Below are 72,089 nucleotides of genomic sequence, written 5' to 3'. Positions count from 1 at the left end.
ATCCCTTAATTGCCTACTATGACTTTTTTTTTTCTTTGTATCTCACTCACTATGAAGGTAATATGTATAGGAAAAAGAAGCAAAAGTAATAGCATTTAATATCACTGGCATTGTGGTATGGAATGGATTCTGATTCTATTCTTGCTGGATGAGGTTTTATGTGTCTGAAAGTGTCGGTGCCTAGCAGATATTTCCTTTCCAAATTTTTCCCAACTTAATCTTCTTCCTACATCTCCCCAGACCAGTGATCTGTGCCATTTCATTCCCTGCCCCAATATTCACGGTCTTAACTCAATTTCTATGAAACCAGTTGCAATCTTAAGCATATATTGCAGACTCACTGATCAGAAAAAACTTACCAAGTTCCCTATCTTCTGTCTTAGGGAGTCATTTAACAACTCTGAATTCAGATGCTGAAATTTACATATATCTATCTATCTATCTATCTATCTATAGATAGATAGATAGATAGATAGATGTATATACATATATATATATGACCTCAATACACACTAAGAAGTATTAACAAAATGTTGTTGTGTGTGTTGAGGGGATTTTTAATGAAGTCTTCAGGTGCCAGGTAGTCTGAGACATTGAAATGAAAATGAATATGGATTCCCTTTGGTCATTACACCAGCCAAAGAGAAAACTCTAGGGATATTTCAGTGAACCTTGCTGTCCACTACTCAGTCAATTGCCAGTTTTTGTTATTTCGCTCAATATTTATGATCATTAATATTTTATCTTTTTCTCTCCTTCCTTCTTCCTTATTCTGTTTTCAGTCTATGAAATGCTTGGACTAATTCTTTGGAATATATCTATCTATATTTATATCTATATTTATATCATCTCCAGCAACACTTGTTCTGTTTTCAGTCCATGAAATGTTTGTACTAATTCTTTGGAAGATAGGGATATTTAGATATATCTATATATATCTCCAGCAACTCTTTTTTTATTGTGAAATATACATAAAAGTTAGTATTTCAGTCATTTTAAAGTTTACAACTCAGCAGCACTTAGTACATTTACAATACTGTGCAACTGTTACCACTATCTAGTTGTATAAAATGACATCACTTCAGAATGAAATCCTGTGTGCATTAAATAATTACTTCCCATTCTTCCAGCTCCAGGCATCAGATCAGATTTGCTGTCTCATATGTCTCATTGGTTGCAGAAGTCAACAGCTATGGGGAAGAAATTTCACAGCTTAACATTTACTTTTGCCCACTTAAATTCCTATTTGGGGATAGAAATTTTAAAAATGTACTCTATGCATACAAAAAGATATTATCCAGCCTTAAAAAAGAAGGAAATCCTGCCATTTCAACAACATGGATGAACCTAAGGAACATCATACTAAAGTAAAATAAGCCAGTCACATAGATAAATATTGCATGATTTCAGTTTTATGTGGAATCTCAAAAAAAAAAAAAGGCAAAACTAACAGTAACAAAGTAGAATGGTGGTTACCAGACCTTGGCACATGTGTGAAAACTTAGACTTAAAAATGAAAAGACTGAAACTTAGACTTAAAAATGGTAAATATAGTAAATTTTATGTTATGTGTAGTCTATCATAATAAAAATTGAAAAAAAATGGGAAAAATGGAAAGGAAAAATATGTATGTTATATGAAACTACAAGAGATGTAGAGATCATATCTGAATGTTTCATACAGAAGACTATCATGGAGGACCTGGTATTGAAGGAGAGTAGATATGTACTGCAGTGTGAAGTATTTTCAGTTCCTACAAATATCTCATATTATGATTAATTTAAGCACAGATAATATTGCCAATAAAAAATCTCAGAACAACAATGTGTATGAAGAGTGCTACTTTATTCAGTTACCCTCTGGAAAGAAGAGACTGTCTAATGTTTGTAACCAACCTCTTCTGCCCTTACCTCTAGCATATGAATTAAAGTTCTTTTCATTTCTTAGGACCTTGATAAGAAAAAGACCATAAAGAGAATAAGATCCCTACACTTTGACAGGAATTCAGTGACTCTTGCTCAGAGCATGGCTTCCACCAATGACACCCAGTTCCATCCCCCCTTCTTTCACCTGCTAGGAATCCCAGGACTGGAAACTGTCCACATCTGGATTGCTTTCCCATTCTGTATCGTGTACCTGATTGCCTTTGTGGGGAACATCCCCATTCTTTTTGTGATCAAGACCGAACACAGTCTCCACCAGCCCATGTTCTACTTCCTGGCCGTGTTGTCTATGATCGATCTGGGTCTGTCCACATCCACCATCCCCAAAATGCTGGGCATTTTCTGGTTCAAGCTCCAAGAGATCAGATTTGGGGGCTGCCTTGCTCAAATGTTCTTTATCCACATGTTCACAGGCATGGAGACTGTTCTCCTGGTGGCCATGGCTTATGACTGCTTTGTCTCCATCTGCAACCCCCTCCAGTACACCATGATCCTCACGCATAAAACCATTGGCATTCTGGCCTCTGTTGTTGTTGGAAGAAACTTAATTCTGGTGACTCTGTTTGTGTTTCTCATCCCGAGGCTGCCCTTCTGTGGGCATCGTATCATCCCTCATACATACTGTGAGCACATGGGTCTTGCCCGGTTGGCCTGTGCACCCATCAAGTTCAACATTATCTATGGGCTCATGGTGATTTCCAACATCATTGTGGATGTGATCCTGATTGCCTCCTCCTATGTGCTTATCCTTCAAGCTGTTTTCCGCCTCCCTTCTCAGGACGCCCGCCTAAAGGCTCTCAATACCTGTGGTTCTCATGTCTGTGTCATGCTGTGCTTTTACACACCAGCATTTTTTTCTTTTATGATGCATCGTTTTGGTTGAAATATCCCCCGCTATATCCACATCCTTTTGGCTAATCTCTATGTGGTTGTCCCACCTGCCCTGAACCCAGTCATCTATGGAGTCAGGACCAAGCAGATCCAAGAGAGGGTTGTGAAGATATTTGTACAGAAATAAGAGTTCTGTGACAACACTTGGAAGACATAGGCACATACCACCCACATTTTAATAATCTTACCTCTGTTTTAGATTTCCTTTAGAGTAGGTAGTAGTAGCCAGACTTCTATTTGTTACTGGAATTCCTTTAGAGTTGGCAGATAAGGCAAAGTCACCTTTGCTGCCCACTCTGCTCACCCACCCCATGTAACTGGACAAAGGGAAAGCACTGATGGAAAAGGAAGGTGATCTGGAGGCAGCAGTTGTTTGGGAGTAGAATGCCTGATGGGAAAGGGTGAGAACTCTCCCCATTGCTCTGTGTCTTCTCTTTAGCTAAGCTTAGATCCTGAAGGGACACTGATCCAACAATGTCATTCTGTAGATGAAGAAAATAAAGTGCAAGCCATGGCTGAGTGACAATTTTTGAATAAGAACATCTGACATTGGGGAGGGTATGTGCTTTGGTGAGTGCTGCGAAGTGTGTAAACCTGGTGATTCACAGACCTGTACCCCTGGGGATAAAAATATATGTTTATAAGAACATCTGTTCCATAGATGTATATTCTGCATATTAATCCTCAAGCTTTGTCTTCCTTCTCCAGAGTCATTACTCATTTGCATTTTAATGCTCCCTTTCTTGTTCTTGCTGTCATTCTTGCTCCCTTTCTTCTTTCTAATCTGATTCCTTCCATCTCCATCCCTTCCTCCCTCTCTCCCTTACTCTTTCTCCCTCCCTCTTCCTCCTGCCTTCTCTCCCTCTCTCTTTATCTCTTTCTATCTCATCGTCACTGTTTCTCCAGTAAACTAAGTAACTGTGACTTGGAGAATGTGCGAGACTACAGCTTAGGATCAAGGATACATGATATTTTCTCACTTGACACTAAGTCATGTTAGATGTCAATAATTGTATATGTTCTGTGTCTAATTCCAGTTGAATTCTATCTAAAATTTACCTCGTTTGCTATACTGTTTGCATTCATGATTTTAGAAAATTTCGAGAAGGAAATTAGGATCATTATATGATAAAGACAAAAGCAGTATTGATATCAAGGTCAGAACAGTCTCAGTATAATTTATTAATCCTGTGGATTTCCAATATGTATTCCCATTTCTAAACTCCAGATATAGCAAGGGGATAGAGTTTGCTCTCCTTTAGCAGTATGTGATAGCTTTTAATATAAAAATATCATACTTCCTTGGTTAAATTTATTCCTTTATATATGTTATTATTTTTGATGGTGTTATAAATGGAATTTTGTTCTCAATTTCTTTTTTATATTATTCATTGCTAGTATATGGAAATACATCTGGTTTCTGTATGTTAAAACTGTATTGTGTAACTTTGTTGAATTTATTTATTACCTCTAATACATTTTTTGGGTGTATTCTTTACAATATTCTTCACATAAGATTATATCATTTATAAATAGACATAGTTTACTCCTTCCTTTCTTTTTTTTTTTTTTTTTTAAAGATTTTATTTATTTATTTGACAGAGAGAAATCACAAGCAGGCAGAGAGGCAGGCAGAGAGAGAGGAGGAAGCAGGCTCCCTGCTGAGCAGAGAGCCCGATGCGGGCCTCGATCCCAGGACCCTGAGATCATGACCTGAGCCGAAGGCAGCGGCCTAACCCACTGAGCCACCCAGGCGCCCGACTCCTTCCTTTCTTATTTGAATGAGCTTTTCTTGCCTACTTTCTCTAGCTAGAACTCCCAGTACAATGTTAGATAGTAATGTTGAAAGCGGGCATTCTTGTCTTGGTATGATCTTAGGGAGAATGTTTTCAGTCTTTCATCATTGAGTATGATACAAACTGTAGTTTGTTGTTTTCCCCCCCAATGAATGCCCTTTATCATTTGAGGAAATTTTCTTTTAATCTTATTTTATTGAGTATTTGAAAGGTTTTTAGGTTTTGTCATTTGTTTTTCTGCATCAATTGAGAGGTTTATGTGCCTTTTCCCTTTATTTCATTAATGTTAGGTAATATATTTATTGATTATCCTGAACCACCTTGCATTTCTAGATAAACTACAATTAGTCATGGTATATAATCCTTTTACTATGCTGTTGCCTTTCGTTTGCTAGTAGTTTGTTGATTTTTAAAAAATCTATATTCTTAGGGATATTTTTCTGTTTTTTTTTTGTGTGTGAAAAAAATTACATTCTGCAATGTAACGACAACCCCACACAACCCTTATGTGTGTGTGTGTGTGTGTGTGTGTGTGTGTGCGCGCGCGCATGTGCACGCGCGTGAGAGAGAGAGAGAGACAGAGAAGGAGAGAGATTGGGGGGATGGAAATGGCTTCTTGAATGCACCAGATATTTTCTAGTATAATGAGCTGTATTCTGTACTTTAAATATTATTTCTTCAAGGTCAGGCAGAGATGACAGATTAGGGATTTCTCAGGTCCTTCCTGGACATGTACATGGTCATTGCATGTATGTGGCTTTATAGTTTAGGAGTATTTGAGAACTTCGAAAAACTCTGTATGGTCAATGCATTCCCAAATTTTCCTTTTATGTCAGTCTCTCTTTAGGTCCAACTAATATTCCTGCTTCAGGAAGCTGCAATGTTAAGTAATTTCTACTTGTTTTTGAGTAATAGCCCAGGGAAAAGGTTGCTCATAGTAAATGAAATTTGAGTCAGGTCATATAAAGATACACCCCATTGAGAGGTATTTCCTGGCAGCTGTTAGACAGGTTCAATAGTTACAGGTCCATGGGAATGGATCTCCAGGATATTATTTATCCCCATCCCAGGGGAAGTGGGGCTGTAAGAAAATATAAACTTCATATATTCAGCATAATAAGAGACATGTCCCAAGAAAATACCACAGTATGTTTCTTGGAGATTTAGAGAATAACGTAAGTCATATCATGATTAAATTGTAAAAAACAGCAAAAGGGATGGGGAAAGGGCTTATGGCAAGGTAGTATGGAAAGATAGTATGGAGAGATGGAGGAAAGATGAAAATGAAAACAAGATAGAGAGAGAGTGTACACTCATATTCCTAACTTCCTGAGGCCACACTTTGTCTGTGTGTGTTTATACTTATGATCATGCAAAATCTCACATGTAAAACTAAAAGGTGAGATGTGGAAAGAGATGCACAAATGCATCGTGTATCAATTTACCCATTGTTTCTGACTCTTCATATGTCTGCATAAATGTGAGTATCAAAATGGTGAGGACTTGCTTTCTCTATTTCTAGAACTGTGTCAGGAATAGTAAAAGATGAATGACTAATCAGTGTTTCTGAATTAATGAATTTGTGAATAAATTAATCTTGATGGATGGCCCTGAAGGATATACTTCTTTTGGAAATGAGACCTAGATTGTTGAAGCATTTGAGAAAATTAATAAGGGTCATGAAAGCAGGATAGCCATGAGACTGCAAGATTAGGCGAGTATGGGAAAGTAGGTGTCCGCCATTTCTCTTTGTTCTGCCAGCAGTTTCAGGAATGGGAAAGTGGATACAGTGGGAATAGTGGAGGTTGGTGGAGTAACATAGAATAAAGGGATGACACATGAAGGAAATGGCTGCTGTATTGGTGTTTATAATTCCATGTAGCACCTTAGAGTTGAGAGGTTAAATGAGGGGCTGAGACCCACTTTTATTTCTAAATCCAGGAGAGATTGGAAGAGATATGAATAGATGTTGGTGTAATTACAGAATGGTAAGTGATTGGTTGTTTTGACCCATGTTTACAGACTGAAAATGAGGCTTTTTCAGAGGCACCAATTTTCAAGCCTTCCTAAAAATTCTACAGAAATACGTAGGATAAGTTGATTTTCTAGAAGATGTAGCCCTATTTTATTCTCTTAGTTTCTGTTGTATGGAGCCCCAAGAGTGACCAAGATACCAGACAATTATGAATCTGGTCACCAATGTACTGAATTTCTGGATACGGTCATCAGGATGACATCAGAGTCCTTTTTTGTGCCCCCACTGGCCACTCTGCTTGTATTTTCAATTTCTCCTTGCTCTTCACTCCATATAGAATAAAATCTATTGCCTTCTTGAGCTGAAGAATTGTTCTGTGAGTTCTTAGCTTCAGAAATAATCTCCTTCATGGAATTTTTCTTGCTCCACCTCCAAACTCACAACATTCTGTGCATACTCCTAACACACACTTACAATGCAATTTTTAAATTTCATCTTTGGAATTTTATCTCTCTTAACACTTAGTGGCCTCCTTGAGGCTTTATGACAAGTTTTATTCAAACTTGTAATCATATTTCCTAATCAATGCTGGCGCATTGAGGACCTCCTAAATATTTGATGGAATAAATTGTGAAGAGTTCTCCACTAATCAAAGGCAGAACACTGTCTCTGGTAGTTTCACATCACAAAATGGAGAATGTCAACTGTCTCCTCCTTAACCCTAGCAGACCAAGTTTACTTACACATGCATACACATAAAGAGATCTATTTCTCGAACTTCCCAATTATGAAATTATCTCTCATTTTCTGCTATTCTTCATAGTTTTCAAATGGCATAGTTAGCAAGGCATTTATCTTGGGCATGCGTTTAAAATAGAGTGTACTGACCTTCATATGCATTTCTCTCTACTGGAGGCTTGCCAGTTTTGACTTACACCAAAACCCAAGTATTCCTAAGGTTGAATCAAACCTTTCTGCACAATTGCACGCATCACATTCAATCAGCTCTACATTTTCTGTGGGACCAGTTTTTCCCAAATAAACTGTGAAGTAATGAACTTCTTCCTTTTTTGTTTTAAATTTTTAATTTATTATAAATAAGTTCAGAGTTCCCACATATTCTGAACAAGTGCTATAAAACTAAATCATTTGATACTTCCTCTTTCAATGTAACTTTAAGGGAGACATCAGTAAAGACATTAGAGCTAGGATAGACTCTTGGTAGGAGCTGAATTTGACGATGTCTAAGATGTTCCTGCCTTCTCCCCATGGGTATAAAGCAGAGATATATTTGAAACTTTGCCCAGAATATTTAGTTTCCCCTACCCCAGGTGGCCTATATCTGGACATTTTGTTTACTGGGTATATTTACTCTCCTGATGATAAATTTACCTAGTTTAAAATAATCTCTCAAGTCATGTTTAACCATAACTGTAAAATATTTTTGTCAACTATCTCCCTCTCCTAGTCATTATTTTTCAAATCTGGTAAGTAATTTTTTTTTTCAAGAACAAATTTTGATGGGAACTGAGTTGTTTATTTTCTGAAATATGACACTGAAATTGTTTGCTCTTCTGTCTCTTCTTCTTTAAGATTTTATTTATTTATTTATTTATTTTGAGAGAGGCAGGTAGAGTGCACGTGCATGTGTGGACATACAAGCGCAGGGGATGGGCAGAGGGACAGAGAGAGAGGAAGAAGCATACTCCCAACTGAGCAGGGAGCCCAATGTTGGGCTTGATCCCAAGACCCTAAGATCATGACCTGAACCAAAAGCAGCTGCTTAACCAACTGAGTCACCCAGGTGCCTCTTGGCCTGTCTCGTTTTAATTAGTTCCTCTATTTCAGAATTTCTTAAATTGACAACTTTTATGTGGTGGAGTTTTTTTCATGCATATGAATAAACAAAGATAAATTGTTTCTTCTGCTCTAAGAACAAGACCACTTAGTATTCACAAGTGCCCATAGAAATGTATAAACACAAATATACACACAACATGGTGTCAACATGCATATGAACACAGAGGATTTATGTACACTACATTTTGGGGTTTTTAGATTCCCTAATAGGGGAATGACTGGGATTACAAACACCAAACAAAGCACTATACACATTAAGTAAAAATATGTGGAACATGATCAGATACACAGACTATGGAATTTAATCTTTCTCATTTATTTCTGGTTACACTCCAGAGTTTGAATTTAAACTGTACCTCTTGTCTTTATGTCAGTTTTCTTATTAGGGACAGTGGCAGCAGATTAAGGCTGGTTCTGCTTCTGGTACCATTCGATTTTCAGGAGAGGATTACACAAAGCGAGGAGTGTCTTTAATCTTCTTTCCTTTTTCAAAAAAATGTAGTTATAACTGACATAAAAAACTCTGTAAATTCAAGGTATATGGTGTGTTGATTTGATGCATTTATATATTACAGTATGATTGCCACCATAATTTATTCCTATCACATTACAAATTATCAATTTCTTTTTTAGTCTTTTTTAAAAGACTAAAAGAAATAGTCTTTTAGCAATTTCAAAGTATATAATATTGTACTGTTGACTAAAATAATTACTTCTTTCTGAGTTAGAATGAAGGAATCAAAATTGAACATAATAACAGAAAGTTTAAAAAAATGTTCTTTTGCATTTTATCAGAAATCTGGACTTAGGGAGAAGAGGAGAAAAATTCACTAATGTGAAGTTAATAATTGCATCCACAACAGAAGTGTGCAAAAATTGTGGCAGAAAGAATGGCTATACTTAATGACACCCAGTTCCATCCTTCTTCATTCCTCCTCTTGGGTATCCCAGGTTTGGAAGGTGTGCACATTTGGATTGGATTTCCCTTTTTCTTTGTATATCTTGTTGCACTCCTGGGGAATGCTGCTGTCCTGTTTGTGATCCAGACTGAACAGAGTCTCCATGAGCCCATGTACTACTTTCTGGCCATGTTGGACTCCATCGACCTGGGTTTGTCCACAGCCACCATCCCCAAAATGCTGGGCATCTTCTGGTTCAGGATCAGGGATATATCTTTTGAAGGCTGCCTTTCCCAGATGTTCTTCATCCATTTCTTCACTGTCATGGAGAGCATTGTGTTGGTGGCCATGGCCTTTGACCGCTACATAGCCATTTGTAAACCCCTTCAGTATACCATGATCCTCACCAGCAAAATTATCTGTATTATTGGAGCCATTGCTATTCTGCGGAGCCTGTACATGGTGGCCCCACTGGTGGTTCTCCTCCTGAGGCTGCCCTTCTGTGGCCACCGTATCATCCCTCATACCTACTGTGAACACATGGGCATTGCCCGTCTGGCCTGTGCCAGCATCAAAGTGAACATTCTGTTTGGCCTTGGCAACATTTCTCTCTTATTATTGGATGTGCTGCTTATAATTCTCTCCTATGTCAGGATTCTCCATGCTGTGTTCTGCCTGCCTTCCAGGGAGGCTCGACTCAAAGCTCTCAACACCTGTGGCTCCCACATTGGTGTTATCTTAGCTTTTTTCACACCAGCATTTTTCTCTTTCTTGACACACCGATTTGGCCACAATATTCCTCAATATATCCACATTTTTTTGGCCAACCTATATGTGGTTGTTCCACCGGCCCTGAATCCTGTAATCTATGGAGTCCGGACCAAGCAGATTAGGGAGCGAGTCCTGAGGGTTTTCCTCAACAAGACAGAGAGCTAACCAGTCAGAGATCTTGAAAGGTCTGTGTTAGATTTCATGTTTCCTGCATTATAAAAAGTAGAGTTACCTTATGTCTAACCCAGTAGTAAAGAGGAAAAAATGAGCAGGGGTGTTGAGAGCAATATCATTATCATTGAATGGCAGGTTTTATATTTAAAGTTAATAATATATAGGTTGATAATATCAGATTGGGACAATTGGATATCCACATGCAAAAAGATTACTTTAGATCCTTACTTTGCACCATAGAAAAATTAACCTATAATGGACCAGAGAGCTAAAGTACAAAAACCAAAATTAAAATTGTTTGTAATATTGCTCTCATAAAATTTTAGATCTGACAACAAAAGTAAGAAATATTTTTAAATGATTGATTGGACCTCACTAAAATTAAAATAATATGTATATATATATTTTTCTTTGAAAGATACTAGCAATAGAATGAAAAAGGAAGCCATAAGATGGGAGAAAATATTTACACCTCTTGTGGATGGTAAAGGGCTTGTAAAAAAATATACTAATAACTTTTGTAATTCAATTATAAGTGTCAAATTACTTGCTTTAAATAAAAAATACATAAATTTATTAAAAACATAAATAACGAGTCAGTAAGTACCTTAAAATGCTTTATAATTCATCACTATGGATATGAATATTAAAACCATAGTGTTGAACATCAGCCTCTCTCTCTGTCCTATACAAACTTACTTAAAGGTGTATTTCCTGAGAGTACTTCTCAGTGTATCTTCTGTATGAAACTCTCCATCTCAGAAGCTGTTTGAAACAAGTTGACAAATATATTTATTTTTTTAATGTATTTTCAACATTTTTGTTTCATGCTTCATATTTTCACTTTGCATTTTTGTTTTGTTTTGTTTTGTTTTGTTTTTGTTTTTTACTGGTTTCTGTTTGTTTTATATTTCTGTCTGGACTTTTTAAAAATTTCCACTGCAGTTTTAATGAGTTAAGCATAAAGCTACTCCTACATGCTACTAGACAAAGTTTACAAATACTTATGGGCCCAGCATGCTAGTTTGCTTATATCTTTTCTTGATAATTTTATTTTTAATTTTAAAGTTTTTACTTAAATTCCAATTATTTAATATACATTGTAATATTTGTTTCAGGTGTACAATATAGTGATTTAACATGTCCATACAACAAACTGTGCCCTGCTACTTACTCCCCATAACCTATTTAGCCCATTCCCCTACCCATCTACCTTTTGGTAACCATTAGTTTGTTCTCTATAGATAAGAGTCTATTTCTGTGATACAGGCACCTTGATGTTTATAGCAGCATTATCTACAGTAACCAAATTATGGAAAGAGCCCAAATGTCCATCAATTTATTAATGGATAAAGAATTTGTGGTACCTATTGTTTCCTGTGTTGTTGATTCTAACCATTCTCGAGGTTGTGAGGTGATATCTCATTCTGCTTTTCATTTGCATGTCTCTAATGATTAGTGATGGTGAGTATCTTTTCATGTGGTTATTGTCCATTTGTATGTGTTCTTCTTTGGATAAATGTCTGTATTTTCTGCCCATTTTTAAATTGAATTTTTGTGTGTGTATGTGTTGAGTTGTATAACTTTTTTATATATTTTGGATATTAAACTCTTATGGGATATGTCATTTGCATCCCATCCAGTAGGTTGCCTTTTTGTTTTATTGATTGTTTCTTTTGCTTGCTTAAATAAATGGTGCTGGGAAGTTTGAAAAAATAATACAAAAGAATGAGACTGGACCACTTTCTGACACCATACACAAAAATAAACTCAAAGTGGATGAACACCTAAATGTGAAAATTAAAGCCCAAAAACTCTTAGACAAGATCATAGGCAGTAATTTCTTTGACATTGGCTATAACAACAATTTTCTATATATGTCTCCTAAGAGAAAATAAATCAAATAAAAAAATTTTGCATAGTAAAGGAAACCATGTAGTTTGAATGAGATTATGTTTTTTTTAAATGAAATTAGTCTTTCTATAATTTTATAAAAATAAATATGTAGCAGAAATCCTTTAAAATACTGCTTTTATATCATTTTCCATTTCCTTGTCTCACATGAGACAAAGGGGCTTGGTTACTTATTACTGTTTAATCAACTTTCTGTTTAGAGGCGTGAAGGCATGAAATAAGCTAACTCTTGTTTCACTTATTCTTCTCTTACCCCCTTAACCCCCCATGTTGCTGGGGAGAGGGTGGTTGGGAGAAGGGGGGTGGGGTTATGGACATAGGGGAGGGTATGTGCTATGGTGAGTGCTGTGAAGTGTGTAACCTGGCGATTCACAAACCTGTACCTCTGGGGGTAAAAATATATTATATGTTTATAAAAAATAAAAAAAAAAAGAAATAAGCTAACTCATCTCATAAGTTTTATTGACTGGGAACTCAGAAAGGTTAAGCTCAGGCTGTTCCCTGCTTCATACTGTTTAGGACCTCAGATGTAATCATTCAGATTTCTGAAAGTGACCCATATGCCTGGTAGCTGGAACTAGTGGGTTTTCAAGTAATTTCAACTCTCATGTATGTCTGGCCTCTAGGCCAGGATAGTTGGAGGGCTCATCTAGGACTCTTGTCCAGAGAATCTACATGTGGTTTCTTCAGTATGGTGGTCTAAGGATCAACTTCCTTTCAAAGGCCCAAACAAGTAGTTTTCCCAGTAGTATAAGATGGAACTTGCATGGTCTATTAAAACCAATTCTGACAAATTACATAGCACTGCCTTCACCATACTGTATTGTTTTAAACAGCCATCTGCCTCCTCAAACTCAGAGAGAGAAGAATCAGACACTTTTTAATGAGTGTAGTGTCAGTATATTTTAAAGAGCACAGGGCACCCTTTCATAATAAAATGCTCAGCAAACTAGGACCATAAAGGACATTTATGAAAATTCCACAGCTAATGTATTCAGCTGAATAGTTTTCCCCTAAGATTAGGAACAGGACAAGAATGCTTGTTCTCATTCTTGGTATTCAACATAGTACTGAAAGTTCTAGCCAGAGCAATTATCAATATGTACAAAAAACCCATTAGAATGAATGGCCACATTAACATATTCATATTTATCTATAATAAAATATTCAGCAAAATTGCAAGAAATAAGGAAACACACAAAACCAATAAATATATTTCTTTTCTTTTTCTTTTTAAGATTTTATTTATTTATTTGGCAGAAAGAGCTCACAAGCAGGCAGAGAGGCAGGCAGAGAGAGAGAGGAGGAAACAGGCTCCCTGCTGAGCAGAGAGCCTAATGTGGGGCTCGATCCCAGTACCCTGAGATCATGACCTGAGCTGAAGGCAGAGGCTTAACCCACTGAGCCACCCAGGCGCCCCATATTTCTATATACTCTCAATGGGAAATACAAAAAGTAAAAAACAATTCCCTTTATACTAACATTAAAAGAATAATATACTCAGAAGCACATTTAACCAAAATTTGTGCAATGAAAATGATAAATCCTTGATAAAGAAATGATAGAACTAGACAAGCAGTGAGCAAGGAGCCTGATCCAGGGCTCCAACACAGGAGCCAGAGATCACAACATGAGCTGAAGTCAGATGCTAACCAACTAAACCAACCAGGTACTCCACTAGGACCTTCTCTTGACTCTCCCAAGTACACAGACAGCCTTCTAGACTACCAGAAATGTTTGGATTATTATCAAAACTTCTCATGCCCTGGGGACAAGATGGCAGGGAAGTAGGAGGAGGCGCCTTTTCAACCTGTACCCTAAAGTGAGCTGATTATTTACCAAAGAACTCCGATCACCTATGAAATTAGCCTGAAATCAGAATTATACACATTTGGATCTCTACAGGGGCAGAAGATGCCAGTGGGCAGGTAAAGCAGAGTGGGAACGGCAGAATGATATTGGAAGATAAACAAAAGGGGGAGGGAGCCACCAGAGGTGACTGGTTGGAAAGTAATACCCCTAATACGAGTGAGAGTGCCCTGCATCTGGGTACCAACATTAACTTGGAGACTGGTTGTAAGCACTCCAAAAGAACAAAGGATCGCGGGGGGGGGGGGAAATTGTGGGAATTGGGGCGGCTAGGGACAGGGGCTTAAGTCCCAGGTCCCAGGACAGCATCCCCTGGTGCTGAGCCAGAGATAGTGCGGCAGAGAAACCAGGTCTTGGTCCCTAAGCCACCAGCATGCACGAGATTGCGTGGCATCTGGCTCCTGTGAGGGGCTGGGAGCCATGCCAGACAGCAGAACGTGCGAGCCATGCTACAGAGCCTGAGATGCACATGTCCCTCATCCTCCCCTGAGAGAGGTACAAAGGCCCAGCTGGCGCTCTGTGACCCATGCCATTGTTTCAAAGCCTAAGACTCAGGCCCCAAACTCTCCCCCTGAGAGAGGTGCATGAAGGCCCAGCCTGGTGCTTTCAAACCTGAGCCCATTCTCAGAGCCTGGGATGCGCCCGCGACCCACAGCCTCCCCTGAAAGAGGTGCGCTCAAGCCGGGCGCTCGTAGACCCAGAAAGACCAGGCCAGCGGGAAAATCTCAGTGTGCAATCACTGCTTGGAACCTCTCTGGCAGTCTGGAGCTGCCCAGACAACTGCTGCTGCCCTGGTTTTGGGTACAAGCAGAAGATCCTGCATCCCCAGGGACCACGACTCAGAACCTGCTCTACCAGAGGCCAAGGGGAAATTTATATGGGGTCTGCAACACCCAAAGAAGAACAGACTGAGGCTTCTCTCTGAGAGGGAGGTCAGGGTGCAGTTTGCTTCCTCTAAACCTACAAAAACCATCAAAAGCAGTCAAGGTGAGAGGAAAAAAAAAAAAAAGTGAGCAAACATAAAAACCTCCAGAGAACAAAAGCCTGAAAAAAACAGTTTCCTCAGAGCCCACTCCCTTGAGGGGGACTGGAGGACTTAACTCAGGGAACATCATTGATGTGCCACCCATGTGGCAGGCCCCTCCCCCAGAAAACCAACCAGGAAAGAAAAAAAAAAAAAAGACTATGAGAGAACCACCACCACTACTTCATAGGACAACTTTTATTTTTAATTTGTTCCCACTATTCTCGCTCATTTTTTTTAATATAGATAATTTTTTAACCTATTTACCATCACAGTAAGCTGTCCAGTACATCAAATTCCATAATAGTTTTCTAACTTGAACTTTTTGATACATACACCTGTGTTTTTCTCTTGCATTTCTATTTTTTGAATTTCTTTTTTTTTTTAATTTTAGTTTAGTTTAGTGTAGTTCATTCCTTTTCTATTTTTATTTTCTAATATTCATATAGAGTTAAACTTCAAAGTAATCCCCTTTCCCCAATCAATACTACCCCTATAGGTAAACCAATTTTTAATCCCCCTTTATCTTAGGAAAGTTGAGTCATTTAACAAAGATATCAAGATACATCCAGGAAGAATCAAAATAACCTTCCTCACCCACCCTGAGAATTTATAACCACTTTCCCATCTTTTTCTTCTACCATTGTTTCTGTGTTTTTGTGTTTGTCTTGATAGTGTATAAATCTTACACTGGGGTTCTTTTTGATGAGGTTCTTCCTTTATTTGCATATATTTATATTTCTCTTGTCATATACTTTTATCAGTCTTTGTGTTTGTCTGTTTTTGTGTGTATACTTCATAAATCTTAACTTGGGGCACATTTGGGCTGAACCTTCTCTTTCATCTTCCCTTTCTTTCCTGTCTCTCTCTCTTTCTCTCTTTTTTTTTTTTTTTTTCTTTTGTCTCTCATATGGGTGGAGAATCCTGATTACTCAGAAGTGTTCCAGGGTGCACCTTGACTGCACCATGGTTGATACACCCAGCTACATCTGTTCAGTAATCTCCCACCAAAATGACTAGGAGAAGAAATGCCCAACAGAAGAAAAATACAGAGGATGGACCTTCAGCAACAGAGCTAAAGGCTATCAATATAGACAATATGTTGGAAAGAGGATTCAGGCTAACAATTATCCAGGCAATAGGTAGGTTGGAGAAAGCCATGGATGACCAAACGGAATTGATTAAGGCTGAGCTGAAAGCAGCCAGAGAGGATATTCAAAATGTTAGGGCAGAGTTAAAAGCTACCAGGGCTGAGGTTCCCAATGCTCTCAATGAGTTCCAATCTAATCTGAATTCTCTCAAAGCTAGGGTAACTGAGACAGAAGATAGAATTAGTGATCTGGAAGACAAACAGATAGAGAGAAAGGATCAGGAGGAAACCTGGAACAAACAGCTTATAAACCACAAAAACAGAATCAGAGAAATAAATGATGCCATGAAACGTTCCAACATCAGAATTATTGGAATCCCTGAAGGGAGGAGAAAGAAAGAAGTCTAAAAGGTATAGTGGAACAAGTTCTTCATGAAAATTTTCCCAATCTTGCGAATGGAACCAGCGTTCATGTACTAGAGGCTGAAAGGTCTCCACCCAATATTCTACATTCCAAAAAAAAAAAAAAAAAAAAAAGGCACCTGGTAGTCAAATTGAGGAATCATAATTGTAGGTATAATCTCTTAAAAGCCGCTAGGACAAAGAGGCTCCTTACCTACAGAGGGAAGCTCATCAGAATAACATCAGACCTGTCCACAGAGACCTGGCAAGCCAGAAAGGGCTGGCAAGATATATTCAGGGCACTAAATGAGAAGAACATGCAGCCATGAATACTTTATCCAGCAAGACTGACATTCAAAATGGATGGAGAGATAAAGAGTTTCCAAGACTGGCAAGGCTTAAAAGACTATGCAACCACCAAGCTGACACTGCAGGAAATATTAAGGGGGGGTTCTATAAAAGAGGAAAAATACTAAGAATAGCATTGAACAGAAATAAAAAGACAATCTACAGAAAGAAAAGACTTCAAAGGTAACACGATGTCAGTAAAAACATATCTATCAATGTGAATGGCCTAAATGCGCCCATAAAATCGCACAGGGTTGGAGATTGGATAAAACGACAGGACCCATCCATATGTTGTCTACAAGAGACCCATTTTGAACCTAAAGATACACCCAGACTGAAAATGAAGGGATGGAGAAGCATCTTTCATGCCAATGGGCCTCAAAAGAAGGCTGTGGTAGCGATTTTCATATCAGATAAATTAGATTTTAAACTAAAGACTGTAGTCAGAGATACAGAAGGACACTACATCATTCTTAAAGGGCCTATCCACAAAGATGATCTAATTATTGTAAATATCTATGCCCCCAATTTGGGAGCAGCCAATTACATAAGAAAACTGTTAATCAAGATAAAGAGGTGAATAATCATTTTAATGTACTGTTGAATCCTATTGGCTAGTATTTTGGTAAGAATTTTCACATCTGTGTTCATCAGGATAATGGTCTGTAGTTCTCTTTTTTGATGGGATCCTTGTCTGGTTTTGGGATCAAGGTGATGCTGGCCTCATAAAATGAGTTTGGAAGTTTTCCTTCCATTTCTATTTTTTTTTTTTTTTGAACAGTTTCTGGAGAATAGGAATTAGTTCTTCTTTAAATGTTTGGTAGAATTCCCCTGGGAAGCCATCTGGCCCTGGGCTTTTGTTTGTTTGGAGATTTTTGATGACTGTTTCAATCTCCTTACTGGTTATGGGTCCATTCAGGTTTTCTATTTCTTCCTGGTTCAGTTGTGGTAGTTTATATGTCTCTAGGAATGCATCCATTTTTTCCAGATTGTCAAGTTTGTTGGCATCGAGTTGCTCATAGTACGTTCTTATAATTGTCTGTATTTCTTTGGTGCTCATAGTATGTTCTTATAATTGTCAGTATTTCTTTGGTGTTAGTTGTGATCTCTCCTATTTTATTCATGATTTCATTTATTTGGGTCCTTTCTCTTTTCTTTTTGATAAGTCTGGCCAGGGGTTTGTCAATCTTATTAATTCTTTCATAGAACCAGCTCCTAGTTACATTGATTTGTTCTATTTTTTGTTTGTTTGTTTCTATTTCATTGATTTCTTCTCTGATCTTTATGATTTCTCTTCTCCTGTTGGGTTTAGGCTTTCTTTCTTGTTCTTTCTCCAGCTCCTTTAGGTGTAGGGTTAGGTTGTGTATTTGAGACCTTTCTTGTTTCTTGAAAAAGGCTTATATCACTATATATTTTCCTCTCAGAACTGCCTTTGCCTTGTCCCACAGATATTGAACTGTTGTGTTTTCATTATCATCTGTTCCCATGAATTTTTTCAATTCTTTAATTTCCTGGTTGACCCATTCATTCTTTAGAAGGATGCTGTTTAGTCTCCATGTATTTGCGTTCTTTCCAAATTTCCTCTTGTGGTTGAGTTCTAGCTTCAGAGCGTTGTGGTCTGAAAATATGCAGGGAATTATCCCAATATTTTGATACCAGTTGAGACCTGATTTAGGACCCAGGATGTGATTTTTTTTGGAGAATGTTCCATGTGCACTAGAGAATAATGTGTATTCTCTTGCTTTGGGATGAAATGTTCTGAATATATCTGTGATGTCCATCTGGTCCAGTGTGTCATTTAGGGCCTTTATTTCCTTTTTGATCTTTTGCTTGGATGATCTGTCCATTTCAGTGAGGGGAGTGTTAAAGTCCCCTACTATTATTGTATTATTGTTGATTTGTTTCTTTGATTTTGTTACTAATTTGTTTATATAGTTGGCTGCTCCCACATTAGGGGCACAGATATTTAAAATTGTTAGATCTTCTTGTTGGACAGATCCCTTGAGTATGATATAGTGTCCTTCCTCATCTCTTATTATAGTCTCTGGCTTAAAATCTAATTGATCTTATATAAGGATTGCCTTCCTGCTCTCTTCTGATGTCCATTAGCATGGTAAATTGTTTCCACACCTTCACTTTAAATCTGGAGGTGTCTTTGGGTCTGAAATGAGTTTATTGTAGGCAACACATAGTTGGGTTTTGTTTTTTTATCCATTCTGATACCCTGTGTCCTCTGACTAGGGCATTTAGCCCATTAACATTCAGGGTAACTATTGAGAGACATGAATTTAGTGCCATTGTACTGCCTATAAGGTGAGTGTTACTGTATATTGTCTCTGTTCCTTTCTGATCTACCACTTGTAGGCTCTCTCTTTGCTTAGAAGACCCCTTTCAAGATTTCCTGTAGAGCTGGTCTGGTGTTCACAAATTCTTTCAGTTTTTGTTTGTCCTGGAAGCCTTTTATCTCTCCCTCTATTTTCAATTATAGCCCAGCTGAATACAGTATTCTTGGCTGCATGTTTTTCTTGTTTAGTCTTCTGAGTATATCATGCCAGTTATTTCTGGCCTGCCAGGTCTCTGTGGATAAGTCTGCTGCCAACCTAATATTTTTACCATTGTATGTTACAGACTTCTTTTTCTGGGCTGCTTTCAGGATTTTCTCTGTCACTAAGACTTGTAAATTTTACTGTTAGGTGACGGGATGTGGACCTATTCTTGATGATTTTGGGGGGGGGGGAGTTCTCTGCACCTCCTGGATCTTGATGCTTGTTCCCTTTGCCATACCAGGGAAATTCTTTCCAATAATTCTTTCCAATATACCCTCTGCTCCCCTCTCTCTTCCCTTCTCTTCTGGAATCCCAACTATTCCAATGGTGTTTCGTCCTATGGTGTCACCCATCTCTCAAATTCTCCCCTCATGGTTCAGTAGCTATTTGCACCTCTTTTGCTTAGCTTCTTTATTCCCTTTCATTTGGTCTTCTATTATCACTAATTCTTTCTTCTGCCTCATTTATCCTACTAGTTAGAGCCTCCATCCCTGACTGCACCTCATTAATAGCTCCCTTGATTTCAACTTGGTCAGATTTTAGTTCTTTTATTTCTCCAGAAAGGGCTTTTATATCTCCCGAGAGGGTTTCTCTAATATCTTCCATGCCTTTTTCAAGCCCATCTAGTACCTTGAGAATCGTCATTCTGAACTCTATATCTGACATATTACCAATATCTGTATTGATTAGGTCCCTAGCCTCTGGTACTGCCTCTTGTTCTTTTTTTTTTTTTTTTTTTTGTCGTGAATTTTTCTGCCTTGTCATTTTGTCCAGATAAGAGTATATGAAGGAGCAAGTAAAATACTAAAAGGGTGGCAAAGACTCCAGGAAAATATGCTTTAACCAAATCAGAAGAGAGCCCAAATCATGGGGGGGGGGTGAAGGGGATAAAAAGAGGTTCAGAAAAAAAAGAAACAATTAAAAAAAGAAGATGAATAAGGAGAAAATATAAAAAAAGAAAAAAATGTATATATATATATATATATATATATTAGATAAACTAGCTAATAAACGTTAAAAAAGAAAAGGGTAAAAGTTAAAAAAAAATTAGCAGAAGAAGGAAAAAAAGAGAAAAAAGAAAGAACCCCACAAAATTAAATTAACTGCAAGACTAATGAATCATGGGGAGAAAGCCATGAGTTCAGTGCTTTGCTTTCTCCTCCTCTGGAATTCCGTTGCTCTCCTTGGTGTTGAACCTGCACTCCTTGGTAGGTGAACTTGGTCCTGGCTGGATTTCTTGTTGATCTTCTGGGGGAGGGGCCTGTTGTAGTGATTCACAAATGTCTTTGCCCCAGGCGGAATTGCACCGCCCTTACCAGGAGCTGGGTGAGTAATCCACTTGGGTTCACTTTCAGGAGCTTTTGTTACCTGAACACTTTTGTAGAGTTCTGGAGGGTGGGAATGAAAATGGCAGCCTCCCATTCCCCAGCCCAGAGGAGCTGAGAGCCGGTTGCCCCACCCCCAGTGCATCCCCAGAGAATAGCAACCAACAACTCCCGCCTCCCCAGTCCTGGCCCCACCCTGAGCCCACCCAAGCCGCAACTGGCCCAAGGCAACCCCAAGAGCCCACCCCTCAGCCTGGTCTCCGCAGACGGTCCCCCAGCTCCAATACGTGCAAGCTCTGCGACAGCCAGACACCCCCGACCCCCCTGTGACCCTGTGGGACCCGGGGCCACCCCGACCCCCATGCAGGCCCCACCCTGGTCCAGCCTCCAGAGAGATGTCCCCCAGTGGAACAGACCTTCAAAAGTCCCAACCCTGTGCTCCGTTGCCCTGCGGCCTGTGGGGAGCCGCCCCTCCCACCCCGGACCCACCCCTCCGCCAGTTCCACCCCCCAGAAAGTGGCTGACCCCCTGCCCCTTGAATCGCTGCCCCCCTCCTCGACCCCCCGCTGGACCTGCGGGCGCCGGCAACTTTCAGACAAACCACCCAGCAGATCCCCTGACACCCAACACAGCCCCAGTCTGCTACCTCTCCACCATCCTGAACACTGTCCCAAACTGAGGGTTTTGAAGAGGAGAAGGCTGGGGTGTTGGGTGAGCCTGGTAATGGGTATTAAGGAGGGCATTGAATCTTGTAACACTGAAAAAAGTGAAATAAAAAAATACTACTAAGAAATCAAAATGATGCTTACAGAAGGTTACCTGTTCCATGGTCAACACAGGTAACAGAGGTGTGCACAGAAGCAGGGATCTCCCCTTTCTTCTGCCCAAATCTCTGAAGCACACAGATAATTTAAATTCAGAATTTTAGAACCTCCTGACGTCTTAACAGATGTCTAGTACCATTCCCTTAATCTACAGAATAAAGCTGGATAGCTCATTGTTACAACACTAATTTAAATATGGAGTCCCACTAAAGCTTGGGTACACTGTCTTAGTTCTTTCCCTGCAGATTTTAGACTATGACTAATATAAGTCATAGTCATAGTACATAAACACTATGATGGTTCGGAAGTAAGTAATTGTGGGTAAAGTAACAGTTTAGTAATGTTTACAAGCATTGTCTCACTTTTTAGAAGAGGCTGAGCTGAGTGTCTTTAAATACTATTTCATACCTGTCTTATAGCACACTCTGAACGTAGCAGAACCTGTATTAATTAAAAAAAAGATAGTTCTTTCAGTAACTTTAATATCAGAAGAATATTATGTATTTATTCTTAGGGATCTTTGAATATCTTACTCAGAGTTTCTCTACTCTTTTTTTAAAGATTTATTTATTTATTTATTTGACAGAGAGAGATCACAAGCAGGCAGAGAGGCAGGCAGAGCGAGAGGAGGAAGCAAGCTCCCCGTTGAGCAGAGAGCCTGATGCGGGGCTTGATCCCAGGACCCTGAGACCATGACCTAAGCTGAAGGCAGTGGCTCAACCCACTGAGCCACCCAGGCGCTCCCGAGTTTCTCTACTCTTAATGATCGTGATGGAGAGAGGTAAAAAGGCCAGCTGAATTCATTTCAGTTGATAACAGAACAAGAAAATCCCAAGACTCGAGATGTTTCCAGATCGCAAAGACCAGATATAAGAGGGAAATAGTACTGTGTATGGAATAACAAGGGCTTTGGAGTCACTTTGGGGATCCATTTAGGTTTCTGACACTAAAATCCTCTGTGACTCAAATCATCTCTGAGCCCCTGTCTACCCATCTAGAAAATGTGACTAATAATATCTACTTCATAGTTTGGAAGTTTAAGAGGGAGAACTCCACAAAGAGCCGATGGCTCTCAAGATCAGGTGCTCTTTTCCAGAAGAAAGAGCACATGTTGAATCCATATTTCTGATAGATGACTCACAAGATTATTTTCAAACCTTAAGGAAGGTCAAGAACCTGTTATTGTTATTGTGTCATATTTCACTCAGAAAGCATGCTGTAGGACTGGTAAGGACAATACAATAGCACTGTCATCACTATGGGTGTGGAGCTTCCCATTTCCATCAGCCCATGTTGTCCCCCTTAGCTCAGGCCACCAGAAAGGGCATCTTGGGTGGGGGGCACAATCATCACTAGGAGTGGGGAGCTCTCCATTTCTATATGGCCATGTTGTCCCTCTTAGCTCAGGGCTACCAAAAAGGGCCGCTGTGGGGGGACCACAGGCCAAGGCTGCCATGTGTAGCTGAGGTAGGCAGAACTCTGACTTAAGGTTCAACTCCTGTCTATCTAATTATATTGCTCTTCACAGATTGAGTGACATTGTCTGGAAGCTTTGATGTAGGAAAGCTTGAATTTCCCTTGTGATTCCCTCTCTGACCCTTAGGATATGTACCAAAGTTTTATTTGATTTTTAAACATTGAGAGACTCCCTGTTGTTTTTTTGTTTGTTTGTTTTAGTTTTTTTTTTTTTTTTTAGTGTTGTGTTTTGTTTTGGTTTGTTTTTCTGTTATGACTATGGCTCAATTCCCCTGTGGTCTAAGAATATAATCTAGTTAATTTCGGGCTTTAAAATGTGTAGACTTGCTTCATGGCCCAAAATTTTGTCTACTTTGGTACATATCATAGAACCACCTGAAAATAATGTATTCTGTACTTCATGTGTAATGTTCTGTATATGTCAATTAGGCCACTTTGTTACCAATGTTTCATCTGATTTTTCTACAGATATTGAGAAAGATGTATTAAAATCAACAACACTACTCTAGTCAACATTGCATCAGAGAATCTACCATGTGTTATAAGGCAAGAGAAAAAAAAAGAATAAGAAGTGAGGCGATAACTGTGACTATTCACAGATAATATAAGGGTGTACATAGAAAATATAAAATAGTCTATAAATACACTATTAGAATTAAAAATGGAAAACTTGCAAATCTTAGAACTTAATCTTAGAACCAAGAAAGGAATCTAGAAAGCAGCCCGGGAGAAAAGAACTCTTATGTATGGAGGGAGGAACATCAGAATAATGTCAGACCTGTTCACAGAGACCTGACAAGCCAGAAAAGGCTGGCAAGACATATTCAGGATACTCAATGAGAAGAACATGCAGCCAAGGATATCTTATCCAGCAAGACTGTCATTCAAAGAAGAAATAATACCTATTCTTCTGAAGCTGTTTGAAAGGAATGACTATAGGAGGAAAACTTCCAATTTCATTATTTGAGGCCAACATTACCTTGATTCCAAAACCAGGCAAAGACCCCATAAAAAAGAAGAATTACAGACCAATATCCCTGATGAATGAGGATGCCAAAATACTCAAGAAGATCCTAGCCAATAGGATTCAACAGTACATTAAAAGGATTATCCACCATGAGAAGCTGGAATTTATTCCTGGGATGCAAGCCTGGCTCAATATTTGCAAATCAATCAGCATGGTAGAGCACATTAATAAAAGAAAACACAAGAACAATAGGATCTTCTCAATTAATGCAGAAAAACCATTTGACAAAATACAGCACCCTTTCCTGATTAAAGCTCTTCAGAGTGTAGGGATAGAGGGGACATTCCTGAGTTTCATAAAAACCATCTATGAAAAGTCCACAGTGAATACCATTATCAATGGGGAAAAGCTGAGGGCTTTTTCTTTAAGAGTAGGAACAAAACAGGGATAACCACTCTCACCACTATTGTTCAACATAATACTAGAAGTCCTAGCCTCAGCAATCAGACTACAAAAAGAAGTAAAAGGCATTCAAATTGGCAATTTAGTCAAAGTCTCTCTTCACAGATGACATGGAAAACCCAAAAGGCTCACTCCCAAAGTACTAGAATTCAGTATTCAGTAGAATTCAGCAATTCAGTAATGTGGCAGGATAAAAAAATAATGCACAGAAATCTGTTGCTTTCCTATACACTAACAATGTAATGGTAGAAAGAGAAATTAGGGAGTTGATTCCACATTCTAATAGCACCCAAAACTGTAAGACACTTTGAAATAAATCTAACCCAAGGTGGAAAGAAACTAAACTAAATAACACTTAGGAAAGAAATGGAGGAAGACACAAAAAGATGGAAAACCATTTCATGCTCATGGATTGAAAGAATAAATATGGCTAAAATGTCTATGTTGCCCAGAGCAATTTACACTTTCAACACCATCCCTATTAAAATAACATTGGCATTTTTCATGGAGCTGGAACAAACAATCCTAAAACTTGTATGGAACCAGAAAAGACCCCACAGAGCCAGGGAAATGTTGAAAAAGAAAACCAAAGCTGCGGGCATCACAATGCCTGACTTTAAGTTATGTTATAAAGCTGTGACAGCCTGGTATTCACACAAAAACAGATGTATAGATCAATGGAACAGAATAGATACCCCAGAAATGGACCCTCAACTCTATGGTCAACTCATCTTTGACAAAGCATGAATGAATATCCAATGGAAAAAAAAGTCTCTCCAATTGATGCTGGGAAAATTGGACAGCCACATCTAGAAGATTGAAACTCAACCATTCTCTTACATCACACACAAAAATAAACTCAAAATGGATGGAAGACCTCAATATGAGACAGGAATTATTCAAAATCCTAGAGGAGAATATAGGCAGTCACCTCTTCGACATCAGCCACAGCAACTTCTTCCAAGACACATCACCAAAGGCAAGGGAAAAAAAAGCAAAAATGAACTATTGGGACTTCATCAAGATAAAATGCCTCTGCACATCAAAAGAAGCAGTGAACAAATAAAAGTGGCAACAGATGGAATGGGAGATGTTTGGAAATGACATGTCATATAAAGGGCTGATATCCAAGATCCATAAAGCACTTCTCAAACTTAACACCCAAAAAAGAAATAATCCAATCAAGAAAAGGGAAGACATGGACAGATATTTCTCCAAAGACATGCAAATGACTAACAGACACATGGCAACATGTTCAACATCACTTGCCATCAGGGAAATACAAATCAAAAACAGAATGAGATACCATCTTTTACCAGTTAGGATGGCCAGAATTAACAAGTCAGGAAATAACAGATGCTGGCAAGGATGTGGAGAAAGGGGAACCCTCCTACACTCTTGGTGAGGAAGAAAGCTGGTGCAACCATTCTGAAAAACAATATGGAGGTTCCTCAAGATGTTAAAAATAGAACTACCCTACCACCTAGAAATTTCACAACAGGTTATTTACACCAAAGATACAGACATAGTGAAAAGAAGGGACACCTGTGCCCCAATGTTCATAGCAGCAATGTCCACAATTGCCAAACTGTAGAAGGAACAAAGATGACCTTCAACAGATGAATGGATAAAGAAGATGTGGTTCATATATACAATGGAATATTTCTCAGCCATTAGAAAGGATGATTACCTATCATTTCCATCGGCATGGATGGGCCTGGAGGGGATTATGCTGAATGAAATGAGTCAGGCAGAAGACAATTACCATATAGTTTTACTCTTATGTGAAATGTAAGGAATAGTGTGGAAGACCATAGGGGAAGAAAGGGAAAAATTAATGGGAAGAAATTAGAGAGGGAGACAAACCATGAGAGACTTGGGACTCTGGGAACCAAACTGAGGGTTGCAGAGGAGAGGGAGGGGGTAACAGGGTGTTAAGGTAGAGCATGTGTTGTGATGAGTACTGGATGTTACACACAACTAATGAATCCTTGAACACTACATAAAAAATGTAATGTACTATATGCTGGCTAACTGAACATAAAAGAATAAATGAATTAATAAATGAATGAATGAATGAATGAATATGGTTTCTACGTGAAAAACAATAATGGGAACATAATTTCAGATCCGTATGATGAAATATTTTCAAGATCTGTTTCATAGCAGTGTAAATACACTTAATACTACTGGACTTTATACTAAAAATGTTTAAAATGGCAAAATCAATGTTAGGATTTTTTACAATTTTTTAAAATTCATTCTGTATGATTCCATTTTTATAAAGATTTTATTAATTTATTTTAGGGAGAGAGAGAGAGAGGCACTTGAGTGGTGGGAGAGGCAGGAGGCGGAAGAGCAAATTGTGAACCCACACTGCACTGAACACAGACCCTACATGGGGCTTGATCCCATACCATGAGATCACATTCTGAGCCAAAATCGAGTTGGTGGCTTAACCGACTGACCCACTATCCATTTCCTTGGGCATTAGTATTGGGCATTCCTTGCTATCTCCACCACCGCTGTTCTGAACACTCTTGAAAATACCTCTATGAAAAATCATGCCTGAGTTTCCTGGGGTGAGTCTGAGTATGAGCACTGCTAGGTGATGGATGCATCTGCGGCCTGGGAGGGGTGCTGCTCACTGTTTTCTCAGACAGGTGTGCCCGTCATCCATCTCTCCAGGGTACCTTCATGTCCTCAGGCACCTGAAGACCCCCTGTCCCAGGAATTCACCTTCTCTAGCAGAGGATAGATGGGACTTCTTTCTCTGGCCAGGACTATGGAACCCTGATCCTGGGAAAGGAGAGCCCCCTGGGACTCCTGGCTCAGCCAGGCAGCCATGGCCACTGTGTATGTGACAGAGCCAGAGCGGCTGGGCCTTGGAGGGAATGAGTGCCTTAAACCAGCCTTACATGGGGCATATAGGAGCAGCAGCCTCTGCTTCTTGGGGAGCAGTGGTGTGTGCAGAAGGAGGGAGGCTGGGTGGAGCCTTTGATGTCATACCAAAGTCTCTCCCTTGGTACAGAAACCAGCAGGAAGGAAGCTCCAAGGACAGAGACTCCAAGAGGATTCCCATCCAGGGAAAGGGGGCCTGCTGGAGGGTACTGAAGCTGCCAGCCCCACCGGCCACAGGCTATTTGCACAGGATCTCTTCTGGTGCCTCCTTAGTACATTGTCCTTGTTCATGTGTGGACAGTGATTGACCCACTCAGTGCTGGTGCACTTTCAGGGGTGGACTAGAACCCTTCCAGGGCCTGCTTGTGGATCATAGGACCCCCACCCAGAGGATGTTCCTCTTCCTCCGGAGCTGGGGAAGGCAGCCACCATCCTGGGACAGAACCTGTGCTACCTGTGTGTTCTTTCTGAAGTCCCTGTGTTCATGGGGCATTGCTGTGCCTGAGAAAGGCCCTCTCAGCCCCAGGGTCAGGAGCTGTGAGGGGCTGTCTCCCATCCTGGCCCAGGACCATGACCTGAAATGATCATGTCTTTGGGAGGACAGAACTCCTTCAGGACCCAGGGAGGGGACAGGCCCCTCTCCCCTCCCCAGGTCCAGGATGCCCAAGAGCCTGCAAGAGCTCTTCATTCAAGGAGGACTCATGGAGAGCTTGTGTGTCTCATCGGCCCAGCAAGTGAAAGAACAAAACCCCAATGCTCAGTTTCTTTCTTTTTTTTTTTTTTTTAAAGATTTTATTTATTTATTCGACAGAGAGAGATCACAAGTAGGCAGAGAGACAGGCAGAGAGAGAGAGAGAGGAGGAAGCAGGCTCTCTGAGCAGGGAGCCTGATGCGGGACTCGATCCCAGGACCCTGAGATCATGACCTGAGCCGAAGGCAGCGGCTTAACCCACTGAGCCACCCAGGAGCCCGCAATGCTCAGTTTCTAACAGAAGCAGAATTTCAATGTCCTGTTTGGGGGCATCCACCTCCCCTTTTATGTGGCCTTGGGGGACCCCAGGGAATGTCTTCCTTTTTCTTGTGCCCTCAGAGGCAGGCACGGGTCCCATGTCCTGGGGTCCCCACCCTGTCCCACTGCTGAGGAAGAGCCACATCCCCTGACCTGGTGTCAGGAGTGTGGTCTCCCAGGTGCCAGGTGGCTGCATGGGAAGATTGAATTGCTTTTGAGGGAAGGGGTGCTTCCCTTTGGGATGACACATTCACCATCCCCACTGCACTCTGCAATCCAGGCTCTGTGCCCAGCTTAGGTCAACCACCAGCACCCCACATGCTCCTGCCATGGAAGCAATCATTCAGCATCACTGTACTGCACAGAAGTGGAGAGCGAGGCCCAGAGAAGGGAGGCAAATGGCTCCAGTCACAGGATGGGTCAGCAGAGGGGCTGGAAGGCCAGCCCTCCCAAGCCCCCATTAGCCCAGGCAGAGTCTCCCTGAATCCAGAGTGAGCCCTCCCCTGCCTTCCCAGTCACACCCTGAGCTGGATGATGGACTGTTCTTTTTGGCCCTGAGGATATTGCTGGCCAGCTAGGAGGGAGAGTGCAGCTGGTGGGATAGTCTGTAGCTACAGGACGGAGTGACATGTCTGAGCTAGCAGGAGCCACACTCTCGTCTCCCTCCCAGAGCCTGCCTGGGAGCTGGAGTCTGGGTGCCCTAGGGGCCAGCACACAACAGGGTCTGCGCTGACCAGGGACCCATGGTCTCCAGGGAGAGTCCACTCTGCCTTCTCCTAGTTCTTGTGCCGCATCACCTCTCCTCACTGTGGGGCTCCAGGACCCAGAACCAGGCTCCACAGCGCTGACATTACTCCAGCTTGTTATGAGTTTATAGCCCCTGGAGCAGCTGGATTTCCTGGGGCTGGAGGGAGGGCTGGCTACAGACAATGAACGGGCTGCAGGAGTGTGGGGCCTCATGGAGGGTGAAGGATGGGGCAGGGGTGGAATCCTGGGGTCACTGCTCATGTCTAAAAAGGGCTGAAATCCCTGAATGCCCATGGGTCCCTCATTACAGTAACAACTGTGCATTACAGTAACTCTCACACTCGGCCATCCTCGTGGAGGGTCCCTCCTCCCCGGCTTCCTTTCCACACCTCTGACTCCAGCCAGGGCTGCAGCCAGGGACAGACTGGACCTCTGTCCCAGCATCCTACCTGGAAGACAAGGAAGAAGGAGAAGAGAAGGGGAATGGAGTGGACTGCTCTTCTCCCTGCTCTGAGTCAGCCTCCACTGCTGCCTCCAGGTCCTCTGGCCCAGGCTTGCACTTAGCTGGATCCTGGAGGCATTCTGCATTCCTGGCCAGCTGGGAGTGGGGGGTATTCAGTGACCTTTGTGTCCCCAGATGTCCAACCTACATGGCCTTGCACCCCGAGGCTTGCTGCTTAGGATGGGTATGGTTTCGGAACCAAGCAGACTTTGGGGCCACAGAGCTCTTGGTGGTGGTGAAGAAACACAGGGGACAGGTCAGGTGCAGAGCCATGGGTCTTGTGCAGTGGGACTGGGTGATGGTACAAGTGTTGTGTGCAGGTCCCCTGTGCACACCTGGCCCTCTCAGGAGGGAGGCCTGTGTGCTTGGTGCACCTGTCCTCCATCTATCCCTGGAGGAGTGGCCAAGTTCAAGCATTTCCATGTTCAGCCCTCAGGGACAGTTGGGAACCTGGGGTCAAGAGAAACAGGGACTGGCCCAGGAAAAATAAAGGGTACAGAGTCAAGGAGTGGGGCTGTTCTCCAGACCTAGTTCAGCCCTAACCCTCCCATGAAGTTCACTTTGGGGATGAGAGCCCTTCAGATTCTCAGGGATAGCTATTCACACTGTCCCATGTGGGGACATGAACTTGGGCATCCCCAGACAAGTAGAGGCATGTGCGCCTGGGCACACATGCGTGTGCGTGCGCACACACACACACACACACATACACGCCATTCTGACTGTCCAGTTCAGGGTCAGAAGAGGCGGACACCCTGGGAGCAAGGTGGGTTACAAGGGGGAAAGAAGAAAGAGGTTGGAGATAGCTGGACCATGGGGCAGTGACATCAGAATCTCTGGCAAGAACACAGATCCATAGCATGGGGATGGGAGACAGGCCAGGATGATGGTCAAGGGTCCCCAAGGGGCCCCGGGGCTTGCCAGGACACTGAGAGAGGACAGGATCTGGGATCACCATCCTGGGCTACTGGAAGTAGGAAGAGAACCCCCCCCCCCCCACCGCCCAAGTCCAGAGGGGGCTATAGCACAAAAGGCCTCAACTTACTCTTCTGTCAATTCGGCTATAGAGATGTGGGGTCCCTCGGATCTCACAGGCTTGTAGAAAATTCTGTTGGCCTTGGATCTTCATCCCTGACCCACTGTGCTCCCAGTCCTGGGAAAATGCTTTGTACTCCCTCGAGGTCCTTCTGAGCAGAGGACAGCCTGTGGGCTTGGGGCCCTGATGACTTGGGTTTCCAGAACACGACAGAGCACTGCACCACTGGTCCGGGGACCAAGATCAGGACCCCCCCCCCTTTTGCAGCCTCAGGGACCCCATTTGGAAGAGGTTCCAGAGTCAGTGCTCTGGTCAGGGTGAGAAGGCCTTAGGAATGAACCAACCACCAGGACAGGAGAGAGAAATGGGGAGAAGGTAGGCTTCTGAGGTTTCTCACATTGCCTGCAGAGCCCCTAGGACTTGCTCGTGGAAGAGACACAGAGACACACAGAGAAAACAGAGACAGAGAGTGAACACAAGAGATGGAACCAGGAGAAGAACAGACTTTCTTCATTCAGGTTGGAAACAACATCCTATCATTTTGCTCCATTCTATTCGTTAGAACGCAATCACACAAGCCATCCACCCTAGAGGGGAGAGAATTCCACAGGGGTGTGTGCAAGGATTCAGGAATGCCAGGAACCACTGTGGGGACTGACCAGCACATGGGTTCAGATGAGGCCCTGGGGCCTGGGCCTAAACCTAATGGGATCCCCTGGAAGTCTGTGTCATGAGAGGACAAGGTCAGAATCAGTTCACTGCAACCTTCCCACGGGGTCTTGGAGACAGGCAGGAGGAGGGTGGCTTTGCCTGGACCCCAGAGCATACCCAGGCCCCTCTGAGCTGTGTTCTATGCCCCAACCAGACCCCACTCATTCTTGCATTGCTACGTGCATGCCCCAGCCTCCTGTGATAGCAGGAATGTATGTAGAGGTCCTATCCCTGATCGTGTCCCTAGGAGTAAAAGGCAGAAGAGCTAACTGTGCAGATGGGGAGCATAGGGAGGCCCTGACAGGCAGGGGGTCTGTTGAGGGTCACAGTCCTGGGAATAAGCAGGAGCCTGGTCTGAACCCAACTCTGTGTCCTCACAGCAGGGACACTGTCCTCACAGCTGGGACACCGCCCCAGCTCTGTCCTCATAGCAGGGATACCGCACCCAGGCCTTACAGGGTCTGTGGGTAGCTGTGTGGGTGTCAGGTAAGGGGTCCCTAGAAAGTGGTGACCTAAATTCCCTGACAACAGAACCCAACAGAATTTGAAACTGAGGTAACCTGGCACCCACATTCCAGAGATAGCCCCCTGCCCAGCTCATTTTGTTGGCGATCCTCGAAAGAAGAACATGTCTGCATGTTGCATCCCAAAGTCCAGAGGCCACAGGCAGAGGAAAGCACACCCTGCAAACACTTTTCCTAGCTGGGGATGTCACATCAGGGTTCCCTGACATCTCTGATCATTTGGCAGGAAGTACAGAAGGTGACACCATGAGGCCCAGAACCAGCCTCTAGCTGTATATGCTCTGATCCGATCTGTGCAGCTCCAGGTCCCCTTCTCATGCATGCATGTGTGTGTGCTTGTGTGTGTATTTGTAAAGAAGGCTCATATACGGTGTGCTCACCCCATTCAAGAGCAGGATGATGAGGGGTCAGATGCCCAGTGGGCAGGTCATGTTCACACCCCAGGTCAGGGCTGGCTGGGTGGGATGGGGTATAGGGGGCTATAAGCTTCTCCCCAGGGTTTATCCCATGTCCTGCAGGTATAGGTTCCTGTCCCAGGTATGGGGCTGTGCATGCACAGGTCTGTGTCTGATCTGGGAGCAGCAGGGCCACTGAGAATGCCTGGGCAGGGCTACTGGTCCCTGTCTTTGCAGAACACCAGAGGTGATGAAACAGGGAGGAGGCTGGCGGACATACGTTCCATCTCCCTGACACAGGGAGTGATCACGGGGGGCTCTCCAGGAACAGGGACGGGGGACTGCCTGGAAGGGCCTCTGACACTGCCCACATCACTGTCCCTGGTGGTACAACACCAGACTGTGGTCCAGGACCTGGAGCCCACAAAGGCTGAGTCCAAGGGTGAGAAGGCCAGAGCTGGGTGTATGTGGGTGTCTGGGGATGGGTCAGTGCTAGGCCCCACAGAGCAGAGACCTCAGAGGCTGGTGTGAAGCCAGGAGCAAGGACTGGGCTTACACAATCCAGTGGGTGGACTGCTGTTGGGGAGATGTCCGGTGAGGGTTCCTTCCTGGCTGTAGCTTCTCTGGGAGGCCCTGGGCTGAGCTCTATCTCTGCAAAGGCATACAAACATGTTCTCCATTCCAGGATCTCCAACAAAATGAGGTGGGCAGGGGGCTATCTCTGAAGTGTGGGTGCCTGGATACCTGGGTCTTGCTTTGAAGAGCTAGAGCCAACCCCAACTTCCTCCACTGCTCCGGGGGGGAGGGGGGTGGGGTGGGGGATGGTGACTGGAGAGACTTCAGCAGGAGACTAGGAGCCAGCAGGTGACCAGCCATCTGCCCATAGAGAGCCTGACACTCTCCCAGAAAAGCTGGCGCCTGTCCCTGCCCCAGCCTCTGCTCTTGCTACAGTTCCTGCTCCTGTCCCTGCCCCTTCCTCTGCCCCAGCCCCTGCCCCAATTCCTGCCCTGCCCTTGCCCCTGCCAGAGCCGCTCACCTTTCCCCTATGCCAGCCTGTGCTCCTGCTCTTGCATCTGTCCTGGCTCCTGTCCCTGCCCCTGTCTCAACCCCTACCCCTACTCCTGCTCCTTTGGGGCTCCCAGAGCCACATCCAGAGCCCAAAGCCCGGCTCATTGTACAATTATTCCTTGTTCTATCCCCCGACCATAATGGCCCACAGGAATGTTTTGTCCTCTACTTGTGTATTATTTCTCTATGGTACACATTAACTTATTTTGTCTTTTCATGTTCTGCATGCTGTTTATTATTTGTTTTAAATAAAATTACTTGTTTTCACTAGAACAAGTCATAAGCATTAAGTACATTCCCAACGCTGTGCCACCACACCACAGAACATCACTGCAGGGTATCTCCTTTCCCAAAGGAGACCCTGAACCCAAAGCCCTCCCTGCCCATTTCTCCTTTAGCCTGGCCTCTCGCAACCCCTAAACTGCCTTCTCTGTTCCTTTACCTGTTCTGGATGGTTCTGAATGTAGGATCACACAATATGTGCCTTTGCATCTACCCACCTATTTTCAAAGGGGACTCATTTTTTTTCTGTGTTTGTGTGACATACAATTTCCCTTATTTGATATTGAACCCCCTGACGGATATTACAGATGAGATGTAATCATAGAAGCCCCTTTAGGAATTATGGGCATAATCTCGGGGTCAGGACCTTTATTCCTGCTGGGACACCACAGACTGACCCAAGACAGGACACAGTTGGTTCCTCCTGTGGCCCACACAGAAACCAGGGAAATGCAAAAAGCTGGAAGATACACCACGGAGAGCAAATGTTTTGCTCTCAACCCAAGGCCAGAGAAAAGTTTCACCTGACTCTGCTCCCTCCCTCCTTCTCATCCTCCCTCCCTCCTTTCTCCCTAATTTCCATCCTCCTGCCTTCCCTCCCACCCCCCACTCTCATCCTCCCTCATCCCACCCTGCCATTCTCCCTCTCTCTCCTCCCTCTCTCCCTGCCTCCCCTATCCCTCCCTCCCTCCTTTCCTTCCTTCCCTCTTTTCCCTCCCTCCCTCTTTACCCTTCATCCACTTCCCTCCTCCTTCATTCAGCAGAAGAGCTGGGGGCCCTGCTCTGTACTGAGCACTGTGGCTTCATCAGTGAGCATCCCCCGAACCCATTTGGTCATATCTACTGTGGCAGGTGATGGGATTAGCAGTGGTGATGAGCACCAGGATCTGCTCCTGAAAACAGGCCAGTTGCACAAAGAAAAGAATGGAGAGGCCCATGCTTAGCAGTTCCTCTAGAAAAATCTAGTCCTGAAAAGTGATGAAAAGTAAATATATCCTAGACTTCATGCAATGTGAGTGCTAATGGCCCATATGCCCTGATTCCTAGAAACAACAAAGAGTAAATCAGCCAGTGTTGATTGGGGGTTTGTGGCACAACTTTTCTGACCAAATGACAGAGTTTCAACCAACATCTCCAGGGCCTCCGAGTTTTCCCAAGGGTCTCTGGGATCCTCTCACTCTTCCATCAACCTCTTGGGAAGCTCTTTCCTGTCATCTTTCTTGTCTCCTGCCTTTTCTGCGACCCTTCTGTGGTCTCCCCTCCCCCAACCAGGGCCACCCTCACCAGGATTCGCCATGCCCCTTGGATGGGTGCCCACATCCCACACTGGGCTCCATGAGCCCCGTGTTTTGTGGAAGACCTGTGAATTCCTTCTGGGGTCACCTGGCATCTCCCTTGAAGTGACCTGCATCTTTTTGCACTGGGTTTTCTTTGACGAGTCTGTGAGGCCAGGCTGTGCCCATGTCATGGGCAAGGAAGTGCAAGTCCAGAAGGTCCAGATGACCTGCCCCCAGTCCCAGCGTGTGGATCCTGGGCCAAGAGTGGTCCCTGAGCAGGAGAGGAGTTGGGTCCAGGGAGCCTAAGGGAGAATGTGGCACAGTGAACCCCCAGGAGGAGAGTGAGCACCATGGGGGCTTTGGTGCTCAGGCCTGCTGGGAGACCATGTCCCACCCGATTGGATCTGTCCCCAGGTCTGAAGATCGTTGGGATATCCACCCTCCAAGGCTGCAGGCTGACAGTGACTGGCAGGGGAATAGCATGATTGGTGCAGAAGAGAGCCAGATAGAGAGGAGGGGCAGGTGCTTCCCTAGCAGCAGGTATACTGGAGCAGACTGAAGGGGCATCAGCAGACAGCAGTATCTGCAGCTGGGGTCTCCATACAGGCCCCCTCCTGAGCTCAGCACAAGCTTGGCTGGAAGGCCTGTGTCCCCAAACACAAAGTCTGGCCCAGGACCTCCCCTCAAGCCCCTACTCCTAATCCTTTGTACTCAGCTCAAGTGCAAGAAATGGCCAATAGTTTAGGTGGTGTTGGGCACAGAGAGACATGTGATTCTATGATCCCACTACTGCATAGAGATTTGCAGGAAATGAAGTTAGTTTCTTGAAGTAAGATCTGCACACTCTCACCCAATCTCCCCAAGGAGAGGTGACCACCCTTAGCAACAGGGCAACCATGTGGGAAGTCATAGGCAACACTGCCCCAAATATGGCACGTTGGCAAATTAAATATAGAAACTGAAAGAATTTTGCATAGAGCAGAATCAAGAAGGTCCCTCTGATTCCCAGCCATCAGCCCTTCTTCCATGAAGCAGGTCAGACTACTCCCACATGGTACGTTCTCTCCCCAGACTGCAGGGACGACATGCTTATCACCAGAGTCAAGAAATTTAGGGCCACAAAGGGTAAAGGAACAAACCTGGTTAACTAGCCTTTATCTTCCTGGTTATTTGTTTACTGTTTACCAGCCCTACCTCAAACCCCTGTGTCTCTCAATTCTTCACACGTTTATTGTTTCTTTGCCTAAAATGTAGAACTGTCTGTTCCAATTGCCTCTGCTGGTCTCTATGTTTTTGTGAGGCTCCCACCAAAAAAATCAATACACTTTGCCAGCTTTTCTCCTGTTTATCTGTCTTTGTCAATTTCCATACCCAGCCAGGGACCTTAAGAGGAGTTGCAGAAAACTATTCTCTCTTGCAGCCCTTGGGGAGGGGTGGTGGCAGGGGGAGTCAGGAAAACCCATCCTTTCTTCCTGACATTGTTTAAAACCATCCTCTGCTGGGAAGCAGCAAAGAGCTGTGCATGGCTGGGAGAGCCAGGGAGAGGGAGGTGGAAGATGTAAGAAGCTACCTGACCCCCAGCTGGGGGACTTGGACCCATTGACAACTTCGGGATGTGATGATGAATATTATAATGGAAGCATCCGAATATCAGATGCTCTCCACCCCAGGCTTCATTATTGCTGCTCATTGTGGTTGCTACTGTTAGCTTAGTGATTTTTCTGAATTAACTTTGTCAAGCTTGTGTTCTTTGCCACGTGTGGCCACTGACTCCCTGTGTTGTTAACATAGCAGTCAGCCAGTGGCTGGGCAGAGAGATCACCCATGTTTCTGAGCTATGGCTACAGATTGGAGGGCCCCACAACCTCCTCCTCAGGTTTGAATAGTCTGCTCAAGTGGCTCATGGAACTCAGAGAAACATGTTACTTACTAGATGACCATTTCATTAAAAGGGCAGAACTCAGGACCAGGCAGCTGGAAGCGATGTGCAGGGCAAGATGTATAGCAAAGGCTTGGAGCTCCCTTGCTCTTGGAGTGAAAGAGGGCTTTTCAACACCTTGAGACCGTTCCAGGCATCAGTCGTCCAATGTCAGTGGCACTGAAATACATTCCTTTCCTGTGTCACCACCACTTGTCTCTCTCCTTTGGATCTGGGACACTGAATAGTGTAATGCAGCAAATCAAATACCAGTTCTTCCCCTCCCCAGGGTTCACTGATGCTGCTCCTCTCACTGCAGTTCTGCTGTTGGCTTAGTGGCATTTCTGAACTGATTTTGTCAAATCTGTATCCCTTGTCATGTGTGGCCATAGAAGTGTCTGGTTTGTGAATGTGGTGGTCAGCTGTCAACTGGGTGAGATTTCCTTAAACATCTGGAAACTTCCCTCCTTCTGGAAACAAACAAAATGAAACAAAACAAAATAACTTCCAGTCTTTGCAGATGCCTTCACTTCTTAGTTGCCACGTCTGACAATCACCAGAGAGCAGAGCCTAGGGCCTTCTCGGGTCGGCCCTGAGCAGGCACCCAGCCCATGAATGCAGTGTCCCAGGGGTTTGGGAATAGGTCAGAGCTTCCAGGCCCTTCTTCCCTAAAGCTCCTCATCACTCAGCCTTTCTTTCAGTGATTCTGCTTGGTTTCCATTTGCCCCAATTCTTACATTTCATGACACAAATTAGGCGGTAGAGACTCACGTATGTCTTTATGGTTTAGACATCACATGTCCTCCATTAGCCACCTCACTACTGGAAGAGTTGGTGGAAATCAACAAGTCACAGAAAAATCCATGGGTCTGGACATAGTGTTTCCCTCCCCTGAGATGGGGACATCTGTGAGAGGAGTAGATGTCCAGCTGTTGGGGGTTGGGAGGGTGGTGTAGGCACCTGACGTGGACAGGACAGATTGGGTAGGTTAGGCTGAGATCTCCAAGGTATGTTTCTGACATCTGGGCTGAACTTGTCTTCAAAGCTGCAGACTGGTTGAGATTATCTTTAGGCTGAGGAGGAAAATGAGAGGAGCAGAGGAGACTGAGAAGCCTCATAACAGACACATTAAAAAAATTGTTCAACATCCCTCAACATGAGGGAAATACAAATCAAAACTATAATGTGATACCACCTTACAGCAGTTAGAATGGCTAAAATTAACAAGACAGGAAACAACAAGTCTTGACGAGGTTGTGGAGAAAAGGGAAAATTTTACACTGTTTTTGGGAATGCAAGCTGGTGCAGTCACTCTGGAAAACAGTATGGAGGTTCCTCCAGAAGTTGAAAATAGAGCTACCCTATGACCCAGCAATTGAACTCCTGAGTATTTACCCTGATGATACAGATGTAGTGAAAAGAAAGGTCACCGGCACCCCAATATTCATAGCAGCAATGTCCACAAAAGCCAAATTGTGGAAAGAGCCTAGATGTCCTTCAGCAGGTGAGTGGATAAGAAGCTATGGTCCATATATACAAGGGAATATTCATCAGCCATCAGAAAGGATGAATACCCACCATTTGCATCAACATGGATGGAACTGGAGGGGATTATGCTGAATGAAATAAGTCAAGCAAAGAAAGATAAGAATCATATGGTTTCACTCATATGTGGAACATAAGGAATAGAGATGAAGACCCCAGGGGAAGGGAAGGAAAACTAAATGGGAAGAAATCAGAGAAGGAGACAAACCATGAGACATTCTGGACTCTGGGAATAAAACTGAGGGTTATAGAAGGCAGGGGACAGTGGAGGGATAGGGTAGCTGGGTGACAGGTATTAAGGAGTGCACAAGTTGTGATGAGCACTGAGTGTTACAGGCAGCTAATGAATTACTGAACACTATATTAAAATCTACTGATATGCTATCAGTACATCAGTACAGATAACGAATTTAAAATTTAAAAAATTAAATTAAAAATAAAAAAAAAATAAAACGAAGGCAGAAACCGTGAATAATTCAGAGGGCTCCATGCTCCTCTGGAGTCTGAGCTAGGAGCCACAGCCAAGGCCTCTGGCAGTCAGGGGACTGAATGTCTGAGAGGTGGCTCAGTGCACTACCCTATCCCTCTACCCGCCCCCCCTTCTGTAACCCTGAAGCCCCATGGCTGTGGCTACGTGCAGGCATTGGGAAGGAAGACCTGACCAGAGGCCATCCTTTCTCCAAGGCCACTGCTGGACCACTTCCATCCCCACCAGGTGGTGTCTTTCTAGAACCAGGAAGAAAGCCTTTTCCTTGATTGTTCTTTTTAAAGATGGTTGCTCAGCATTGACACAGAAAAAACATCTGGCATAAAACTGGAACCATTCATGTCTGTGAATGACTCAGAAGTTATAAAAATATAATGACCACAAAGAGAGGACCCTGTGTCCCTAGACAGGCCTTCTGTGTGTGGGTGTAGCTGCGGGCTATGGACATGCCTGTGTGGGCAGGGATTGGTTCCATGGTCTCCCTCAAGGGGACAGAAGTAGGAACCTGCTCTCACAGCTTTGCTCAGGACAGCACCCCCTGATGGAGATGGGGACAGACCCTCATGAGACGTCCTCGTGATTCTGGAGCATGGCCTGAATCTCAGCTTCTTCATGAAGAGGGGGGAGGGCATCCCAGCCACCATGGGTCCCACAGGTCCTCCTGGAATAGCCATTCATGAGTCCCAGATGCCCTAGTGATTCTTGGGCACAGCCTGAATCTCAGCTTCTTCATGAAGGGTGGGGAGGGCAGCCCAGCCCTTGTGGGTCCCATAAGTCCCCTGGGGATAGCACCTTGGTGGGCTTGTGGTCCAGCAGGTACCTGTTCAAGTGGCTCTCGCCATTCCACACAACCTCAATCCCATTGGCCACGTCATGCCCCATCACGTGGTGACAGGCCAAGGTCAGTCAATGAACCTCCACCAATCCCCCCAGAAAGGACCCCATGTAGTAGACATCACCCTGATCCCTGGGGATGTGGGCCTGGGACTGTGGCCAGTGCTGGTAGCTGAAGTGCTCATAGGACACCCAGTAGAAACTGTGGTGTGGGGTGCCAAAAAGGGGGACAGGAGTTCCATGCCCACATGGTCACAGAACTTCAAGTTCATATCTGCACATATCAGGTCTTCCACCTCATGGAGGAAGCACTGCTCACAGAAGTGGCTGACCATCACCATGTGCTGCATGGACACATCCTGTCAGTGTGGGGTGCTGGGGGCCTCAAGGACCACCACCCTCCAGACCTCCCAGGGGGGCACACAGGCCTGTCAGCCTGCTGGTCAGTGATAACCTAGTAGGTGACCCTGTGTCACACCACAATGGGCTTCTCTGCCCTCTTCAGGAACAGCTCCAGGAAGACCACCAATCTACAGGGATAAGGGACAAGGTGGGAGGAGGGTCAGTGTCAGAGGCTGGCAGCAGAACCCCAGACCTAGGAGCCATGAACTTGTGCACCTTCTACAAGGGGACAGGCCTGGGGCTGCTTTAAGCAACAGCCACTCCCCCAGCCTGTCCTGAGCAAGACTGCTTGTAGGGCCTCCCTACATTTCTGGTTCCCAGAGATGGGGGCCATCAGCACCCCATAATACAAAGGGGAGCCTGAGGCTTCAGAGTCGGGAAACCAACCCCACAGTCAGCATGCTGGAGCCAGGAACACTCCCTCTGTGCCAAGGTCCCAGGAAAAACCTGAAGGTGCCCTCCCCTGGCTGACCCCCTGCAGATCCTGTCCTCACCTGCCAGGAGTGGAGCACCTTTGGGCACAGCCCTCCTTTCTATGGCCTACAGACTGGCTAGAATCAGCAGGGCTGGCTTCCTGCCCCACTTTGCTTTGAGAGGGTTGTCGCTGGCCCCCACAGCTGTCTCCACCCCCGTAGGGTCCTCCCTTGAAGGCTACTGGGCTTCTTGCTGACAAGGTCCATCAGTCAACCACTGCTATTCCTAAGAGCCATCACCCTTGAACACCCCCAGATCAGGAATCAGGTCCAGCTCATGGGCATGGACGGGGAAAGAGGGCCACTGGAAGAAGGGGAGGCTTACTTAGGCCCCAGCCATGAATCCAAGAGTGTAAGCTTCCAGGTCTAAATCCACATCTCCTGGGCCCCAAGAAGTTGGAAGTCTTATCTCTCTAAGGGACTACCTGCAGGGATAACAGCTTCCCCATTGTCAGCAAGGGTGGTGAGCCCCTCTGACACTGATTTTTTTTTTTTTTTAAGGTTTTACTTATTTGACAGAGAGAGAGATAGCCACAGAGGAAACACAAGCAGGGAGAGTGGGAGAGGAAGAAGCATGCTCCCCGCTGAGCAGGGAGCCCAACATGGTGGGGTTTGATCTCAGGACCCCAGGATCACAACCTGAGCTGAAGGCAGATGCTTAACGACTGAGCCACCCAGGTGCCATGAGACTGATTTTTTTCACTCAGGCACTAAGGTTACTTCCCTGTGCTTGCCCAATACCTGGTCACTTAGTAAATCACTCACAAAGGGAAAGCAGGCACTACATTTAAATGGGAGACAAGGCCACACGTAGCTGGCAGACATGAGTCAGGTCAAGGGGGGCAGGTCCAGGTCCAGTCAACAGGGGAACAAGCCAGACATGGAGGCAAAGGGAGAGAAGAGTACTCCTGGCAGAGGGAAGAGGGAAGGCAAAGGCCTGGGGTCTGGCCCAAGGCAGATGTGAGACAACCACACCCTGGGAGGCCCATGGGGATTGGGGGGATACGGTGGGAGAGGGAAGGCTGGAGAGGACAGGCAGCCAGGGAGTGGATCACAGAGAGGCTCAAAGGTTATGTTCTGAAAAGATCACTCTGCTGGTTACTGGAGAAGAAAGGGTTCTGTACAGTGGAAGATGGGGAGACCCTAACCCTAAGCCCTAACCCTAACTTCACCCTAACCCTAATCAAACATCGTGCTCAATTTTAAGGATTGATAGTTCTACTGTGAAATTACAAACAAGTCCATCATGCTGGCTTTCACTCCTTGCTCAGTATTGTATTGAAAGTTCTACCCAGAACAATAAGGCAAGTAATAAGGAATCCACATGAGAAAGGAAACAGTAGAACCAGGTGTATTCAGAGGCCAGAGATGGCATCATCTTATACAGAGTGCTTCCTAAAGAATCAACAACAACAACAAAAAAGATTACAGCCAGTTCCCTAATTCTGCAAAGCTACAGGACAAAATGTCAATACAAAAAAATCTCTCTTATTTATATACACTAGCAATTAATCATCCGAAAAGGAATTCAAGAAAACAATTCTTTTTTAGGGAACATCAACATTGAGGAAATACTTAGGAATAGATGTAGTGGAGTTTATATCTTGTACACTAAAAATTACAAAACATTGTTGAAAGGAAGTAAAGGAAACTTAAATAAATCTGAGGATACCCCATGGTGATGAAAAGACATATTTTTGATAATATGGCAACAGTACACAAAGCAATGTGGAAATTCAATGTGTTCTCAAGAAATTTCACAAAAGCCTTTGGGAATAAATGTACAAGCTAATCATAACTGTCATATGTAATTTTAAGGGACCACAAGATAGCTAAAACCATCTTGAAAAAGAAAATTGAAGGTGGAAGTTCATACTTCCAAAATTCAATCTTAGTACAAAGCAACAGTGAACAAAACATTGTGACACTGTTGTACCCTGAAACAAATAATACATTTAAATTTAAAAATATTTTAAATAGGGGCGCCTGGTGGCTCAGTGGGTTAAAGCCTCTGCCTTCAGCTCAGGTCATGATCCCAGAGTCCTGGGATGGAGCCCCTAATAGGGCTCTCTGCTCAGCAGGGAGCCTGCTTCCTCCTCTCTCTCTCTCTCTGCCTGCTTCTCTGCCTACATGTGATCTCTGTCTGTCAAATAAATAAATAAAATCTTTAAAAAAATATTTCAAATAAATAAAATATTTTTTTAATTTTTTAATTAATTTTTTTATTTTTTATAAACATATATTTTTATCCCCAGGGGTACAGGTCTGTGAATCACCAGGTTTACACACTTCACAGCACTCACCAAACTCAACACCCAATTTTTTAATTTTTAATTTTTTTAGAAGTATGTGTACATATATGTTAATTTAAAAAAAAGTGTGCATACAGATCAGTGGGATTTAACCAAGACCCCAGAAATAAATCTATCTATGTCCACTATCTATGGACATGCTCAGCGGGGAGCATGCTTCTTCCTCTCCCACTCTCTCTGCTTATGTTTCTTCTTTGGCTGTCTCTCTCTCTGTCAAATCTATCTATGGTCCACTGAATTTTAACAAGTGTGGACATTACCCTGGAGGGACAGAATGGTCTTTTCAACAAAGGGTGCTAGACAATCAGCTATCTATGTACAGAGGAATGGAATTGGACCCTTACCTCACACCACATATAAACATTAACTCAAAATAAGTTAAAAGCTTAAATGTAAGAGGTAAAATTATAAACTCTAGAAGAAACGAATGGGGATAAGTCTTCATAACCTTGGATTTAGCAGTGCTTTTAGAGCTGATAGCAAAGCATGAGAAGAAAAGAAAAACATGGACAAAATAATATCCTCAAAATTAAAAATCTGTCCTGGACGTCTGGGTGACTCAGTTGGTTAACCATCTGACTCTCAATTTGGGCTCAGATCATGATCTCAGGGTGATGAGACTGAGCACCAGGTCAGGCTCGACACTGAGTGTGGGATCTGCTTAAGATTCTCTTTCCTTCTCCCTCTGCCCCTGTCCACTCATACACTCTATCTCACTCACTCTTAAAAAAGAAATGTAAATTATTTTTCTAATAAGAGTTTGTTGCCCAGAATATGTAAAGAGCTTTTACAACTCAACAAAAAGACAACCCCATTTTTAAAATGGATGAAAGACTTGGATAGACCCTTCTCCAGAGAAACCATACAAATGGTGAATAGCACATGAGCAGATGTTAAACATCATTATTCTTTTTTTATTTAAGATTTTATTTATTTATTTGACAGATAGAGATCACAGAAAGGCAGAGAGAGAGAGAAAAGGAAGCAGGCTCCCTGCTGATCAGAGAGCCCGATGCAGGGCTCGATGCCAGGACCCTGGGATCATGACCTGAGCCGAAGGCAGAGGCTTTAACCCACTGAGCCACCCAGGTGCCCCAAACATCATTATTCTTTATGGAAATGAAGATTTAAACCAGTTAGATGTAGAATCACTATGATCAAGAAAACTAAAAATAACAAAAGGATGTTGAGAAACCAACCCTTAAACCTTATTTGTGAAAATGGTGCTTTCTACATGTAAAACATTTGTCATTTACTTAAATAGATCAAAGCAGAATTATCATATGATTCAACAATTATACTCCTAGATATATACCCCCCAAATTGAAAACACTGGTTCAAACAAACAAGCAAAAGTGTACAGGAATATTCATAGCAGTAGGGTTCATAATAGGCAAAACCAGAAACTATGCAAACGTCCATCCATGGGGAAAAGAATAAACAAAGAGAGGTAGATCCATACATGGCTATCTTGTTCTGCTCTATGAAGGAACGAAGTAAAATGGTTCATTTGTAGGGAAAAAAATATGGTGGTTCCTTAAAATGTTAAACACAGAATTCCACTGCTGCCTATATGCCCCCCAAAATTGAAAGTAAAAGTATCCATATTCAGAGCAGCACTTCTCTCAACAGCCAAAATGTGGAAGCACCCGAGTGTCCACTGACAGATGAATGGATAAATAAAATGTTATTAATACACCATGTAACATGATTCAGCCTTAAAAAGGAAGTGAGTTCTGACACACATTATAACACAGATTGAAGCTGGAAGTCATTATGCTGGGTGAAATCAGCCAGTCACAGAAGGACAGATACTGTATGATTTGACTTGGATGAGGTGCCTGGGACACAAAACTGTATGTGGCTGGAGGGCACTGAGGAGAAAGGACAATGGGGAGTTGGTGTTTCTTACATACAGGCTGTGGGAACTCAGTTAAGGTCAGAGAACTGTGTACCTGAAATGTTTTAAGGGGTCAATGTTCTTATGTTTAGTCACTGTGAAAGAATGAAGGACCTATGCATAACACAACGTGGATGACACTGAAAGTAGCCCGTGACATAAGCCATATGGAAATACCACTCACATTGGAGCTGTCTGTGCTCCTTAAGTCCACCATGGTTACCCAAATAAGGTAACTGGAATAAATAAAGTCCTAGAGGAAGTTCCAGAAGAATAAAACTGGATCCAAATGGAGAGTGCATTTCAGATTGTCAGGGAGGTGGTGACAGCTGAAGTGGGTGTGTGGTCTGGGTTCAAATGTGGAAACCATCATGATTTCCTCACTTGGGGTTACATGGTGGTTCTGAGAGACAGTGTCTCTGTTTGGGGTAAAATGCACCAAAGTAGCCCATATGAACTGGCAAATGTGGTAAGGAAATGACAGCTGGGGAGTCTGAATGTGGAGATAAAGCACATTTGTGCTACTGTCACAAGTTACTATAGATTTAAAATCACCACAGAATAAATGATTCTTCCAGACATTCACATTAGCACCTCTTCACAGAAACAGAGAGGACATCAGACTTCAGGATGGAGGCCAAGCCTTCCCAGATCCAGTTCACCTACCGTGGAGAGGTCACTCACCCTTGGAGAAGGCCGCATGTTAGCAAGAGACTCCTGAGAGGATTAAATCGGGCACCCGGTGTCTTGGGTGCAGTAGAGCAGTGGGGTTTGGAATTCCAATTCTCCACAGTGCCCCACCACAACCTCGTTAGAACTGTGAAAAAGCATGAAGGGAAGCCTCAGTAAAGTGGTCTCAGGATGCCAGAAGGGGAGGCTGGAAGGGGGCGTCTGGTGCTCAGTGTCCATTACAGACCCCACATTAGAATCCCCCACAGGAGAGATTCATCCATTCCAGGCCCCACAGGGGAAGCTAGAGGGTTCATCTCCTACAAGAAACCCACCATCCCTGCAGCTCAGCCAGTGAGAATCCTCCATCACTCCAAACCCCTTCCTTTCTTTAGTGGACTTTCCTTCCAAGTAACACTCCCACCTTCTTCCTCCTTCTCTGTGAAATAGTGTTCCTCTCTTTTGTTTCTTGCACTTGCCAGGATGTGAACGTAGCTTGCTTATCCCAGATTGCCATTCTCTGCTATTCCCAAATAAACACATTTTGTTGCTCAAATAACTGGCAGTTTGAGTTTAAAGCAAACAGAATTAATAAATTCAAGAAACTTGCAAGGAACAAAATCAATACACAAATCAATTGCATTTCTATGTGCTCCGAAGGAACCATCAGAAAGATACTACGGAGAACAATCTCATTTACTACTGCATCCAAAAGAACAAGATACCTGGGAGTGCCCTGAACCAAGTAGGTGACACACCTGTCCTCTGACAACTGTGAGACACTGAAGACAGACATGAAGGGAGACACACGCAGATGGGAAGATACTCTGTGCTCAGGGAAGAACCGACACTTGTATAATACCTACTCTCCCCAAAGCCATCCTCAGAGTCCGTGCTGTTGCTCCCAAACTTCCATACTCCAGACCAATCCTGAAGCGGGTGTGGACATGGGAAGGACCCTGCAAGGCCAAGGTAGGGGGAGCACGAGCACCGAGGCAGCATCTGCTCTCTGACTGCAGACCATCTGAGGGGCCCCAGGAACTGAATCCACCTGTGCACAAACACAGACATGTAACCAGAGTTGTGCATCCCAGACCAGAAAGGAGAGAACCCACAGCCTCATGCACGGTACTGCAGGATGCCACATCACCACGCAATACCACATAAAACCATGGAAGCCCCAGTGTCTACACAGCTTGCCCTTCCTCCGTGGGGTCCTGAGACCATGCACCCCCTCCCCATTCCCTCCTCAGGCGGCTTCTACTCACCTTCTCCTCCAGTGGCTGGTCCTGAGGGCACTGGACTACTGTCAGTGTGAACACGGCCCCACGTCCTCCACAGTGCATCCTGTCCGTGTGGATGTGTACCCACATTCTCCCCTAGCTTGTTTTGTTGGTGTGGGAGTGGGCCCACGTCTCCACAGTAGGTTCTGAGGAAGCCAGGCTCCTGTCCCAGCTGTGACTGTGCAGGCCAGGCTCAGAGCTGGATCCAGGGTCCTGCACCCTCCGCAGGTGGTGGAGGCAGTACAGGACTAGGGAAGCTCACCCTTCAATGAAAACACCTGCTCCCTCCCTGGGTCCAGCTGAAGTCTTTTCATTCTGGAAATTCAAGCTGCATGGAGCCCAATATTCCCCAACTTCTCCAAAAATAGCTAAGGAAAAATTAATTGGAAACAATATGGATTGACAACAGTCCCTGACCCAAACTGTGGCAACCAAACATGACCCTAACTCTGACACAGACCCACACTCTGACCTCCACTTGCACTCAAGCCTGGCTCTGACCCCAATCCAAGACCCTAACCCTAGCCCCGAACCCAAACAGTGTTCACAAGAATCAAAAGGTAGAAACTGCAAATACCCATCAATGGTGAATGCATAAACAAAGTATGGTGAAGGATTTGAATTTGGGTTCAGGTTCAGGTTTCAGAGTTCTACATCATTAAGGGTCAGGGTGAGGATTAGAGTGAGGGGCAAGGGAACAGTTAGAGTTTAGGGCTTTAGGTTTATGATTTAGGGTTTAAGACTTAAGGCTTATGGGATAAAGTTCAAGGTCAAATTTGGGGTTAGGGTTCATGCTGGGATTTGGGTTCAGGGTTCATGGCTCAGAGTACTGGTTTAGGGTATGGGTTCATGGTTCAGGACTTGGATCAGGGCTAGGGTTCACAGTCCAGGCTTTGGGTACAATTTCAGGTTTGGGATTCAGGGTTCCAGGTTGGGCTATTAGGTCAGGTTAGGTTTTAGCGTTAAAGTTAAGGATTAAGGTTAGGTTTAGGGATAACACATTTTCTTCAGTTGTCATCATGGACACAAAATTTCTATTGGAAGTTTCTAAACCTAAATCTGAAATGTATTTTATCTGGATGTCAGGAGCTGGTTTAGAATTTAAGATCTCAGTAACTCCCTACCAATAGCATTATGATCCTAGGGTCTCACAGTCACCCCAGAATTCACTTTTGTCTTGGCTGAAACATACCCTTGGCAGAGAAGAGAGAGCTGCTGCTGAAGTTGGGATTACTTCACAATGGTAGAGGTATGAAACCAAACATTGTGGAACTGTTCATGGAAAATAAAACAGGAGACAAATAACTGGTTGACTTCTTATTCTTCCACAATAACAAAGACCAAGTTTCCAATAGAATCTGATAATGTTCCCTAGGAAGGTCTTTGGTACTCATTACCAGAACTGAAAGAGGGCCCCTTTCCTGATTTAAACTAAGAATTGAAGCAGAATACTTCCTATTAAAAATAAAAATTTATTATTTGACTGTTCCAGTGTATAATTTGTGGAAGCACTGACAACATTTTCCTTTCTCAAATCCTCATCAACACACAAGTAAAACACAGACAGTGTCGTAATGCACTGCTAATTGGAATATCAAGCACAGGGAAAGAAAGGACTGTCCCTTCTGTGAAAGGTATTGGGAAAACTAGATACTAAATGCAGAAGAATGTGACTAGGTCACTAGCTTATACCACTCATAAAAAGTGGCGGTGGGGGGTGGGAGGTTGGGGTACCAGGTGGTGGGTATTAGAGAGGGCACGGATTGCATGGAGCACTGGGTGTGTTGAAAAAATAATGAATACTGTTATGCTGAAAATAAATAAAAAATAAATTCAAAAAAATTATGAATGGATGAATGACTTGGATATAAGGAATGAATCCATAAACCTCCAGAAAGAAAACACAGGTAGTAAGTTTCTGGATATTATGTTGGGGAAGAGGTTTTTACACCAGACACCAAAGGCAAAGGCAACAAAAACAAAAAATAAACAAGTGGAAGGACAGCAAACTGAAATTTCTGCATGACAAAAGAAACCATCAGACCCTTAAAAGGCAATCTCCCCAATGAGAAAAAATATCTCCACATCCTATGTGTGAGAAGAGGTTAATATCCAAAATACACAAAACACTCCTGAAATCCAAACAAAAACTGAATACAAACTGTGGAGAATATGTGAAGAGACAATTTCCAAAGATGACATACAGGTGGCCAACAGACACAAAAAAAAGCTGTTCAACATCATTAATTGTCATCAGGGAAACATAGGTCAAAGCTGCAATCAACCATCACCTCACAACTGTGAGAATGGCTATCTTCCCAGAGATAGACAACAGGTGTGGTCAAGGGTGGGTACACAAGGGGACCCTATGCACTGTTGGTGGGAATGGAAGTTAGTGTAACCACTGTGACAAACGCTGTGGAGGTTCTGGAAAAAATTAATACAAGTACCACATGACCTGGTAATTGATCTACTGAGTATTACTTTGGAGAACACAAAGACGCTCCCTTCAAAAGAGAGATTCACTCCCATATTCATGGCAGCATTATTCACAATAACCAGACATGGAAACATTGACCTTGGGAGCATTATGCCAAGTAATTCAGACACAGAAAGACAAACACCAGAGGTTCTCATGGACATTCCACATGCAAAAAAATACTGAGTGCATAGATAATGAGAACAGGTTGGTGGTGGCCAGATTCAGGGATGGTGGCAGAAAATGGGTGAAGGTAGTCAAAGGTGCCATGTTTGAGTGATAAAATCCGCAAGTCATTGAATGTTCTGTGCAGCATGGAAATGAAAGATAACCCTGCAGGATGGGATACAGGCTCCCCCACTACTTGGAAATACAGTGTTCCTAAGAAACCTTTCACAGCAGAAATGATGTAAATGGAAAAAGCAATTATCACTCACTTCTACAGAAAAATGAGTGAGCATGCTCAGACACCAAAAGTTCCTTCTCTTTGGCTCTTCTTGGGCCTCAGGACAAAACATCCTAATGGATGCCCAAAATAAATGGAGATAAAGCACAGCAGATGTTCACAGATGCAATTCAAAGTGCCTGTGGCTGGACCTGGAGAGCAGTGTTCAGGAAGGAGCTGGTTGGGTTGCACACTGCCTCTGTAGTGGTTCCCCAAAAAAGAGATGCTAAACACAATGCCAGATTCAGGTAGCTGCATGGCCTGGTCCATGGTCCTGAGCAGTCGTGGCCTGAATGATGCAAGAAAGCGCTCTAAATGCCAGGCAATCCTGTGGCCTGAATTGCTCCATAATGTGGGCAAACCATGTCCTCTACTCACTCCCCTGGGGAGCCCGCAACAGCACTGGCAGATCAGGATTGTGCCTGCCACCTTAGAGGAAGCCAAGCCTTCTCGACCTGTGCAAAACCCTCAGAGTGGGAGAAACCTGATGCCCCCCGAGGCCACCCACACCTTCAGCTTCCCTCTCCCCAAACCACAAACCCAGAGCCTGATGCTTAGGCTGACCCCCAACCTCAACTCTGTCCCTGGGGAGCCTGGCTCAGGAGGCCCTCAGGGGAGCCCCATGGGCCCTGCCCTTGATCCTGGTTGGTTCCAACACAAACCTAGTGAGAAAGCACTCCAACACTGGCATGAGCACGGCCCGAATTGCCACACAACACCAGCCAATTCTCATGAGCTTTCTGCCCAAATCAATGTGATTTGGGCAGAAAGGTCATGAGAATTGGCCAGAAAACCCCAGAAAACTTGCTTCCAGCGATGGGGACTGAAAGGGAGCCACCTGGCCCTGGTCTGTGGTCGCAGCCAGAACCTCATGAAAAAGGGCTCTAAATATCAGGTACCTGTATGGCCAGAATTGCCACAGAATACCAGCAACACCTGGCTCTACTCAATCCCCTGGTAGCCATCTAAGTGTTGTCAGTTTGGGCCTGCCATGACCCTAGGCTCTAATCCTAACAATAGGTGGTATTTATAGGCTTCTATCCCCAGAGGCCTGGCCCCCAAGCCCTGAGCGACAACCCAGCTTTGCCTGCCACCCAGGAGGAAACTGTGCTGTTTGGAGTTGTGTAAAACCCTCAGAGTGGGAAAAATCTGCAGGACCCCCTGAGGCTACTCTTACAGTCAGTACCCCTCAGGCCAGAAACCCGGAGCCTGATGTTCAGCCTGACCCCCGCCCTCAACACTAGCCCTGGGGAGCTGACCTCACCTGGGGCCCTCAGGGGAGCCAGGTGGGCCCGGCCCATGAGCACGGATGGTCATAACACAAACCTAGTGAGAAATTGCACCAAATGTTGGGTGGATGCATGGCCCGAATCACCCCACAATGCTGGCCTTTGGGCAGAAACTTTGTGGTAATTGGCTAGAAATCCCCAGCCAATTCGTTTCCAGCAACAGGGTCCCTCAGGGGATTTGCTTGGGCCTGGCCTGTGGTCCCAAGTGTTCACAGCCCAAACCCTGTGAGAAAGTTCTCTAAATGCTAGATGTGTGGGGGCCTGAATTGCTTCAGAAAGCCAGCCACCTGCCCTCTACTCAGCCCCCTGGGAAGCCCACCTCAGTGCTGGCAGAATCGGCCTGCCATGCCTATAGACTCTAACCCTAACCCTAGGTTAGGAGGATGCAGGATATTTATTCCATTGAAAAATCTTGCCCTGAACGTGTTACTGTCTTTTCCACAATGCTAAAACCAATGAATAGCAGAAATAAGGCTTACCCTAATAGTGTCGTGAATTTCATTATGATCTTGCTGGTTTCCACTGAACCCATGATTAGAGTATTTCATTAAGTATTTGCCATAATCTACAGATTATCTTTCGAAAAAGAGAATTACTTTGGAGTATAGGCCTACCACATTCTAACAGCTCTATTGCACACTGTATGCTGTCACTCACCTTCCAGTTAGATATAGAAGGTAAATTCTATCAGTTTTCAGGTATAATAAAAATAATGTGAAGAATCTTCCTTATTAGTCTGGCTTCCCACACAAAAAGCAGAAGAAAAAAAAAATATATATATATGTCCTGAAATATGTCATGATTAAAGCAAGTAGTTTTATGAGTCCATAGGACATTCTGTATTTTTTCTTTATCATCCTTTAAATGAAAATAAATTCATTAATTAATTTAAGTTTCTGTTGTAGACCACAGATTTTCAAAACAAGCCATTCTGCTTTGTCACTGTAAAGAAAACCACAACAAATGCCAAGGTTCTTAGGGCAGAATTTGTCTGGGTCCACTGCACACACTACTCTTGGGCCAGATTATGTCCCCTGTGACATTTCATCCTGAGAAGCTATGAAAGTGGTGTTTAGCCAGCTTATCTTCAGAGAAGTTGTCCATGTCTCCTGGCATTTTAGTTCTTTCAATGGATGGCATGGTTCCCACTGAGATTTCTGAAGAGGAGTCTAATTAACTCAAAGAGACCCTGGCAAAAGTTGATCCCAACAACAATGGATTAATGTGTGACTGAATGTCCTAAGTTTCTCAAAAAAGCTAACATGTCATTAGCCAGATATAAAGTGAGAGAGATTACTCAAAAACCAATGGTGGATGGTGACAGGAATAAATACAGGAAGATCAAATTTAACAAATTTGTTTATAATTTCCAAGAGGTAAAAAGCAGTGATATTGCTAAAACCTCCCACAAAGCAGTCAGCAGGAAAGAAGGGAATTCCACTCTGCAATGTGTTGGGAGGGGGCTTCAGAGCTGTCAAGTGAAGTAACCATTGTCTTCTCTGTGCCTGTATGTTCTATGTATCTCGTTTCTGTGCTAAATGCCCACCACCTGGAACTTACTTAGAAAATTGGAATATGAATGTTATGAGACAATAACTATACTTTCCATTCAGTGTGCTAGTTTTTCTTTGAGAATCAGAGGGCAATTGGTTATGAATGTCCTTGCTTATCTTTATAGTACTAGGAATTCGTGAAAGTCATTATGTGGAATATATTAAAAGCTTTTCATGTTCTTTAATTCTTACAATCAGTAAATTTTTACACTAGTCTTTCTACCTGATCCTTTTTGTGCATGTAACAGTATTTTGATTACATTAAACAAGACTACAGAGATTTTAACACTTTTTAAAAGGGGTGAGTAAAAATATGTAAAAACATATAAGAGTTACGTAAAAAGTAAGTAAAAAACATGTATTACAGGGAGAGTGGAAAAAATACCTTATCTTTGAATTTCTTTCTCACACCAAAGATGTAAACAATTGATACAAGTTGTCTTAAATACTAGTTTTAATGTCTTGTCAGGTAAAGGACTAGTATCCAAAATCTACTAAGAACTTATCACACTCAACACCCAAAGAACAAGAAATGGGCAGAAGACATGAACAGACATGTCTCCAAAGAAGACATACAAATGGCCAACAGACACATGAAAAATTGCTCAACATCACTCAGCATCAGGGAAATACAAATCAAAGCCACAATGAGATACCTCATTGAACCAGTCAAAATGGCCAAAATTAAGAAATCAGGAAACAATAAATACGGACAAGGTTTTGGAGAAAGGAGAACATTCTTACACTGCTGGTGGGAACACAACCTGATATAGCCACTCTGTAAAACAGTATAGAGATTCCTCAAACCGTTAAAAATAGTGCCACCACATGACCCAGCAATTGCATTGTTAGGTATTAACCCCAAAGATACAAAAGTAGTGATCCGTAGGGGCATCTGTACCCCAATATTTATAGCAGCAATATCCACAATAGCTAAGATGTAGTTTATATATGCAATGGAATATTACTCAGACTTCAAAGGGGATGAAATCTTACCATTTACATTGACATGGATGGAACTAAGGGTATTAGCCTGAGTGCAATAAGTCAATCAGAGAAAGACAATTATCATACAATTTAACCCATTTGTTGAATTTAAGAAAGAAAACAAAAGTGCATAGGAGAAGTGAGGGTAATATAAAACCAGACTAAATCAGAGAGGGAGACAAACCAAAGAGACTCTTAATCATAGGAAACAAACTGAAGGTTGATGGAGGGGAGGGGGCTTGGGGCATGGACTAATTGGCTGACAGGAAATGTGATGTAATGAACAGTGGGTGTTACATGCAGCTGATGAATCACTAAACTCTACTTCTGAAATTAAAAATAAATTATGTTAACTAATTGAATTAAAATGATAAAAAACAATAAAAACAAAACCCACTTGATTTGATACATGTGTGTTTATTTTAAAACTTGTATCATCAAAACCTCTCAAAATTAAAATGATGTTGAATTTTACACTCATTAGTAGACAGTGTGCTTAGAACTCAAAAAGCATACAGGAGACAAATATGACACATGTACAATACAAATATATTTTTAATTTTACACTTAAGAAAGGAGATTTGAGCCCTAAATATATATATTTATAGCATATATATATATATATATATATATATATAAGAGAAATAGAAGAATGTATAAAGATATAAATGAAGGAGTATTTATTTGACAGGATTGCCACATGGCCCAGTCTGTTTTGTCTGACTCCTGGTTTCAGCCCAGGTTATTATCAGAGTCTTAAGATCAGTCCCCAAGGTATGTGGAGTCTGCATCTGATTTCCTCTCCCTCTCTCTCTGCCCCATCCACTCATCTTCTCTCTCTCTCTCTCTCTCTCAAAGCAATAAATGAATCTTTAAAAAAAAAATAAAAGTACTTGTTCTGTACAAATATAATCTTGAGTGTGGGAATCAAGAGGGCTTCTCCTGGTTTTAAGAAGCATAATATCCGTTTAAAAAAAAAAAAAAAAGAAGAAGCATAATATCCGTTAAACGAGTATCAACCAAAAGTATGTGATTTAATACAAGGACAAAGGCTTATAAAAGCTAAGGAGAATGTGAAACTGTCCTTCCTGATTCAGAAATTTGAATTTCATAATGAACTAAGTATTCCCTGTTCCTCTTGGCTACGTGGTTTCTTGTCTCCTATGTGTATCTGTGAGTGTGTGCATGTGTGTGAGCATGTGAGAGAGAGATAGAGAGAACAAAACAGAGAGAGACAGGGATGGAGGGGATTGACATAACTTTTCTCTTTATGTAGGTCAGTGTTCTCTACTTCTCAATGCGTGTGGTCAGGTGTGCATTCAAGTTTTCTAGAACCTGAAACAACATGCAAATTTAAGAGTTCACTTAAAACATAATATTACCTACAAAATACTTATTTGGAATGAATGAAGAATTAATAACATAATTTTAAATGCTGACAAATTACATATGTATTACAAAATCCTAAATAAATAACTTTTCAAATAATATACTTCTTGGTAAATACCTCTAACAAAATTTAAAGAAGCTTTTATTCTGATATAATTTGAAGCTGATAGAATAGTTGTGAGACAGCAACAAGAAATTTTGTATACTCTTTACACAGATCCACCAGTAGTTTAATTTTGCTCCATTTACTTTATCATTTTTCTTTCTTTACTTTTGTAGGTATGTATCTTTGCATACTATTTTTTTCTGAACAATTTGAAGAGAATTTCGCTGTTTACTCTTAAACATTTCAGAGTATATTTTCTAAAAATGAAAACATTGATTTATATAACCATAAAACAGACAAAAAATATTTCATTGATATCTTACTATAATCTCACCTATAGTCCATATTCAAATTTTGTCAAAGATCTTTATAAGGTCCTCTGTAGCAATTATTTTCAGGTTTGGGATCCAGTCCAAGATCAGACATTTCATTTCATTGCCATGATTTCATTTTATATGAAGCATTTCCTCATACTTCTTTGACCTTCACGTTTTTTAAGAGTACAAGGCAGGTATTTTTCAAAATATCTCTCAATCTGGAATTGTCTCGGATTTCATTATAATTAGTGTGGAGGTCATGGGTTTGTCCCTTTCACACAATACTTCCAGAGAAGCTGACATGGAGCTCCACTGACTGATGGCCTCACTTGCTGGGCCTTTGGGTGTGCCATGATACTCACACGTAGATCATGCTTCCCTTGGGTGTTCCCAGATAATCACAGAACACAGCAGGGGAACTTGAGCTGGGCCTTTCCTGACCAAAAATGGGATGCCTTTAATGGTTCAGCTTTGCTCAAAGATTCTTTACCAGCCTGGCTGAGGCATTCTCAGAGTTGCACTAGGGGCTTGTGCAATCCTTCCTTACTGCTCTCTTTCCATAAGTGTCAGAACTGTATCTAAGGCTAAAAACCTCTCTTCATCTTCTCTTGCTTCCCTGAGCTTCATACCTCATAGCTGTTTTCCCTAATACATCTATTCAATGTCTAATCTTATCTTATAGTCTCTTTCTGAGAAGTATATAGCCATTGAATGATTCAAGAAAACTGGTGGTTAGAAATATTCTGAAATTGATCTCCCTCTTCACAGTGGCAAGAAGATCTCCCTTCTGAGAAAAGAATGGGGCACAGTTATTTCTTAGCACAAGGTGATGGTGTACTTGCTGAAGAGTTCACCAGTGGTGCAGTGGGAGAATGTCTCTATGGAGATTCATGCCCTGTCCAGTATTTGAAAGAAATGGTGGGGGTTGGGAGAGGAGAACAATGGCTAGAACCAGGGAGTTTACTGGTTATTACTATGTTGTACTGAGACCATGCTAAGTAATAATGAGAAAACAAAGGCTATTAACCAACATTAAATTTAAGTGTGATAGATTTCAAAGAGATTGCAGAGACTCATAGCCTGATTTAAAAAGAACACAGCTGAAGAGTAAATTTAACTTTGAAAATTGAGTTGCAAAACCCATTTGTCATTCAATATGGTATTGGCACAAAAACAGACACATAGATCAATGGAACAGAATAGAAAGCCCAGAAATAGACCTTCAACTCTATGGTCAACTACTCTTCAACAAAGCAGGAAAGAATGTCCAATGGAAAAAAGACAGCCTCTTCAACAAATGGTGTTGGGAAAATTGGACAGCCATATGCCAAAAAATGAAACTGGACCATTTCCTTACACCATACACAAAAATAGACTCCATATGGATGAAAAACTTCAATGTGAGAAAGGAATCCATGAAAATCCTTAAGGAGAACACAGACAACAACCTCTTTGACCTCAGCCACAGCAACTTTTTTCTAGAAACATCACCATTGGCAATGAAAGTAAGGGCAAAAATGAACTATTGAGACTTCATTAAGATCAAGAGCTTTTGCACAACAAAAGAAACAGTTAGCAAAACAAAAGACAACTGACAGAATGGGAGAAAATATTTGCAAATAACATATCAGATAAGGGCTAGTATCCAAAATCTATAAAGAACTTATCAAGCTCAACACCCCAAAACCAAATAATCCAATCAAGAAATGGGCAGAGAACATGAACAGACATTTCTGCAAAGAAGACATTTAGATGGCCAACAGACACATGAAAAAGTGCTCCACATCACTCGGCATCAGGGAAATACAAATGAAAAGCACAATGAGATACTACCTCACACCAGTCAGAATGGCTGACTTGGCCAGTAAGGGGAACCCTCCTACCCTGTTCGTGGAAATGCAAGCTGGTGTAACCACTCTGGAAAACAGCATAGAGGTTTCTCAAAAAGTTGATAATACAGCTACCCTACAACCCAGCAATCACACTACTGGGTATTTACCCTAAAGATGCAAATGTAGTGATCAGAAGGGGCTCGTGCACCTGAATATTTATAGCAGCAATGTCCATAATAGCCGAACTATGGAAAGAACCTAGATGTCCATCAACAGATGAATGGATAAAGAAGAAGTGGTATATATATACTAATGGAATACTATGCAGTCATCAAATAAATGAAATCTTACCATTTGTGATGACGTAGATGGAATAGAGGATATTATGCTGAGCGAAATAGGTCAATCAGAAAAAGGCAATTATCATATGATCTCCCTGATATGAGGAAGTTGAGAGGCAATGTGGGGGGCTTGAGGGGTAGGAAAGGATGAAATGAAACAAGATGGGATCGGGAGGGAGACAAACCATAAGAAACTTTTAATCTCACAAAACAAACTGAGAGTTGCTAGGAGGAGGGGGCTAGGGAGAGGGTGGTGGGGTTATGGACATAGGGGAGCACCATCTGTGCTATGCTGAGTGCTGTGAAGTGTGTAAACATGGCAATTCACAGACCTGTACTCCAGGGGGCAATAATATATTATATGTTAATTAAAAAAATAAAAAATTTAAAAAAACACAAAAATACCCAATTGTCATTTAAAACTTAGCAAGACAGATCTGTTATATTAAGGGCTTCTTCCTGGTTCAGAAAACGTAGGATCCTAAACCATTGCATGTGGATATCTGGAAGGATCCCCTCCAAAGATTTGGCTCTGCATAACTCTGAACCCTCATAGTATGGTCTACCCTTTACTTGTAAGAGTTAATGGTTCCTAATGGAGGAAGTCAATGAAGAGGTCTCGCTCATACAAGAATATGGTCATCGTACTCTCCAGGTTAACACTCTGGTAACTAAGGTTAAATCTCAATATGATTACATTATGAATGAGTTGCAAGAGAAAGATAGTGTGTATTTACAGGAAACAGGGCATTGGAATTTAAGGGTAATTGATCAAGGAGACCAGAAGGTAAGAGAGAAGAACATAGAGGATAAACAAGAATCATTGACTAGGGGGGGCTTTCTGTAGGCACTATTAGGAATTCTGATAGATAAAACAAACTCACACACAAAGTGCATTTTTGAAACCTGGAGAATGTGGAAATGTCTGAGATGCCCTGGCAGCAGGCAAAGAAAACAATGACAAGGTAAAGGAGGTGGGCATGCTGTAGTTGATCTATTATGTAAAGCCTGTTGTAACCAGGGAATTGTGTTCTATGGGCAAGCCTATAAGGCACAACATTTACCAAGGAACACCCTGGTGAGGGGGCACCAGAATCACTAAAATGTTGAGATATATATTGATCTAATTTGTTATGTAGCTATAATAAGCCTAAACGTTTCATGACTTTTTTTTTTTTTTTTTTTTTTTTTTAGATTGCCATTAATAGTCACCATTTTCCTCCCTTAAACCTAAGCTTTTAAACCAAGGGTCATGCCTTCATATTTCCTTGCATAGCTTGGTGACTAGAAGGTTGTCAATAAACAGTAATCGAATGAAGAGATGAGACAATACCTGAATTAAAGAAGAAATTAGAAAATTAATCAGTGTGTGAATCAAAGAAATTCTCTGCTGAAGAGCTTTTGATCTTTTTCTCCCCAGTGCAGTGGGAAAAAAGGAAATATAAATTTGTGATAAATATTAATTCCTAGTTTTAATTAAAAACAACCGGTGTTCAATTTCATTCTCTAACCTCCCGTACACACATTAACACACAAACACACACGTGAGATTTTTCACTTATTCATATATCCATATTTGGGCACTAAGAATGGAGATTTCTTGCTTTTTTCCTCCTCCCAGTTGAGGTTATCAGGATCCCTACACCAACCCCTGTGGAGAGTCTCCAGTACTCTGGAATGTTCCCTTGGGGCACATGACACAAATTTTCCCTTAAAGGCTCAGTGCAATAATACAAATATCAGGGAAGTTTTGGAGGTTGGCTCTGCACCTACACATTTATTCTTGGATTGAGATTTTCCTTGAATGAGATCCTAAATACCTGGACCAGACTGCATTCAGCTTACGCTCGCTATCCAGGAAGCAAGGTATTAAAGGTGTATAAAGATGTGCAAAAGAGGGGATAGTGGCAGGATTTCCCTTTTCTTTCTCTTTTTGGTAGGCAGTAAGATACAGTGGAGAGGAGCTTTGGGTATGTATCAATCACTTATTATTTTTTTTTCCAGAATTAAAGCTTTAATTTCATTCACACAACCTGAAGGCAGAAGTATTGTGTGGCATTGGGTGTTCTCCTTAAACGTGTGCATCCAAATATGGCATTAAACTTCAGTATAACGTTATTATGATTATGATCATCTGTATTATTTCTCTGTCTAACTGGGAATCCTTATTCAGTAGTGGTGGAAGTTGGAAATGAATCACTCCCATGACAAGGAAGAAAGAGAGTATAGTTAGAAAATTGTTCTCCACCATTAGATCAATGACCAGATTCCTCTTGCTTCTTTCCTGTCCTTCCCTGGTGGTCCTCCAAATCATTGTGTAATTGTCTTGATTATTTTCCATAGATACTGAGCTGTGACTTTATTTCCTTGACTTTGGGTAGCTAAAACAACATGGAGAAAACAATACTCATATGAAAAGAAAAACATGGGTGTAAAGAATTGAAGACGGTCTAAAGCAAAAACATGTTTTCTTATCTATAGCAGTGAGGAATGAGGATAGAGAGCAGGTAATATTAAAATTGTATTTTATTAGCTTGGTGCTAGTCATGTGTTAATATTACTATTTCAGTAACCCTGTCTACATGTTAGCATAATATAAATCAAACTTCTTTGTAGAAGAAATTGAATTCTGATGCCTCAAAATTATTTTAAATTTGTTCTGAAGAAGAAAACTGCTAAAGTTTGTGGCTAACATGTTGATCTTTAACTTAGATCTTGGAGAGTTTTGCAAATACATTGAAGATGAGACCTAAATTATTGTGTAAGCATAAAGCCAGTTTTCGTGATAACAGCTATGCAGATAAAAAGGAAATTGAGGAGTATAAAGAGAATGTTTATCTAGTGTCTTTTTAAAAAATAATCCTTCAGGGGCGCCTGGGTGGCTCAGTGGGTTAAGCTGCTGCCTTCGGCTCAGGTCATGATCTCAGAGTCCTGGGATCGAGCCCCACATCGGGCTCTCTGCTCAGCAGGGAGCCTGCTTCCTCCTCTCTCTCTGCCTGCCTCTCTGCCTGCTTGTGATCTCTGTCAAATAAATAAATAAAATCTTTAAAAAAAAAATTAAAAAATAATCCTTCAAAAAAGTGCATTTCTAATCCAAGAAAAATATTTTCAGTTTTTAATTTAGTGGTACTTAGTTTTTTCTTAATTTCTCTCCCTGCTTCTTATACATGGATGTAGTGTTAAAATGCAATAGAGCTAAGGAAACATACCTGGATTAAAACAAAAACAAACAAACAAACAAACAAAAAAAAAACTATCTTTTTCTCCAAACCAAGTAGTTCTTTCCATGCAGAAATCAAGACACAAAACTAATACTGCCCACTCTGGTTATGAGCCTCTAAGTCCCAATCTGTGATATTGTATTGTACACCTGCTATTTACAGTACAAATGTATAAACCAATGACTGAACACCACAGCTCAGAGAGACTGTTCAATGCATGAAAGAGAAAGGAAAAGAATAGTGATCCTTATTGACTAGCTTATGTTAAATTATAACAACTTATTAAATGTTTTACAAAATTTTTATTGCAACTATAATTGTGTATGCATATATATTGTTTGAAATTTATATTTCTCTTAATTATATTATATGTAATAAAACTCAGAAAATATAATGTTAACTATAAATATAAATTGTGAATTCAACAAGTCTAAAGATAAAAGCTTTTTGGCAATTCTGGCCTTCAAAAAGAAACCATTTTTATATTGCAAAGGTCATATCTTATACTTTTATACAAGATAATGAACACAGTACTTGAAATTCCAAAGCAAAAATTTAAATTTCAAATAAACCTTTTATATTAAATAAGTAGAAAATTGCAGGTCCAATTAATAAGCTACCATATGATTTAAATGTGAATCTGAGAAGTCCATTTTGACCCTCATTAATACAAACTTTCCCTTTGTATTAATAAAGTGAGAAAGTGAATTTAATTTTTTTTATGGCTTGGAGTATAAAGAAATAGTTGTCGCTAAGCTTATGCTACGCTCATCTAGGTTTCTTTCCACAGTTTCTTGCTATTGTGGACATTGCTTTCCATAGTTGGCTATAATACATTCGGGTGCATGTGTCCCTTTGGATCACTACATTTGTATCTTTAGGGTAAATACCCAATAGTGCAATTGCTGGGTCATAGGGCAGTTCTATTTTTCAACATTTTGAGGAACCTCCATGCTGTTTTCCAGAGTGGCTGCACCAGCTTGCATTCCCACCAACAGTGTAGGAGGGTTCCCCTTTCTCCGCATCCTCGCCAGCATCTGTCATTTCCTGACTTGTTGATTTTAGCCATTCTGACTGGTGTGAGGTGATATCTCATTGTGGTTTTGATTTGTATTTCCCTGATGCCGAGTGATATGGAGCACTTTTTCATGTGTCTGTTGGCCCATCTGGATGTCTTCTTTGCAGAAATGTCTGTTCATGTCTTCTGCCCATTTCTTGATTGGATTATTTGTTCTTTGGGTGTTGAGTTTGCTAAGTTCTTTTATAGATTCTGGACACTAGTCCTTTATCTGATATGTCGTTTGCAAATATCTTCTCCCATTCTGTCAGTTGTCTTTTGATTTTGTTAACTGTTTCCTTTGCTGTGCAAAAGCTTTTGATCTTGATGAAATCCCAATAGTTCATTTTTGCCCTTGCTTCCCTTGCCTTTTGCGTTGTTCCTAGGAAGATGTTGCTGCGGCAGAGGTCGAAGAGGTTGCTGCCCGTGTTCTCCTCAAGGATTTTGATGGATTCCTTTCGTACATTGAGGTCCTTCATCCATTTTGAGTCTATTTTTGTGTGTGGTGTAAGGAAATGGTCCAATTTCATTTTTCTGCATGTGGCTGTCCAATTTCCCAGCACCATTTATTGAAAAGGCTGTCTTTTTTTCCATTGGACATTCTTTCCTGCTTTGTCGAAGAAGATTAGTTGACCATAGATTTGAGGGTCTATTTCTGGGCTCTCTATTCTGTTCCATTGATCTATGTGTCTGTTTTTGTGCCAGTACCATGCTGTCTTGATGATGACAGCTTTGTAATAGAGCTTGAAGTCCGGAATTGTGATGCCACCAACGTTGGCTTTCTTTTTCAATATCCCTTTGGCTATTCGAGGTCTTTTCTGGTTCCATATAAATTTTAGAATTATTTGTTCCATTTCTTTGAAAAAGATGGATGGTACTTTGATAGGAATTGCATTAAATGTGTAGATTGCTTTAGGTAGCATAGACATTTTCACAATATTTATTCTTCCAATCCAGGAGCATGGAACATTTTTCCATTTCTTTGTGTCTTCCTCAATTTCTTTCATGAGTACTTTATAGTTTTCTGAGTATAGATTCTGTGTCTCTTTGGTTAGGTTTATTCCTAGGTATCTTATGGTTTTGGATGCAATTGTAAATGGGATTGACTCCTTAATATCTCTTTCTTCTGTCTTGCTGTTGGTGTAGAGAAATGCAACTGATTTCTGTGCATTGATTTTATATCCTGACACTTTACTGAATTCCTGTATAAGTTCTAGCAGTTTTGGAGTGCAGTCTTTTGGGTTTTCCACATATAGTATCATATCATCTGCGAAGAGTGATAATTTGACTTCTTCTTTGCCGATTTGGATGCCTTTAATTTCCTTTTGTTGTCTGATTGCTGAGGCTAGGACCTCTAGTACGATGTTGAATAGCAGTGGTGATAATGGACATCCCTGCCGTGTTCCTGACCTTAGCGGAAAAGCTTTCAGTTTTTCTCCATTGAGAATGATATTTGCGGTGGGTTTTTCATAGATGGCTTTGATGATATTGAGGTATGTGCCCTCTATCCCTACACTTTGAAGAGTTTTGATCAGGAAGGGATGTTGTACTTTGTCAAATGCTTTTTCAGCATCTATTGAGAGTATCATATGGTTTTGGTTCTTGTCTTTTATTGATGTGTTGTATCACATTGACTGATTTGCGGATGTTGAACCAACCTTGCAGCCCTGGAATAAATCCCACTTGGTCGTGGTGAATAATCTTTTTAATGTACTGTTGAATCCTATTGGCTAGTATTTTGTTGAGTATTTTCGCATCTGTGTTCATCAAGGATATCGGTCTATAGCTCTCTTTTTTGGGGGGATCCTTGTCTGGTTTTGGGATCAAGGTGATGCTGGCCTCATAAAATGAGTTTGGAAGTTTTCCTTCCATTTCTATTTTTTGGAACAGTTTCAGGAGAATAGGAATTAGTTCTTCTTTAAATGTTTGGTAGAATTCCCCCGGAAAGCCGTCTGGCCCTGGGCTTTTGTTTGTTGGAGATTTTTAATGACTGTTTCAATCTCCTTACTGGTTATGGGTCTGTTCAGGCTTTCTATTTCTTCCTGGTTCAGTTGTGGTAGTTTATATGTTTCTAGGAATGCATCCATTTCTTCCAGATTGTCAAATTTATTGCCGTAGAGTTGCTCATAGTATGTTCTTATAATAGTTTGTATTTCTTTGGTGTTAGTTGTGATCTCTCCTCTTTCATTCATGATTTTATTTATTTGGGTCCTTTCTCTTTTCTTTTTGATAAGTCGGGCCAGGGGTTTATCAATTTTATTAATTCTTTCAAAGAACCAGCTCCTAGTTTCGTTGATTTGTTCTATTGTTTTTTTGGTTTCTATTTCATTGATTTCTGCTCTGATCTTTATGATTTCTCTTCTCCTGCTGGGCTTAGGGTTTCTTTCTTGTTCTTTCTCCAGCTCCTTTAGGTGTAGGGTTAGGTTGTGTACCTGAGACCTTTCTTGTTTCTTGAGAAAGGCTTGTACCGCTATATATTTTCCTCTCAGGACTGCCTTTGTTGTGTCCCACAGATTTTGAACCGTTGTGTTTTCATTATCATTTGTTTCCATGATTTTTTTCAATTCTTCTTTAATTTCCCGGTTGACCCATTCATTCTTTAGAAGGATACTGTTTAGTCTCCATGTATTTGGGTTCTTTCCAAACTTCCTTTTGTGGTTGAGTTCTAGCTTTAGAGCATTGTGGTCTGAAAAATATGCAGGGAATGATCCCAATCTTTTGATACCGGTTTGAGTCCTGATTTAGGACCGAGGATGTGTGATCTATTCTGGAGAATGTTCCATGTGCACTAGAGAAGAATGTGTATTCTGTTGCTTTGGGATGAAATATTCTGAATATATCTGTGATGTCCATCTGGTCCAGTGTGTCATTTAAGGCCTTTATATCCTTGCTGATCTTTTGCTTGGATGACCTGTCCATTTCAGTGAGGGGAGTGTTAAAGTCCCCTACTATCATTGTATTATTGTTGATGTGTTTCTTTGATTTTGTTATTAATTGGTTTATATAGTTGGCTGCTCCCACATTGGGGGCATAGATATTTAAAATTGTTAAATCTTCTTGTTGGACAGACCCTTTGAGTATGATATAGTGTCCTTCCTCATCTCTTATTATAGTCTTTGGCTTAAAATCTAATTGATCTGATATAAGGATTGCCACTCCTGCTTTCTTCTGATGTCCATTAGCATGGTAAATTCTTTTCCACCCCCTCACTTTAAATCTGGAGGTGTCTTCGGGCTTAAAATGTGTTTCTTGGAGGCAACATATAGATGGGTTTTGTTTTTTTATCCATTCTGATACCCTGTGTCTTTTGACAGGGGCATTTAGCCCATTCACATTCAGGGTAACTATTGAGAGATATGAATTTAGTGCCATTGTATTGCCTGTAAGGTGACTGTTACTGTATATGGTCTCTGTTCCTTTCTGATCTACCACTTGTAGGCTCTCTCTTTGCTTAGAGGACCCCTTTCAATATTTCCTGTAGAGCTGGTTTGGTATTTGCAAATTCTTTCAGTTGTTGTTTGTCCTGGAAGCTTTTAATCTCTCCTTCTATTTTCAATGATAGCCTAGCTGGATATAGTATTCTTGGCTGCATGTTTTTCTCGTTTAGTGCTCTGAAAATATCATGCCAGCTCTTTCTGGCCTGCCAGGTCTCTGTGGATAAGTCAGCTGCCAATCTAATATTTTTACCATTGTATGTTACAGACTTCTTTTCCCGGGCTGCTTTCAGGATTTCTCTTTGTCATTGAGACTTGTAAATTTTACTATTAGGTGACGGGGTGTGGGCCTATTCTTATTGATTTTGAGGGGCATTCTCTGAACCTCCTGAATTTTGATGCTCGTTCCCTTTGCCATATTGGGGAAATTCTCCCCAATAATTCTCTCCAGTATACCTTCTGCTCCCCTCTCACTTTTCTTCTTCTTCTGGAATCCCAATTATTCTAATGTTGTTTCGTCTTATGGTGTCACTTATCTCTCGAATTCTCCCCTCGTGGTCCAGTAGCTGTTTGTCCCTCTTTTGCTCAGCTTCTTTATTCTCTGTCATTTGGTCTTCTATATCACTAATTCTTTCTTCTGCCTCATTTATCCTAGCAGTGAGAGCCTCCATTTTTGATTGCACCTCATTAATAGCTTTTTTGATTTCAACTTGGTTAGATTTTAGTTCTTTTATTTCTCCAGAAAGGGCTTTTATATCTCTCGAGAGGGTTTTCTCTAATATCTTCCATGCCTTTTTCGAGCCCGGCTAGAACCTTGAGAATTGTCATTCTGAACTCTAGATCTGACATATTACCGATGTCTGTATTGATTAGGTCCCTAGCCTTCGGTACTGCCTCTTGTTCTTTTTTTGTGTTGAATTTTTACGTCTTGTCATTTTGTCCAGATAAGAGTAAATGAAGGGGCAAGTAAAATACTAAAAGGGTGGCAACAACCCCAGGAAAATATGCTTTAAACCAAATTAGAAGAGATCCAAAATCGTGAGTGGGGAGAGAAAGGGGATAAAAAGAGGTTCAAAAAGGAAGAGAGAAAAGAAAAAAAAAAAAAAAAAAAAAAAAAAAAAAAGAAAAAAAAAGAAAAGAATTTTAAAAAAAGAAAACACCTAAGAAAAATGTAAAAAAAAATATATATATATATATATATTAGATAAACTAGTAAAAAATCGTAAAAAAAAGAAAAGGTAACAGAAAAAAAAAAATTTTACCCGAAGGCGAGAAAAAAAAAAAAAAAAAAAATGAAAAAAAAATGAAAAAGAAAAAATTAAATTAACTGCAAGACTAAAAAAAATCACAGGAAAAAAGCCATGAGTTCCGTGCTTGGCTTTCTCCTCCTCTGGAATTCTGCTGCTCTCCTTGGTATTGAAACCGCACTCCTTGGTAGGTGAACTTGGTCTCGGCTGGATTTCTTGTTGATCTTCTGGGGGAGGGGCCTGTTGTAGTGATTCTCAAGTGTCTTTGCCCCAGGCGGAATTACACCGCCCTTACCCGGGGCCCGGGGTGAGTAATCCGCTCGGGTTTGCTTTCAGGAGCTTTTGTTCCCTGAGCGCTTTCCGTAGAGTTCCAGAGGACGGGAATACAAATGGCGGCCTCCTGGTCTCCGGCCCGGAGGAGCCGAGAGCCCAGGGCCCCACTCCTCAGTGCGCCCTCAGAGAACAGCGCCCAGTTACTCCCGTCTGCCTGACCTCCGGCCGCGCTCCGAGCTCACCGAGCCTGCGACCGGTTCAAGGTAACACGGAGCTGCGAGCTTACTGTCGGCTCTGTCTCTGTAGCCGGCTTTCCCGTTCCAATACCCGCAAGCTCTGCGACACTCAGACACCCCCGATCCTTCTGTGACCCTGCGGGACCTGAGGCCACGCTGACCCCGCGTGGGCTTCGCCCCGGTTTAGCCTCTGGAGCGATGTCCCTCAGCGGAACAGACTTTTAAAAGTCCTGATTTTGTGCGCGGTTGCTCCGCCGCTTGCCGGGAGCCGGCCCCTCCCCCCGGGGTCTATCTTCCCGTCGCTTTGGATTCACTTCTCCGCCGGTCCTACCTTTCAGAAAGTGGTTGATTTTCTGTTTCCAGAATTGCTGTTCTTCTTCTCTTCGATCTGCCGATGGATTTTCAGGTGTTTGCAATCTTTAGATAAGCTATCTAGCTGATCTCCGGCTAGCTGAAGCAGTCTCAGCCTGCTACTTCTCCGCCATCTTGACTCCACTATCAAGATTTTTATTTCCCCAAAGTGATTTTTTAAAATTTCTTTTCAGGGTACAGTATTCATTGTTTTTGCAGCACACCCAGTGCTCCATGCAATCCTTGCCCTCCATAATACCCACCACCTGGCTCCACCAACCTCCCACCCCCTGCCCCTTCAAAACCCTCAGATTGTTTTTCAGAATCCATAGTCTCTCATGGTTCACCTCCTCTTCCAATTTCCCCCAACTCCTTTTTCCTCTCCTTCTCCCCATGTCCTCCATGTTATTTGTTATGCTCCACAAATAAGTGAAACCATATGATAATTGGCACTCTCTGCTTGACTTATTTCACTCAGCATTATCTCTTCCAGTCCCGTCAATGTTGCTACAAAGTCGGGTATTCATCCTTTCTGATGGAGGCATAATACTCCATAGTGTATATGGACCATATCTTCCTTATCCATTCGTCCATTGAAGGGCATCTTGGTTCTTTCCACAGTGTGGCGACCGTGGCCATTGCTGCTATAAACATTGGGGTACAGACAGCCCTTCTTTTCACGACATCTGTATCTCTGGGGGTAAATACCCAGGAGTGTAATGGCAGGGTCATAGGGAAGCTCTCTTTTTAATTTCCTGAGGAATCTCCACACTGTTCTCCAAAGTGGCTGCACCAACTTGCATTCCCACCAATAGTGTAAGAGGGTTCCCCTTTCTCCACATCCTCTCCAACACACATAGTTTCCTGTCTTACTAATTTTGGCCATTCTAACTGGTGTAAGGTGGTATCTCAATGTGGTTTTAATTTGAAATACTTAGGTCAAAATCCCCAAAGTGATTTTGACCTAAGTGTTTTACTATGACTTCTATTTTTCTGATATTAATATATTCTCCCCAATTCTTTGGTATCCTGCTTACCTAAAATAAAGTGTGTGTGTGTGTGTGTGTGTGTGTGTGTGTGTGAGTGTGTGTGTGTGCATGACCTATGTGTATGTACAGTTTTTAAAACATTTGTGTATGTTTTTCATTCTGATATACTCTTTGTACTGCATATATAATTTAAAAAATTAATTTGAATGATGTTTAAATTAATGGATAGTTTATATAATTTATATTTACTGAAAAAAAATCTGTTTCACCTTTGTCATCTTATTTTTTTCCCATTTTCATTGAATTTTCTTTGTTTTCCTTCTCTATCATGGTAATTATTTATCTTTCCTAATAGTCTTAGAGATGTCCTGTATTTTTCCTGTAGTATTTTCTTTTATGTGTTCCGAGTAATACTATATAGGTTACAATTTACTAATTTATAAAATTTATGTATAAAATATTATTTATTTGTTTGTCTATTTATCCATGTTGTTTATTTAAAACATTATTATCTTTTATGTACTAGATGTTTTGCTAGACACTGGAGACATAACTGTAAATATAAACTGCCTTTAATATCAATAGTTTCAATGAAATTGGAGAATTTCCACATTTAAATAGATTTTTATAGTATTGTGAAATAGATAAAATGAAATAATTCTTCTTCAAACAAAACAACTCTTTACCTCTAAACATGGCTATTTGTAACAACATTATTTTTATTCTCATTGTTATCTAGAATTTCATTGTGGGAAGGTACCAGATTTTATTTACCCAATTTTAATATTAATGGACATTTAAGTATTTTATGGGTTTTGTAAACTAATATATTACAAGCATGTTGCAATAAACATTCTTTTTTTTTTTAAAGATTTTATTTATTTATTTGACAGAGAGATCACAAGTAGGCAGAGAGGCAGGCAGAGAGAGAGAGGGGGAAGGAGGCTTCCTGCTGAGCAGAGAGCCTGATGTGGGACTCGATCCCAGGACCCTGAGATCATGACCTGAGCTGAAGGCAGTGGTTTAACCCACTGAGCCACCCAGCCGCCCTGCAATAAACATTCTTGTTGATATGTTCTGGTAAAAATAGGTGCATGTTTTTGTTAGGAATGGAACTCATGGCCATGTACATATTCATCATTACAAGAAAAGCCCAAAATAATTCAACTCTATAATCATACCAGCAGTTGTTCCATATTTTTGCCAATACTTGGTATTTCTAGTCTTTTTCATTTGAGTTATTTAGTTTGATTTACACTGCTATGTCATGAGAGATGCAATTTCCATTTATTTTCCTAATGACTAGAAAAGTTGGTGCCTCCTTACATGTTTATTGGTATTTTTTTATTCTTCTTTGGTGACATGTATAAGTAATCAGTCCCTTCACACCCTTTTATTGTTATAGTGGGAGTATTTCATATATTTGATAAGAATTTTTTATTGACTTTATGCTTTGCAAATATTATCTCTTCATCTGTGGCTTGTCTTTTCACTTTTAGCAGTGTCTTTCAAATAAAACTTAACTGTAACATTTAATCCTTTTTTTTTATAATGAGTAGCATTTTTGTGTCCTGTTTTCAAATTTTGCCTACACCAAATACCAAAGAAGATGTGTGTTTTGTATTGCATATTTAGCTCTAGTATTTTTCTAAGACTGTTTTTGTGTGTTACATGATTTAGGGAACAAGGTGTGTTTCTCTTCTATCCCCACATACATCTATTGAGTCAGGAATTTTTATTGAAAATATCTTTTTTTTTTTTAAAGTGCGCTCTATCTTGATCTGGGGCTTGAACTCATGTCGCCAAGATCAAAAGTCACAAACTCTGCAAACTAAGCTAGCCAAGATCCCTGGAAATTGCCATTTTTGTTCATAATCTGTTTCTTTTATCATAAAATTGAATGGCTTCATGTGTATTTCAGTATTTGGTTTCTGAACTCTATCTCTTGTGATAGTACTTTTATCTGTATTAAAAAGAATAAGTCATCTATTTTTTAAAGGGAGTTACATAAGTTTTCTACATGTATACGTTTAGGAATTACAAAGATGGGGTTAAAATTCATATATTTCACCAACACACTACTTTTATTGTACTGACCTGTCTAATAAATTGAGGGAATTTTTAGCATATTAGTTGACGAATTTCTATGTAAAGTGATGTGCACTTTTTCTAATGTCTGGTCATTGTAGAATAACTGGGAAGGTGGTTAATGGAATCCAACTGGGTTGTTTGGGAAACATGGCCAGAGTTCCTTTCCTTTGAGGAAGCAGAAATCTTCCATAAATTACTTGTTGTTGAAGTCCACTAACTAAATGAATACCTGCCTTTGTAACCAGCTTCCATCTCTCATTAATTTCTATTTCACTTACCTGTGGAGCTGACACTACAATATCTCAAAGTTTTCCACATCCTTCTTCTGACCTCTCTTATGGGGATAGGCTGGGTGGTGGAGAGTATTTTCACGAGGGGCAAGATGAGGCTTCTGACTTTCTCACAGCTTAGTAAGTGTTGCCATTCACCACTTCCTCATATTCAGGGACGATCCACTATGATAGTTTGTCTTTTCTCTGCCTTGACTTCTTTCACCCCCAATCACCATGATACGCTCTAGTTCCATCCATCCATGTTGCTCGCAAGCCAGTGGCAAGATTTCATTTCTTTTGATGGCTGCAATAGTATTCCATTGTGTATATATACCACATCTTTCTTGATCCATTCAATCTGCTTGATGGACATCTAGGTTTCTTTCCATAGTTTGGCTATTGTGGACAGTGCTTGCTATAAACATTCGGGTGCATGTGCCCCTTTGGATCACTACGTTTGTATCTTTAGGGTAAATACCCAATAGTGCAATTGCTGGGTCATAGGGCAGTTCTATTTTTCACACATTTTGAGGAACCTCCATGCTTGTTTTCCAGAGTGGCTGGCACCAGCTTGCATTCCCACCAACAGTCTGTAGGAGGGTTCCCCTTTCTCTGCATCTGCGCAGCATCTGTCATTTCCTGACTTGTTGATTTTAGCCATTCTGACTGGTGTTGAGGTGATATCTCATTGTGGTTTTGATTGGTATTTCCCTGATGCCGAGTGATATTGGAGTGCACTTTTTCATGTGTCCCTGTTGCCATCGCCACTGGATGTTCTTCTTTGCAGAAATGTCTGTTCATTTCCTCTGCCCTCTGCCCATTTCTTGATTGGATTATTTGTTCTTTGGGTGTTGAGTTTGCTAAAGTTCTTTATAGATTCTGGACACTAGTCCTTTATCTGATTTGTAGTCGTTTGCAAATATCTTCTCCCATTCTGTCAGTTGTCTTTTTTGATTTTGTTAACTGTTTCCTTTGCTGTGCAAAAGCTTTTGATCTTGATGAAATCCCAGTAGTTCATTTTTTCCCTTGCTTCCCTTGCCTTTTGCGTTTTGTTGTTCCTAGGAAGATGTTGCTGCGGCAGAGGTCGAAGAGGTTGCTGCCCGTGTTCTCTCCTCAAGGAATTTTGATGGATTCCTTTCCTCACATTGAGGTCTTCATGCCATTTTGAGTCTATTTTTGTTGTGTGGTGTGGTAAGGAAAATGGTCCAATTTTTTCATTTTTCTGCATTGTGGTGCTGTCCAATTTTCCCAGCAGCACCATTTATTGAAAAGGCTGTCCTTTTTGGAATCCATTGGACATTCTTTCCTGCTTTGTCGTCGAAGATTTAGTTGACTGGTAGAGTTGAGGG

The 72,089-nt window shown here is 41.9% G+C and overlaps 1 protein-coding gene and 2 pseudogenes across 1 annotated transcript; 2 read left to right on the top strand and 1 right to left on the bottom strand.

Annotated features, from left to right (window-relative positions):
• The first annotated feature begins 2,010 nt into the window (after nt 1-2,010).
• Nucleotides 2,011-2,961, top strand: LOC123389590 (annotated as a pseudogene).
• A 6,388-nt stretch (nt 2,962-9,349) lies between these two features.
• LOC101689995 (olfactory receptor 52E8) lies at nt 9,350-10,300 on the top strand. Its single transcript, XM_004779045.2, has one exon. It carries the CDS (start codon nt 9,356-9,358, stop codon nt 10,298-10,300), a length of 945 nt encoding a protein of 314 aa, XP_004779102.2. The 5' UTR covers nt 9,350-9,355.
• A 29,350-nt stretch (nt 10,301-39,650) lies between these two features.
• On the bottom strand, nt 39,651-46,921 carry LOC106004339 (annotated as a pseudogene).
• Between the last annotated feature and the right edge of the window lie 25,168 nt (nt 46,922-72,089).

The sequence above is a fragment of the Mustela putorius genome, unplaced genomic scaffold (genome assembly GCF_011764305.1).
Source record: "Mustela putorius furo isolate JIRA1106 unplaced genomic scaffold, ASM1176430v1.1 tig00003987_pilon_pilon_pilon, whole genome shotgun sequence".
NCBI lineage: Eukaryota > Metazoa > Chordata > Mammalia > Carnivora > Mustelidae > Mustela > Mustela putorius.
This window is presented reverse-complemented; position numbering and strand designations above follow the sequence as displayed.

Coding starts and splice junctions, on each gene's coding strand:
- LOC101689995 (XM_004779045.2), top strand. CDS start 9,356: ATGGCTATACTTAATGACACCCAGTTCCATCCTTCTTCATTCCTCCTC.